At 44.5% G+C, this 70,828-nt stretch overlaps 3 protein-coding genes across 4 annotated transcripts; 2 read left to right on the top strand and 1 right to left on the bottom strand.

Moving 5' to 3' along the window:
* Positions 1 to 22,544: 22,544 nt before the first annotated feature.
* Fam210b (family with sequence similarity 210 member B) lies at positions 22,545 to 30,801 on the top strand. The gene is made up of 3 exons (XM_076849154.1): positions 22,545 to 22,822; positions 27,882 to 28,054; positions 28,253 to 30,801. Exons 1-3 carry the CDS (start codon positions 22,637 to 22,639, stop codon positions 28,467 to 28,469), a joined length of 576 nt encoding a protein of 191 aa, XP_076705269.1. The 5' UTR covers positions 22,545 to 22,636; the 3' UTR covers positions 28,470 to 30,801.
* A 686-nt stretch (positions 30,802 to 31,487) lies between these two features.
* On the bottom strand, positions 31,488 to 48,544 carry Aurka (aurora kinase A). Its single transcript, XM_076851925.1, has 9 exons — positions 48,478 to 48,544; positions 44,858 to 44,904; positions 43,182 to 43,449; positions 40,888 to 40,942; positions 39,248 to 39,439; positions 38,278 to 38,416; positions 34,483 to 34,631; positions 32,228 to 32,402; positions 31,488 to 32,094 (listed from the first exon to the last, which is right to left on the bottom strand). Exons 2-9 carry the CDS (start codon positions 44,897 to 44,899, stop codon positions 31,915 to 31,917), a joined length of 1,200 nt encoding a protein of 399 aa, XP_076708040.1. The 5' UTR covers positions 44,900 to 44,904; positions 48,478 to 48,544; the 3' UTR covers positions 31,488 to 31,914.
* A 164-nt stretch (positions 48,545 to 48,708) lies between these two features.
* Cstf1 (cleavage stimulation factor subunit 1) lies at positions 48,709 to 56,393 on the top strand. Of its 2 annotated transcripts, none has more exons than XM_076849152.1 (6): positions 48,709 to 48,856; positions 50,687 to 50,880; positions 52,279 to 52,556; positions 52,715 to 52,912; positions 53,575 to 53,965; positions 55,797 to 56,393. In XM_076849152.1, exons 2-6 carry the CDS (start codon positions 50,712 to 50,714, stop codon positions 56,054 to 56,056), a joined length of 1,296 nt encoding a protein of 431 aa, XP_076705267.1. In that variant the 5' UTR covers positions 48,709 to 48,856; positions 50,687 to 50,711; the 3' UTR covers positions 56,057 to 56,393. The 2 variants fall into 2 exon arrangements, with proteins under 2 accessions (XP_076705267.1, XP_076705266.1); XM_076849151.1 differs by lacking the exon at positions 48,709 to 48,856 and adding an exon at positions 48,951 to 49,031.
* Positions 56,394 to 70,828: the final 14,435 nt, after the last annotated feature.

The following is a 70,828-nucleotide window of genomic DNA, read 5'->3' as shown; positions in this document are numbered from 1 at the left end:
TCACCATCAATGGCAGGGACTAGGGTGCTAGGAGGCTTTGAAACATGCTAAGTGTCTGGGGAGAGGGTAGATATCACCTGATTTGTCTCTATTCAAAAGCCATGCTCTGTCCTCCTCCTTGGATCCTGGGGTGGGGGGCTGAAGTTTGGATCCCAAGGAACTATTTCCTGAGTGCCTTGGCCCTAAATCAGAAGGGGCATAACTTAGAAGGGCTCAGATGGGAAGCCATGCTCTGGCAGCACTGGGCTGGGCAGAGACAGTGGCAGAGCCCTGGATAGGCAGTGAAGAGATCCCTCTCTTCCATGGTCCTCTGGGTAAGCCCTAGTGTCATTTCTGGATAAGCCCTAGCCACTTCTGGGTTCTACTCTCCCCCACTATAAAACTGCTGAAATTGGGCCAGGGCATTTCTAAGCTTCTGATGTCCTGTGGCTTAGTGACCTAGAGTTGCCTCATCTTTAGAGAAGTTAAGGGTAAGAAGAGAAAAGGTCCCAGGCACTGGCTATTCTGGAGCCTGGACGGCAGCTTGACCTGCTGTTCTCCACTCACTGCTGAGCCTGGGGGTTCCCAAAGTCTGGACCTGCAACATCAGCATCACCAGGGAACCTGTTAGAAATGCAAATTCTCAAGCACCACTCAGGATGATGAAACAGTCTGGTTAACAAGCCCCACCAGCAATTGAGAAGCATGTTTAAGAGTGTGGTCTAGTTTCTATGTCACCCACTCAACAGAACTGTTCCACCTGGGCCCACAGCACCAATTTCCAACAAACAAACCCTGCTGTTCACCTCCTTAGATCTAAGTCCTGTGTTTATGCCATTATCCCTGGAATGGGACAGCACATGTGGCTTCTCCAGCAGAGGAGCTGACGCCTAACTTCCTCTTTTTCTCAATTCCTGATGTTTATGACTCATTTCCACCCCTCTGTTGCTACTTGGGAACTTCAGATGATGCTCTTCCCCTCTGTTTCTTGTTCTTCCAACTTTCCACAGCAGCTCTTGACCCTCTGCCTTTGTGAGATACCTGTTAATTCCATTCCCTTCTCTGGGCTCCTCCCTCCCTTCCACTTCACAACTTTTGTCAAAAACCTCTTGGCCTTTATGTTTCTAAACAGTTCTTATTTATAATTCCTCCTGAATTCTTGAGCTACGTCTTTCACACTTGGCATGCAGATAGATTTTAGATGTTGAAAATTGACAAATGACATTGATATTCTTATGAGAGTGTGTGAAAAAAGGATGATACAGCTTGTAGCACATGGTCAACTTTCAATCATCAAGAGTTATCATTCTTTTTATACAAGGTGAAGATTGTTCAGATGGTAACCATGCTCCAAGGTAACCTGAAATAATACTTGCCTCCGGGTATTCACCCCTTTGTGTTCCCCACCCACACTGTGTGACCAATCGGATCTTGGAAATGAGTGGTATGTGATTTCCAAAGCAAGGTTGTAAAGAGCATCGCCCCTGCTGCCAGGTGCTCTCAGAAAGCCAGTCCCACACTGTGAGGACCATGAGCATCCTGAGAGAGAAAGTGCAGGCTCTGCCAGGAGCTAGCGCCAGCTGGCCCACCAAGTGAAGGCTCCTCCTTGCAAGACAATTGTCCAGCCCCATCAAAGCTTCGGTTGGCTGAAGCCCTGGCCCATCCATTGACTGTGACCTCGTGGGCACTCTTGAGCCAGACCCACCGCTTAAATTCCTTCTGAACTTCTAATCCACAGGAACCATAAACAATACTAAATGTCCATTATTATGTGATTACACCACAGCTTCATTTGTTGCACAGCAATTGATATTAACTATAGATCATAGTAGAATCGGCCACATTTCACAGTGCAGAGTTAATTCCAAAGGATAATATCTTAAGTCAGATAAAGAGATGGTTCTCTCACAGAGATGGTAGTTTTAAGCTGTACTTAGACATGATTTTGACTATCTCCAAATTATTTTATTGATTCTAGTGGCAAAAATCAAAGCCAACTCTCCATACGACCTGGGATATAGGCCAGCATCTCAGTGAGACTGTAGGCTCTGGTATTTCATGAAGGAGACCAGGCCACCTCTGCAACACACTGCCTGCTCCCTCCCCTGCTCTAATGCACTGCAGTCACCTAAGGAGCTTAGGAACCCTGTTCACCCCAGAACCTATCCCCAAGGGTTCCCAGTCCATGCCTGTAGACTGAACCAGGGAATCTACTTTTGAAAGAAGCCTTTCCCCTGCCTTTGCCCAGGTGACCCTAATGTGGGTAGACTCTGATCCACATGGGGAGAAAGATGTTCTAAAGACTGGTGCCTCCTCTCCCCAGATTCATTAGCTCAAGTGATCACAGCTTATGAAATGGGAATGACATTAAATGCATTTACAAGCAAAAATGAGCCATCTTACAAAATGAGGATGATATTGAAAGCATTTACAAGCACAAATGGGCCGAGCCTTCTCCAAGTCTGAAGTGAGAGGCTGGCAAGCTGAGCTCCATTGTGTAAGATGCCTGCAATCTCTATCTGTGCTCTTTCTCTCACAAAGACCCTCCGATGAATAACTCAGAGAAAAGCACCTGAAAGAATCAGTGACTACTCCTGTCTTCCTCAGACTTTTTATTTTCTTTTCTAATTTTGCAAATCTGAGGGAATTGCATCTGTTTCTTCATGGCAGGCAGTTAGGACCAAGATTGTATGTAAGGTCTTATTTAAGTCTTACAGATAATGTGAGGAAAATAACTTGGAAGCTTCAAAAACTGTTGTGAAAAGAAAGTCAAGCTCCTCTTGCTACCTCACTTAGCACATTTTCCTTGTCAATATCCACTGATTATTCACCAAATGAAGTTATTAAAGCTTCAATGTGCAGAAGCTAAAGCTCAGGTGTTGTCCAAGCGTGCTGCAGCGGGTAACAAGATTAGGACCTTATAGCTACTGAAGCATGAAGATTCTATTTTTAAACAGGACCAGAGATCATCTTGAACATCAAGAAACCCACAGGTACAAAGTGAGCTTCCATATCCCAAAAAGAAAGCCCCAAAAGACAGATGCTTCTTAACAGCAATCACACACACACACACACACACACAAAAAAAGTTATTTTCCACAAAGACATTAAGTTTGTATTTATACCTTACTGTGATTTACATGAACTTAGATTGCTATGAGCAGCAAACTAAGATCCACTTCCATGACTTTATAACAGTGTTTGCAAATTGGCAATCCCTGGGGTCCCGTGCAGAGCTCAAAAATATCTGTTTTGGCCAGTGGTGTTTTAAAATGCATTGCCCACTCTAGTGTCCTGTATATCTAAAAAGAACACAAAAAAAATCAATAAATAATTTTAAAAGTTCATTGCCCACATTTAAAATGCAGGAGATTTTATATTCCCCAAATCCAGAAGTCCAGCAAGGATCAGTTGGCATTTTCTATGTAACAAATTACCATGTACTGTCTCATGCTTCCAGGATTCAGCAGTTTGGGTAGGGCTCTGCCACATGATATCACCTGGGCTTGCTTTTTCATGAACTTGCAGATAGCTTCCAAATTAGATGGGGTAGGGGTTGGGGGGTGGGTAGCATGACTCACATGGTCTCATCCTCCAGCACGCTAACCTGGGCTTGTGCACTGAGTGGTCACAGTTCCTAAAAACAAAAGCAGAACTGAGGAAGTTCTCTTCAGGACTGGACTCACATCTCAAACACCATCATTTCTGCTTTATTAATAACTGTTGGCCAAAGCAAATTATGGGCCAACCCAAATTCAAGGGGCAGAGAAACAGACATCACCTCTGGATGGAAGGAGGAGTATTTCTCCATTATTAAAATCTACTACCCAGTTCAGTTGTAGATGTGGCTACCTAGGGCATGCAGCCAGATGGTATTAATGTGCTAGAGACAGAAGAGCTGTCCTCCTACACAGCCAGGCCCCTTGCACAAGGCTTGGCCCTACTGCTTGGCTGCTTGACAAAACTACCAGCCCCATGGGCATGGGAGGCTTGGCCCATGACCTCCCACCCAATATATCTCAAAGACCCAGGCTCAGTCATAAACACAACTGCTGAATAGCTCCCTGAAATCACTTCCCTTCTCAGAAAATCTCTCCTTTCTATTTACCATTTCCTTCTCCAGGAAGTGGCTGATGGAAGAATCTGCAGGAAAAAGGGGGAGGTATTATTCAATCAAAGGGGCACTTAGGCAAACAGCAGCTTGGCTGCTGCCTCCCTTGTACAAAGTCACTCATAGTCTCACTAAGCCCTGATATGTTTCCTCATATTTAGAACTCTACCTGTTATGTTTGCATATTTCTCTTTAAAGATATTATGTCAGCAGATTCATACATTTTGCATAAATGTGGATCCATTTCGATAACAAAAAGTTTTAGGAAAAAAAGAAATTGCTTAAAACTGATGAGTATTTAGAGTATTAGGTTCTGCAGCTCCTAAGCCTGAGTTTATGGCCGGCATCCTACAAAAGACAAGTCCTGACTCATGCAGAAACGGTTTGCTGGAGGATTTGGAGACTGAACAGCCCAGGGAGCTGTCTTTAAGTAGTTGCGTTAGTAACCTAATTCCCCAGCCCAGAGTGCCGGCTGTGCCTTCCTTGGGTAGTCGGAGTCTTGGGAGAGCCTGCAGCGCCACCTCCTGGGCGAGGACATCTAGTCGCTGGGGCATTGCTCACCCAGTCACTTCCCGCGAGCAGCGCTGGAGCGCCGTCGGAACCCCAAACTCCGACCCCTGCAGTCCCCGGCAACCTTAAAGTCAGGTTACCTTCAAGCCGAGGGCGCAATCCTCGGTCGCCGCCGAGGGCGCGCAAAATGCGGATGGGAATGGCTTTGGGCAGCTGCCGTCCGTGGGGAAGAGACTTCTCTGCGGTCCGGGCCGTGCTCGCGAAGCCTGCCCCCCGCCAGCAGGCTGCGCCCGAGAGCCCCCATCCTCCCTTACCCCCTTAATCTGGGGTTGGCATTATCCCTTTCTATTTTGCGGGTCAGGTGTAAATGCATATCCGCATGAAGAACTTAGAACGCGGCGGGGTGTGCAGTAAATAGCAGCTGTTAATCTTGGATGGGAATATCCTCTAAACAAGAGTAATATGGCAACAATCATAAGTAGCAGTACTCGGAGAGTAATAGAACAGCGGGTACGTGGATTATGCCAGGCTCTAAGAACACGAGTAGATCTCAGACATCCCCACAAAGATGAGAGCATTACGTCCGCATTCCCTGGTGAGGCTAATTTGGCTAGGGAGGTCAACAAGGGAAGTTCTAAATTTGCCCTTTCCCTCTGAAGATGTATGTGATCATTTTAGTCTAAGAAATAAACTGACAATAGGCCAGTTGGGGGTACAACTTTATTTATAAGCAGAAACAGGAGAAATACACAGACTCAAAGAGAAGGTCAATTGAGGCTTAAATACCCTCTTCATAGGCAAGAGGGAAAGGACTGTAGACAATTTTAAAGGGATAGAGGGCGATTTTTACAGCAGATGAATGGGTCCAGAAGAACAAAGGGTGGGACAAAGTTTCTTAGGCTCTACACAGTGATGTTGGGTGGCTCGCCTGCCTTCCTGCTATAGGACTTTAATCTTATCTGGTTAATGAAATTTCATAAGAAAACCGAAGAACCTTGTGATTCTCTTTTTGCGAATCCAATCAGGTACACAAGAGAACTTTGCAGAAAGCTCCCCCCCCCCCAGCGCTGGGGGAAGAAGGACATGGTAGGTACAAGAGGTCAGAGAGCCCTTGACCCAGAAGCAGCCCCAGAGGACGCTCCATACATCTCAGCAACAGTCTTTGGGGTGTCGTTTTCTGTAACCCCAACAGAAGATCTGGCTCCTGGCAAGTTTCTCCAAGCCTATCTTGTGCCTCCTCTGAGTTTGCCCACCACTTCCCACACAGCTCTGCTCCCTTGGGAAATGTGCCTGTGCCGTCCCCCTGCTCCTCAGCCTCTTCCCCTGCAAGCTCCACACCTGTCTTCTCCTCTTCAGATGCCCAGTGCTGCCTTCTGGAAGGGCCCTTTCTGGTGGGACCAGGCACCGCCCACCTGGCTCATGATGCTTTCTTCTTGGCTACAGGCTCCCTGCACATCACCCCCACCCAATCCTAGGCTCCATATGGGCAGGGATCCTGTCCCAATTGTCCAACAGTGTAGTGCTGGATACAGTACGGTGCAGGTCACAGGTGCTCAATAAGTACTTGATGCCTGAGTTAATGAGAAGATAATTACAAGCCCCGTGGGCAACTCAAACTCACTATCAACAATGATTAATACATTTTATAATGATAATATCAGCTCACACCAATATAGACCTGCTCTGAACTCGGCCTAACCCAAGCCCTTTACATAACCCATGGTGTACTGGGGATCCTATTCCCACCTCCCATATGAGGAAACTGGGGCACAGGTTTAGTGCCCTGCCTAGTGTCACACAGGAAGCAAGTGGTGGTGCCACTCCAGTTGCCACCCTCCACCTCCAGTAGGGAGCACCTGCATGTCTACCCAAGAAGGAAGGGAGTCAGACAGTTCTAGCACGGCCCAGCCTGGGCCAGTGTCACACAGCCCCATAAGAAAAGATGAGGCCACTCTGTAGCTACCAGTGTGGACAGCTGCCTTGGTAGGACAACAACCAGACAACTTGTTATACACAGAAACACACTGGAAGGACACAGGGAAACAGCTGATCAGGCCTCCCCGCTCACCCTGGCTCTACACATGGAACATCCAACACCTGCCTGGCCCCTTACTCGACTTCCCTAAGGAGCTTACTGCACGTGACATTAGTGTATATTTGTTTAACACCTAACTGAGAATCAATAAATACCGATTACAAAAAAAAAAAAAAAAATACTACTCATTTTCCCTGGTGCAAAAAAGGAAGGACCCTCTTCTTTGAGTGTTTCTCTTCGGAATCTTGGTTGTAAATTCTTAATTTGGCTTTTTGAGATGCATGAAAATCTTGTTAAAGTTTAAATGAGCCTCTTGCCCAGGCTTTTCTTAGATATTCAAAAGCCTTCTCTGAAATGCAAAGATCTGGGAGAAGACCTCCCCATCTCCTCCTGCCTGTGAGAAGTAAGCTCAGGTAAATAGGTCCAGGTTACAACCACATGCCTGTTGGAGAGGGATGAGAAGTTTGGCATTCCTTTGAATACAACTGGCAAATGCAAGCAACCACCCCAGTTGCCAGGTGAATTTAAGAGTGTGACAAATGGCACTGCCAAGTCCTCTGACTTGAGGGTCACCCATCTTCATCTCAAGAAAATGTATAGAATGGGCTGTATCTGCTCAGCTGCCATGAGGCTGAGCTCTCTTTACGTCTTTGCCCCTCTTCCTGGCTTGCCAGTGACAAGCATCTCATTCTGGATGAATGCTTATTCAATAACAAGACAGCTCTCTTTCTCTCCTACTCTTCTGGAAAGGGGATGTTGGCTCTCATCACTGTCCCACAGCATCTCTTCCCAAGGAGGGCAGAAGATCCACGTGACTTTCTGCCCTCCTTGTTCTTGGTTGCCTGGCCTCTGGAACCAAACTGGTGCTCAGAGCATGAGATTGACTGATGCAGGGACAGTTGGAGGGGGCAGAAAACTTTCTCTCTACTCTCTGAAGGTTTGAAAATTGAGTCCACAAAATAAATAACAGACTGATTAACAGAGGAAAAACCATTTTAATTTTATGAATATGCACAAAAATCACACAAAATATGATTCTCAAATAAGGGCCAGAGTTTATGCCCATCCCGAGCTGCAGAAAGTAGTAGATGCCCAGGGCTTCTGGGAGGAGGGAGGCAGTGCCAGGCCACAGAGGGCAGGAAGGTGACAGCGTGGGGAGCCGGGGCTGTGCTGCCAGCTGATAGAAAGTCTCTCAGGTGATGGGCTCACTCCCAGCTTCTTCCTCTGCAGGTGCTTTCCTGAGTCAATTTTACTTAGAGATGGTGCATTGCTCTTACAAAAAGACAGCTTTGCAGGGCTCCCCTGTGTCTGCTATTTTTCCAAAGAGGCAGTTCAAAATCTCCCAAAGAAATTTATTTTTGGTATATACAAACATAGATATGAAAAATTGTGGTATATATGTATATTAAGAATTGTAATGCAAAAAAGAGTGCATGTATAATGGCATAATTTGGCGTGAACATACTTTATATACAGAGTTATGAAAAATTGTGCTGTATAAGGGTAATAATGAGTGTAATGCATTCTACTATTTTCATGTATTTAAAAAATAAATTTAAAAAATAAAGTAATTACTTATAGAAAAAAAAAGAAATTTATTTTGGGTGGCAGTTCTGGTCTCTTGCTGTTACATTTTGGGACAGTGTGTCCTGATTCCCAATAAGTATTGTTTGAATTTTTTTCCAGTGAGCAAGTCTTACTCATTATGATAAAAAAAAAATGAGCTTTTAAAACCTCTATAGTTGCCAACAGAGCCGGCGCTGGTTTGCTGTACAGATATTGATTTTATTTCCTGTTAATCCCCATGCTTCTCAGACATGACTCAGGGCTCTTTACATGGTTATCAGTAACTACTTCAGACATCACCATTAGCGACCATTTCAGACATCATTCAAAAAACACCCCTCTGACCCTGTGGGCTCAGTTCTTCCAGATCCTTCCTCAGTACTTAGAAATGATCTGTTCCTTCTCAAAGGCAGTGGCAAGGAGATTCTCAGAACACTGTGTCACACCTCCATTCTCTGTTAGGCCACCACTTTTCTCACTGATGGTTCTGTAAGTAGCATCTCTCCCCAAGTGGCCTCCTCAGACCAGACAGCATGCATCCAACGTCTTGCCCCCCCAACACCCACACCTTCCGGCTTCTTCTCAGAATGAAGAAAAGCAGAGACAGCCCCTGTGCATACCACGGTCAACTTTCAGGAGGCAGGCCCATGCCCAGCACCCGGGAGCATTCCTTCTCAGTCCTCATAGCAACCCCAGAAGGCACTATGGTCACCAACTTTCTGTCACTGTGACAAAATACCTGAGAGTAACAGTTTAAAAGAGGAAAGGTTACTTTGGCTCATGTTTCAGAGATCTCGGTCTGTGCTCAGCTGGCTCCGCGGCTTGTAGGCCTATGGTGAGGCAGAAACATGGTGGTGGAAGGGAGTGGGGGAAGAAGGGTGTTTGCCTCGTGGCAGCTGAGAAGCAAAGACAGAGGGAGGGAAAGGGGCTGGGGACAGTTCCCTCTCCTGCAAGGTCCCCACGTCCCAATAGTCCATTCTTCTAGACTCCATCGATGGGTGAATCCACCAGTGATCTCAGAGCCCTGGAGATCCAATTGCTTCCCCAAAGCCCACCTTGAGCACCGCTGCCCTGGGGACCTAGCCGTCAACACAGGAGCCTTTGGGGGACTCAGGGGCGGGTACTGTTAGGATCCCCAGTTTGCAGATAAGATAGCCAAAGCTTGCAGGTGTTGAGTGGCCGCCAGGTCACAAGGTAAATGTGAGTCAGAGCAGGGAAGCACCTCCAGGTCCTGACCCCAAACCATAAATGGCCTTGGCCCCCAAGACTGGGACCAGTCTTCCACCTGAGAAACCCAGCCAAGCAGGAACTGGGGAGGAGTCAGAGTCCCTCGGGACAGTGCTTGCCATGCCAGCCTCCACCGGGGTGCCCTGGGCCAAGCTCGCCAGACGCCATCCCTGGAAGCCTCACAGCAATGAGGTGTGCACCATAATCACCCAGAGATGAGCTCCACCAGGCAGACAGCTGCGGTGACTTAGCGAGGTGCCCACTAGTCAGTGTCAAGCCAGACGCCACCCAGCCTGTGTGCCTCTGTGGCGCACATTCTTAACCATGACTCTTCCCCAAGCAATGGAGAAAAACAGAAGGGAGTCCTAAGTCAGCCCAGGTCAAACAGGGACAGAGCTCCTGCGGGTGGGCCAGGAGGAGAGAGGGTCACTCTGAAGTGGGTGGTAGCAGTCACTGCTGGTGACACGCGTGACACCAGCTCAGGAGTGGAGGAGCCCTGTGTCCCAGTTCTCTGCATTGTCATCTCAAGAACTAGGGCCACAGCCTGCATTTTTTCTGTCTCCTTTGTGCCCAGTCGCATGGCTGTTGCTCAAGAACTGTTGCTGAACAAATGGGTGAGGCGCGTGCACGCTTTACAAGAGGCCTGAGCGCCTGCTCTCTGGGGGCTTCCAACACGGGAGCCATCTGCAGAGCGGTCTGCCTGCCTTCACCGGACCCACAGGCCGTTGTGTTAAGGAGTGGTGGTGGAGGCAGCCAAGCCTTCAGAGGGGCTGGTGACTTACCTGGTGTGAGACTGCTTTTAATCCTTGCAGGCAGCCATGGAGGTGCTTGTCCTCAAGCAGAGGTCAAAGGTTAATTCATTTCCTGGGGCCACATGGCTAGGAGCTGTGAATGCCAGAACTCAAGTCGAATGAGTTGTCTCCAAGGACCTTGCCTCTTAGCCCCCCATTATACTGTCTCACAGACAGGGAGAAGAACCAGGTGGTGTGTCAGGCAATGCCGGCTAAGGACTTACCAAAGGAGCAAATAAATGGACGAGAACATTCGAAGGAGAGGTCACTAACAGGATATCATGACTAATAGGGACCAGAAAAAAGCCAGTGGAGTCAGTAATTAAACTGAAGTTATAACAACAAAAAAGGAAACCACCTCTGTGCTCCCCCCCCCCCACGAGACTGCATTAGTCACAGTGTCTCTGTGCCTGTCACCCTGCAGCTTTTTTACAATGCCTCCCCTCCCCCCAGTTTAGATTTCACCAGGAAAAGCATTAGTGTTCCATTAAGGGAGAGGCTGGGTCAGAATGCACAAGTGTCACATGCCCCTGCTTTTACCCATACCCCGCTTTTACCCACATCAGGAACAGACACTTGGGCAAGATCCAGGTCGCGTGCCCCATCCCCTGATTGGGGGACACTATGTCTTGACAGTCACACCCAAACTATGTTAAGGAGGGAGGGGCATTCCCCAAAGGACAGTGGGTGCTAGGCAGACAGAGGAACAAGTACCAGCCATACTGTCATGGCTTGGTCCTTGCCCTATGCCAGGCCCAATTCCATAAACATTTACACATTATCTCGCTTAAATTTCTGCTAAATGTGAGTGCTAAATGTCCCCCAAAGGCCCATGACTAAGGCTTGGTGCTAGCAGGAAGTGCTGGAAAGTTTAAGAAGTAAAAGGTCCGTAGGTCATTGGGTTATGTCCTTGAAGGTGCCTATGGGACCCCAGTCTCTTCCTTTCTTCTCTGCTGTGGTTGGGGATGGGACTGTTTTGCTCCTGCCATGAGCTGAGTACATACAAGTACATGCCTTTGAACTTCCCAAACTGCAAGCTAAATAAATCTTTTTTCTTTATAAGTTACTTGCCTCAGTTATTTCATTGTAGTAACACAAAGCTAACCAATGCACCTTTTCAACAATGCCTTGAGATAGGTTTTATCATTCCCACCCCTTACAGTTGGGGAAGCAGGGATTTAGATAGTTTAAATCATTTAATTCAAGGCACAGCCAGGTTTAAGACAAGCATATCTCACAGCAAATCCACATGTTAACCACCAAATCTTAACACAACATGCCTTACTTTCACTGTATCACCAGTTGTTAGCACAGAATTGGCAAGCAGTTGGTGTTCAGAATAATGAATGCTGGTTGGAAATGAACAGAGTGGAGTCACAGGTAGTTGGGTTTGTCTTGGAAAAGGAGATAGAAGTAGAAGGAGGTGGGGAGCAGCTGGAGGGAAGGAGGGAAATGTAGAGGGGAGCTTGCACTCCTACCACCAGGCTCAGGCTTCCCTGGAAAAGCAGGGGGTGAGGGCAGGAGAGAGGATGCCAGAAGGGCAAAGAATACTTGCAACAGCCACTGCAGAACCCAACAGAGAGAAGGAGAAGTGAAATAAAGATGCTCTTGTCCTCAGAAACACCCAGATGTGGCCAGAGGGTGTGTACTGGGAGGAAGCACAAGGAAACTCTTCCCAAACACTGTCCACTTTTTATTTTAACACCATTCCCTGCTTGTTGTCCAAGTCATGGTGAGTAATGGCCAGGTCCTGGATCCCAGAGCAGATTAATTGTGTGTTCCCTTGGAAACTAGGATGGGAAAATCTTTCTTCCTTTGGCAACCTGGCCCCCATCCCTTTCATCCCCATGGCATACAGACAGACAGACATACACACACACTCACGCTTCTGAAGCCAGAATTAGACAGGTAGTCAGTATAGACAGGTAAATCGAGTCAGATCAGATCAAGGAAGCCAATTTTAAGTGATTTGGGAAGTTGGAAGCTGTCCCTGAGGGATTGAAATGTTAATTCCTTCAGAGCCCTTCCTCCACCTGCCCCTGCTCCAACCTGTTGCCAAGGTAACCCATCCCAGGAATTTCCCCTCCCTACAAGGAGCTATAAGGTTGTTAAAGTGACCTGGTCTACTCCACCCTGCCTTTCCCCCTTCAGCCCACCTGTTTCCCAACTTTTGGCCATCCCACCCAGCATTCCTGGGCCTAGTCACGTACACAGGAAGGAGAAATTTAAGGGGGAAAAGGCAGGAGAACAAAGGAATCCTAGGACATATAAAAAGGGCAGAACACCTCACTTCTTGGGATACCAGGATACCAGCTATGGCTCCCTTCTCCCTAGCGGGAGAAGTCTATGTTACCCCTTTTAAAATAAACCCTGGTTCATATGCTTGCCTCAGGCGTGCTTCTCTAATATTCAAACTTCAACATGTGGGGAAGCAGAACTCGTCACCAGTAACTGGCAGTAACACTCCCCACCTGAGTCACACTCATTGCCATGGGTGAATTGCCCCAGACAGAAGTCACTCGGCTCTGCCCCCAGCAACAGGGCCTCCTGGCTTTGCAGGAAGACAGTGTGCCTGCTCCAGTCTAAGCCAAGTCTGCCTCCTTCCGCCAGATCCTCTGATTCCAGCTCTCTTGCAGCTATGGAATGCAAGGGCTTCTCTAGGTGGGAGGAGGACTGGAGGTTCCTCATAGGTGGAGCTTTGTTGAGGTATAGAACATAGGCACATCGACTCCCAACTCTCTCCAGTGTACCTTCCAGGAAGAAAGGCCAAAAATTCCCAGACTCCCTTGCAGCTAAGGCTTCTGGGTATGAATTAGTTGCTGCTGATTAGATGCACATGCACAGTATCTTGAAGGCAGAAATGAGGCCTAGGCACCTGCCTTTTGTTTGAGCTGTTTGCAGCTCTTAAGTGTGGGAATTGGGCGGAATTCAGGGGCCCCGGGCGCCCGCCCACAGGTACAGATGGGCAGGCATGGCTGAGGCAGCAACCGGACTCCACCTTTCTATATCCAGTGACCTGTGTTGTGGGAGCTGGGATGCAGCCACCATAGAAGCAGCTTCCTGGTCCCTGGGTCACAGCTGTAGCCTTGTGTTCTAGAATTCATTCGTTCCAGTGATGGACTTCTGATTCCCAACCCCCTCCCCATTGTGGCTGAAAGCAGCTCCCCTGGTTGGCCAGTGTTGCTGTGTCCAGGCAGTCTCGCCCTACAGCCCGATCAGTGCCCATTCCTCCCGCTTTTTGACTGATTTTTCAAGCACTAATTCTTTTCTGCCTAAAATACAACAGTGTTGAAAGATTTTTTTCTGCTGAGTTCAACAATGATAACAACAAAAATGCTTTTCAGGAGATGAGGAGTGCATGAGGATGGGAAACCCCGGGGGGAGGCACATTTCTTTTCTTTTCTGGTATCAGGGGTGCTTAACCACTGGGTCACATCCCCAGGTTCCTTTTTTAATTTTAATTTTGAGACAGAGTATCGCTAAATTGCTTAGGACCTCACTAAGTTAAGTTGCTGAGCCTGGCTTTGAACTTACGATCCTCCTGCTTCAGTCTCCCAGCCACTGGGATTGCAGCTGTGCACCACCACAGCTGGTGGAAAGGACCATTTCTTTGAGCCTCAGTTTCTGCTGCTGCAGAATGGAATCAAAGGTTAGTATTGTCATTACTGTCAGTTAATAGTATTGAATGCTGTAGCAAATTGCATTCCTGACAATAGTCACAAAAATGCTTCCCAACCTACCAGCTCTCCACCTGAAACCTCACCACTGTTCAAGAGGAGGAGTGTGGTTCCCCAGCAGCAGAATCTGGGCTGGTCTCTGACTTGCTCATAGCCAACAGAATGTGGAGAATAGAAGCCACATGAATAAGGCTGGGTCAGAACAGGCCACGAAGCTCCTCCCAGTTCCCTTAGAAGGCATATCCTGCTGAATCCCAGGTGCTGAGGTGAAGACCCTAAGTTGCATGGAGAGCCTAGGTGCTCAGTAGTCCCAGCTAAGCCCAGCTACCAGCTCAATGAGTGATGAAGCCTCGAGATCATTCCAGCCTTCAGCCCTTCAAGTCACCCCAACCATATGTCTTCTCAGGTATGGTGGCAGACCTTAGGTCTTTGACCCCCAATAACTCCTACCTCCTGATGCCCATCCCTTTGCATAATACCTACCCCTCCAGTGTGAGCAGCACTGGGACTTGCTTCTAGCTGATTAGACACAGCAAAGATGACTTTGCTTTCTTGACTAGTTATATTAAGTGGCAAAGGTGATGAGATATCACGATGACACCACCTTATATGTGACTCAGTCCTAGGGAGTAGAGCCAGCCTCTGCCTCCCCGTTTAACCTCCTATGGAGAGGCCCCAGATGAGGAAAAATGGGCAGCCCTGGGAGCTGAAATGACCCCCAGAGACAGCTAAAGAGAAAAGGAGGACTTCTGTCGTATGGCCACAGAAGATTAATTCTGCCAACAGTCTGGAGGAGTTTAGAAGTGGGCTTTCCCCAACTGAGCCCCTGATGAACCCTAGCAAGGCTAGGACCCCAGCTGACATTGGCTATGCAACCTGATGATGCCCTGGGTAGAGTGCTCCGCTCAGCCCCTGACTTCCCCCTGCACTAGGCCTGAAGTCACTTGCTGTGCAGAAGGTACCATTGACCCGCAGCTGACTCCTCCATCATGCAGGCACAGAAACAGTCACTCCCGTGTGCCCTGTCCACATTCCTCACCCACAGATTTCAGCAGCCTAATAGATGGTGGTTGTTTTCCACTACTACAGTTTGGAGTGGCTTATTACCTAGCAACAGACAATAAGAAGCAACATCCTGTACTAGGCCTGCTCTGGGCACTCCACAAATAACCCCTCCCATAGTTCTCTCTGCAGAGCAGTGGTGAGTCAGTGAATGAGAAAACTGAGGCCAGAGTCGTTAAATAGCTGACTGGAGGCTACAGTGAGAATCCCTGCATGCGTCCCGGGACAGCGCACATTCCACTAATGGCTTGAGTGTTGTATCAGTCATCAGTTACCACGTAACAAATTACCTCCAAAATTTGGTATTTACAATACCACAGATGGCCTCAGCTTCTGTGAGCCAGGAGAAGGCCTGGCTCACCTGGGGACCTGTGGCTCGGGCCTCTCAGATTTCACTCAGGTGATGCCTGGGATGTGATCATCGCAAGGCAGGGCTGCTGGCAGACCTCAGGTCCTGCTGAGAGGCTGCCTGCCCCCTGTTCCTGCACATCTGGGCCTCTCCAAAAGGTGCCAGCTCTCTTGGGAGTGAGCAGACAGAAAAGCTGGAGACGAAAGCCACACAGTTTTGTGATGGAATCACGAAGGTGACATCTCAACCCTTTTGCTCTGTTTTGTTAATAAGAAGCGAGGCTCCAGCAAGCACTCAAAAGTAGGAGATTACACAGGGCCTGAGTTCCCGGAGGCAGGGACCATAGGGGCATCTCAGCAGCGCCTGCCACAGGGGCTGTGCTGCGCACTGAACCTGGCATGAGAATCAACAGTCCCTCTGACACCCACTCAGAATCCAGCTCCAAATCCAAACCAAGCTGGGCTCCTCTCCTTCCTGGTGCTCAGTCTCTGACTTGAGAAAATCATTTTCTGTGATGAAGATTTTTATGTGCTCGCTAAGAAAGCAAATTCATTATCACTCCACCTTTGCTCCATCACATTCTTGACACAGAGCTAATTTTCTTTGATGCCACATTATTCTCCCACTGTCATATAAGTATGGCTCTGATTTGTAAAATGCTGTCACCTCATTATTTGACCATTGGAGACTTTTAAAAAGTGGTGATCTAAGAATCATATTTCAGTTTTATTTAATTCAGATAAAAATGAGCTTCAGCATGAGGCTTTAATGATGCTTATTTCCAGCTAGTTCTTCCACCTCTCAGCTCTAAGGCTTCCTGCATGAGTTTCCTGTGCCACTTGCACCCACCTCATCTCCCTTCTGGGTCCCTGTTAGACCTGGGCAGCCACAGAGCCTTACAGTGTTACCCTGCATCTTTTCCAGGTAAGAGCCACATGAGCAAGTAGACACTTCCAGATGTTGACAAACTAAGACAAACAATATTACAGGAAAACCAAGCATGACAATAATGGACATCAGTTACAGATGCCCACCACAGGGTGCAGAGGAGAGAGCGCCAATAGGCAGGTCATGGATATAAAGTTTAAACTACTCCATGGTGTGTTCATGTTTGTGATTTTTTTTCTTGAAATTAAATTAAATCATAATCTGAGTCCTCAATAGTCTCTGATGGCCAGTCTCTACACCATGTACTACCAACCAAAGGGGGAAGCAGAGGTGCTGAGGTCACACTGAACAGAATATTCTAGAAGGACCCTGCAATTTTCAGCTCATGCCAAAAATAAAATAAAAAGAGCTGAGGATAAAGCTCAGTGGTAGAACACCTCTGAGTTCAATCCTTAGTACCACAAAAAATAAATAAATAAAATCGACATTATACAACACAAAGGAAAACAGGGAAATATATGCTAAAAGGATAAATTTTTAATTTTCCTTTGCTTAGAAGGGTACTAAACAACAAATATAAGAAGAAAAAAAAAAAAAAACATGACAACCTGAGAGAGAAATTTTAAAAAAAACGGAGTGTGGAGGGGGTGAAGCCCTAAAGTCCACATGCTGACTGGGAGCAGTCCTGGGTCCCTCACTGGGTTAGGTATGGCTCCCAGCCAGGAATCTTGTGTACTCTGCTACAGCCTCAGAGAGAAGCCCCCGAAGGAGCCCAGAGAATGTCATCCCAACATACTGCTGGCATGCTGAGTGTATTATCAAAGGAACTCTGGGAGCAACCAGGCAGGAGCCTAACTCCACCCCACCCGACCCCAGAGGGGTGGTAGATCAATCACCTCTGGTCCCAGCTGAACCTGCATTGCAAAAAGGCAGTTCCATGGGCACCTGGAGAGACTCACGCCCCACTTTCCTCTCCATTAGTCTCACTCAGTATTCCATGGAGAACTCTTTCCAAACCACTATCTGTTCCACAACCTGACAATTTGGTCCCAGGCTATTGGTACATTTTTCCAAGCCCACTAAATTCCCCCATGTCATTAACTATCCTCCTGATGTTCCCCATGACCCTTTCCCTCCCAGAAAATGGCACATAAGCTACTAAATCACTTTGGCCAAGAAGGTGAGTAACTTTGCATAGCTTTTCCCTCCTTCTCATCTCCCTGCTGCCAGCTCTCTTCAGTGAGGCTTGTAGGGAGAAGGGACTTTCCCTTCTGCCCAAGTACTGGCCAGTTCGGAGGCCACACCCCATCCTCACTGCTACAAAACACAGTGGGGCAAAGACCCCTGACTATCAGTGTATTCACTTCACAGGACAAGCACAGTAAAGGCACATGGCAAGGAAAAGGGAAAAATAAAAGGAAATCTTTGTTCAGCAAATATTTCCTGAGCACCGACTAAGGGCAGGCCACATATGGCAATCCCTACAGGGCGACTCCAGCAGGCAGTTCCTCCCCCTGCATATATATATGCAAATATAAACATATGACTCATCAGGCAGTGATAAATTACGGGACAACAGATAGAGGCAGCAGGGGCCATCAAAGTTTCCTGGCTCCAGGGCCGGGGCAGGCTGCCCAAGGAAGTACATGTCTTTGCAGAAATCTGAGCAAAATAAAAGAGTGAGTGTGAGGATTTGGAGACACCCAGGCAGAGGGAGCAGGGGGTGTCAAGGTGTACAGCCCTGCCTGCTGCTGGTGTTAACAGCAAGTAACTACAAAGAACAGCAACAGAGTCCTGAGGCTGGAGTGCTGTGCAGGGAAGCTACAAGAGCTGTCAGGCTGAGCAGAGAATTGATGAGACTTCACATCCAGGTTAAAGGGATCACTGTTCCTACCAGGTAGAGGCAGGAGTCAAGGACAGAAGCCTGAGAACCAAAGGAGAGGCTGGGGAAAAGTCTAGGCAAAAGGTGGTAGAGCAGGGGGAGAACAGTCAAATTCTAACTAATTATCCCTCTGTTCCATGGGGAATGAGTTCCAGGTACCAAATGCCACAGGTGCTCAAGTATCTTATATAAAATATGTAGTATTTGCATAGAACATGTATGCACACTCCTATATTTTGCTAAACAACCCTCCAAGACAAGAACTCTGAGGCAAGGAAAGTGTCCCTTGTCTGAAGTCCAGAGCTCTGTCTTTTCTAAGGCAGACCTTGCACCTGTTTGATCCTCAGTGGCCCTGCACATAGGTTATTTGAACCACAACCTCCCTCCTCTTCCTTCCTCCATTAATACCCCCTTGAACGTACTTTGCTGCATGAACTTGCTTCTACTGTTGGCATGCATTGCATGGTAACCCTCATTGAGTCATGTTCTTGGGGTGAAAAACCAGCCTCTACCTCAGCAAAGCCTGTCCAAGGAAGGGACATGACCTTTGTCCTTGGAAAGACCCACAGAGCACTCCTAGGCACATTCCCACCCTACTAAGTTGTTTATCTACAAATAACAGGAGAGATCTGCTGAGCCCGGTATCCTTGACTCAGTCAGGCTAGGTGGGGATCCATAGCAACCCCCTAGCAGCCACCAATCAGCATGAGACAGGGAAATACCTGGGATGCCAGATGACCCTCCCAGTAGTTTATGGTGGTGGATAACGTGTTGGGAAACCATGTAGTTCAGCATGAACACCCCTTTTGGCTTAAATCAATCAGTTCAAAGGAATCCCCCTCTTGTAGTAACCAATCAACCCTACCCAACTTGTTCCCGCCAGTGAATGTGCTAATCATGTTTTAGAGTTGTTATTTGATTTTCCCGCGGTGTGTGATGATTTGCTAAGAGATGCTATGATGTATGTGAGGGTCCCTGCCTTCTCCAAAGAATGTATAAAATTGCTGCAAACCCTGGCTCGGGGCCTCTCAGCATCACCAGTTGCTGTGTGTGCGTGCAGAGGACCGAGCTAGCTTACAATAAACACCTCTGCTGTTTACATCCATCTTGGTCTCTGGTGGTCTTTGGGGGTCCTGAATCGAGCATAACAGGGGGTAAACCCTACTAGAATCCTCTCCACTAGACTCGACAAATCTGTGACCTTCTTCCAGCCCACAGAAAGTGGCAGATTATGTAATGTCGCTGCCATGGTTACACTGAGATATCGGAATCCACTTGGCAGACCCAAGGAAGAGGTGGGAGGTGGGAGAAGACTCCTGAGAGCCTTGAAGGAACAAATGGCCCTACTGTGTGAGGCTTCAAGGGAGCCATGTGGCACCTCTAGAACTCCAGCTGACACCAGCAGGGGCCCTTGGTTTTATAAATGCAAGATGAGTTTCATAAAGTGGATCTTTTCACAGTTGAGCCTGATAAGATGTTGGTCTTAGTGCAGTGAGATCCTGGCAGAAGACCCAGTAAGCCAGGCCTGGCTTCTACAGAGATGGTGAATTAAAGGGGGTTGGGGTGATTTTTTATCAGCATAGAACATGAATATAACTACCGATGCTATTCACATGGCTGTATTTGATGCTGTCCAACTCATAAATTAAGGGGGAAAGTGTCATTTTCACCTTGTCTGCTAAGACAGTATCTGAGGGTGAGGCTAAATAGACATTCTCATACTTTGCAACCTTTATGGAATATAATTTTACCGTTCCTTCAAATGTACAATTACATATATCCTCTCACCAAGCAATTCCATTTTGGGGAGTTTATCTATAGGTACACTTGAATATGGATAACAACACAAATACTAGGGGGTTCAGTGCATCATGGTTTGTGATAGCAAAGACTAGAACACTGACTAATTGTCCACCAACAGGGGATTGTTAAGTGTATTACAGTCCCTAGAAATGCTAAACAGACTTTAAAAGAATAAGTAACATTTTTACATACAGAAACAGAAAAAAATCAAAAATATACTTGAAGTTAAAAAAGTCAAGGTGAGGGGCTGGGGCTATAGTTCCATGGCAGAGCACTTGCCTTCCATGTGTGAGGCACTGGGTTCAATCCTCAGCACCACAAAGAAATAAATAAAGATATTGTGTCTATCTACAACCAAAAAAAATTTTTTTTAAAAAGTCAAGGTGAAGAACATTATCTACACTACATTAAAATAAAGATAATTTCCACATCATTTTTAGACAAAAAATTCTATTATTACAAAATAATTATTGTTAGGAGTCTCCCTGAGAACTCCCCGGGCCTTTCAGACATGGCGGCAGGCGAACTGCTAGTGGGCAGATAACAAGAACTCCCCGGGCCTTTCAGATAAGGAGCCCCTAATGCAACATGGCGGCAGGCACGTGGCCAGTGGGCGGATAACAAGTTGTTTAGAAAATTTTCTAATTGGTCCTCCCATCTTCCATGATCATGGACAGCTCCTGCCCCCCATGAATCTTATGCAGGGCAGACGTGGGTGCACGTGATGACCTGACCTTTACTATGATTGGCCCCAGCAGCCTCCTGGTTTAAGATAACTGACTCTCACTTTCTATATAAGCTAACACCAGCTTGCAATAAGGTGCTTCATCTTTGTCACTGCTATCTGTGTGTGTGCATTTTAATATCCGACGACGAACCTTGGCCTTTCAATTATAATACTGTAATTACAGTATTATATTTACTATCACATTTAAAGTGAAAAAAAAATGTGCTTTTCTGCTGCCCTAATAATCATACAGCAAAAATCACAAACTCAACTGATATGAAGCTTGGGCAGGAAACTTAAATGAACAAAGAAGGACCAGAGATAGGAAAACTGTGGGGATTGGGAGGACCTCAAAGTCAGGTGCCATCCACAGGTCCCTGTCCAGAGTGCAGGGCAAGGCTCTTCAAGACCTCACAGCAAATGTAGCTCTCCTCCTGCCCCAGCACTGGGTAAGGCCCTTTCTAAGGACCGTGTCAAATTATTTTCCAATTTCCTGAGGGGGACTATTACTATTCTCATTGAAGCCAGATTTAAAGACAAGTAGTTAGTGTAGTTAGGTAAATCCGGTCTAAAATCGAATAAAATAAAGAAAATGGAGGCCATTATTGAGAATGGAGTCCAGGAAACCAGAGCAACACTAGGAGAAATTGAAATGTTTATGTGCCCAAGGCCGGGAACCCATTCTAAGGAACTGTTAATGAAGCAGCTCCCAACAAACAGGGAGGTGCTAATCAAACCACCCCCGGCCCTTCCTGCCCAGAGTACTCCTGCAGCCTACCTATCTCCCTTGGGCCTTCCCACCTGCATTCTATCACTGCCAGATAAAGGGAAACAAAAGACATGAGTGTGGGAAAGCTGAAAGAAGACCTTAGCTATAAAAAAAGGGAAGACCTCCCCCTTCCACGGATTCCACCTTTTGGGTCCTCTTCTTCCTCAGGGGAGAAGTCTTTTCAGCTGTCCCTTAATAAAGCCTTCCACTTTCCACTCTAAACTTGCCTCCCCAGTGCTTCTCTGGTGTTATACTTCAGCATTCGGGGAAGCAAGGACTGTATCCGGTAAACAGCGGGGAAAAGACTGCAATTCAGGTTAAGTGGCTACTCCCAGAACCGCACAGTTGGACTCCTAGGACCAGTTTGAGCACCTGCTCTCTTAAACTCCCACCACCTACACTTAAGTAGAAGCACTCCCACCCAACTGCTTTGGGACCACCCCCAAATCCTCTAACTGGTGGGGCTGTAACTCCACCTTACAAACAGCTAAACATAGAAGAATGCACACACATCCAAATTGATTTCCGTAATTGTAAGAGGTTAGTTAAGTTGGAATGCAGCTAACACGGAGGACTTATTAAACTGTTCCTTTGAGATATAATTTTCATATGTGAGATTGGCCCGCATTAAGTGCCCAATGGCACGAGTTGTACTTATTCAGCTGATCTTCCCTGCCCCAAAAGTCCCATCCGCTCCTGTGCAGTCAGTCCCATCTCGCACTTCCAGCCTCAGGTGGCCACTGATCTGTTTAGGTCTCTGAAGTTTTGCCTGTTCTGGGCATTTCACAGAAATAGAATCAATAACGTGCGACTTTGCGCCTGGACTTTCCACTTGGCATGAAAGCTCTGGCAGGCCGCAGCCCTAGGCCCACCCGACCCTTGTGCCCACCCTTCAATCCCACTGCAGTTGAGAAGCCAAGCTTCCGGCCAAGACCTGCGGAGACTCGCTCCCGAGGGGCGGGGCAGACGGGCAGGGGCAGGCGCGCGCTTGAAGCCCCGCCCAGAGGCGCTGGGCTGGCGGGACCCGGAAGACGCGCGCGCCTGCAGCCCGTAAACTCCGGCCACTTTTCCAGAGGGCGGGACGAGTGGGTGGAGCCAGGAAGGAAGAGCACCCGTCTCCAGCCCCGCCCATCCGGAGCCCGACCCCAGCACTTGGGGCGGGACCGGGGAGGGCACGCGGCCACGGCCCCGCCCTCCTCGCTCCGGCCTTCTGCTTCCTCCTGGGTCCGTAGAGTCCGCACCTGCGCCTAACCGCGCACCATGGCTGCGCTGTTGGCATTGCTGCTCCCGGCGGGCAGGATGGGTGCCCGGGTCCGGCTTCGTGCCACCCGGCTCCTGGGCGCCACCACCCGCTGTCCGCCGCCGCCCCTGGCCTTGGCCCTGTTAAGGCCTGGGCCAGACTCCCGGCTGCTGCGCACCGCTGGTGGGGACTACCGTGTCCACCAGGTAAGCCTCCCACCTCATCCTGACCTCCGATCCCCTGCTGTTAGAAGCGTTGTGCCAGGGGCAGGCCACTTCCGCTGCAAGGACAATTTGCACTTGCAGCTCCCCAAAACCGATCACCTCAGGGGTCCCTGAGTCCCCACATCCCTAGAAACCAAGAAATGGCTCTTCCCAATAGACAGTAGGCGAAACTGAGGCTCAGAGAGGTATTGGTGGCCTGCCCAAGGTCACACAATCCCCACAGAGATCCAGTGTCCAAAGCGTTCAACCAGGACAGTGGTGTAACAAGAGAATCTTAGGGGGCCTAGACTTATTGTGAACTTCCTGATGGGCCTTAGGTGTTGCCCCTTTGAAGTCCGTTCAGGCCTCCACACTGGAGCATTGGCCAAGAAGAAAGTTCCTCCGGGTGCTGCCTTATCTAACACCTTCTTAGCTTGCTGCTCCGCCCGTTTTATCTAACTAGGAGAGCAATCTTCTTCAGGCAGAAAATCCATGGTGTGGAACTGTGTCTTATTCTGGTTGCCTTGCATGATGCTCAATGAAAACTAGTTTCCATTCAGAACAGCCTTCCTTTATTTTTTTTTTTTCTTTTTCTTTTAGTGGGCCTCTAATAAAGTAGTAGTGAAGTTTGGAGATACAGGAATAGCAAGTCAGGACCCAGAGCAGTCCTTCATCAGGGTGCCTCTAACTCTGCACTCTGGGTTGTATGCCTGACCCAGCATTGCTGACCTGTCAAGGGCTGAAATTAGCACTTTCCATACAAGAGTCTGGGGGAAATTCCATGGGCCAATGCAGGCCTGCCTGAGCAGGGTGCTTCACATTGGGCCAGCCCTTCCTGAACTTTCCATAGTTTTCTAGTAAGTAGCAATGGGATTTGTTTGGCGTATGCTCTTTCCAAGCCTGTCCTCCAGGTGGAGAAACATCCTCCCCTGCCCTCTCCTCTCCTGCCTGGTGCATGGCACAAGGGCTTTGCCTCTAAGTCCTTAGCACAGTCTTTGGGATCCACCGCATACACCAGGCTGCCTCCTATTGATTCTTTATTATTACTTACTTATCTTTTTTAGTTGTTGCTGGGCCTTTATTTTATTCATTTATTTATATGCAGTGCTGAGAATTGAACCCAGTGCCTCATATATGCTAGGCAAGTGCTCTATCACTGAGCCACAACCCCAGCCCTCCTGTTGATTCTTCATCGTTCAACCCAGGCATCCCTTCCTTCAAAAATCCTTCCCTGACCACCAGTGATGCCTCAGGGGCCTCTACTGGCTGCCCCTTAACCCGTGGGGCCATGCTTCTCTGCATTCATCATCTGGAATGCCCTTTGCTTGTCTGTTCTGTCAGCTCCATCATCCTCATCCCCAGCCCAAGCCCTCTCCTGATAGGGTTGTTCACACAGGAGCACTGAATGTGGCCTCGATTAAATGCTTTCACTTTTCTGTTTCATCACCAGTAAAATGGGATGTTAATAGTTCACACTTCATAGCGTGTGAATGTAAAATGAGATAATGTTCATTCCTGGCATCTGGTATCTCCTAGATTAACATTAGCAATTGTAAAATCACAGCATATATATATATATATCTCCCCAGGGGCCCATGATCTGTCCTTGGTTGTCCAGCTCTCTAATAGATGGGTGAAATCAAGGCAGGATCAGAACCAAACTGTAGTTTAAGACAAAAAGATATTGATCTCCTTGAGAAGACTCTTGTCCAGGATGGCGTAGAGCAGTGAGAAAGAGGGTCTGGCTTTGGATGGAGCCCAGTCAACCCCTCCTCCGCTGCTTCCAGCTGCATGCATTGGAAGCAAGAAGGCTAAGTCCAGCTGGGATCTCAAAATATATCAGGCATTTCATTAAGTGCCTGAGAGACATGCCCACCTCTGCCTATAGTTAGGAGCTCTGTTAGAGGGAGCAGTAAAGCACGCAAGAAACCAGCCTTTTCCAGTTAATATGATCCACGCTCATGTAAAGCCTGCACAAATAGGCCACTGACCCCTTAGGGAGGGGACAGGATGCCTAGGCAGATGACTCGCCCTCTGAACCCATCCTCTCCTCTCAGCTCTGGCCTCCCTCATTGTAACTTGCAGCTTCCCTACCAGGAATCCTGCCAGGTATTCCTCCATAGCACTTGTCACCTCTGCCAGCCCTGGTATTTCACTTTTGTTTGTTGTCCCTCTCCTCCTGCTGGACCAAAGGCTCCTGGTGGGTTTTGTTTGTTGCTGTGTCCCCTGTACTTGGAACAGTGCCTGGCACTGAGAAGATGCTCATGAATATGCAAGGGACACAGTACAGTTGTAAAGGCCTTGGAACCAAACTTTAGGTTTGAGTCCCAGCTTGGACAGTTCATCTCTGTGTGATCCTTGGTAAGTTATGCAGCCTCTCTGGGCACTCAGGATTCTCTTCTGTTTAGTGAGGGTGCCAGGAATGCCTATCTCACAGACGTGTGATAAGGATTATATGAATCCATATTTCCAAAGTACTCAGAACAGTGCCTGGTACAAAGTAAATGCAATATAGTGTCATTACAATTTATCCAATGAATAAAAATAAGTGTCAGTCCAAAATATGAAGTCAACTTGAGGGCAGGGTCCTAGGTTCATTGTTCCAACCTCCTTGCCCCTTCTCTAATACAAACTTTGTACTTTAATATATATTGGGGCAGGGAAGGGAGCATCATATGTATATGTGGATATAAAAGCACTATGAGTATGGACCCTCATGAGGGCAAGGAAAAATAATTCACAGTGCCCTCCATGTCCTGCAAAAAAAGGACCATTGCTAAAGGAAGACAATTTTCCAGAACTTTCCACTTCTGAAGAGAAGGAAGGAAAGTGGTTACCAGCCTCCATTTGCTTGGTTAGCACATGTCGCTTCCCCCTGTCCTCAAGGTCTCTGACCAGCCCTGCACCCCCAGTCACAATGGCTGCCGAGAGAGGTTGGCTTGTTCTGATAAACAAGCCCTACTGCCTCTTGTGGTGATGGGACAGCTGCCAGAGCTGATAGGATGGCAAGCCATAGGCCCTTCTAGGGCTAAACCTGCTATTAAACCGATGGTGGCTGAAAGCCCCTTTCAATTCCCATCCTTGACACTTGGCCCAATGAAACTCAATTATGTGCCAGTCTGTCCTTTCACCAGACTGAGCATAGTGTCTCTGTGGAGGGCCCTTTTGTTTATACCCTCTAGTTTGGCAAAAGGCCTTCTGGCCATAAAAGAAAAATCAAAAGGCAGCCAAACTTCCAGCTACATTGCAGGACAATGAATGGTAGGAATGAGACATTCTGACAGGATTAACAGTTTCCTGTTAGTTTCAAAGAGGGTGATATTTGATAAAGACCTGAAGGTGGCAATGGAGGACCTCTTGGAGGAGGTGACATTTTCATTTCCACCTAAAATATGTGAAATGGAAAAGCAGTGGGACCCTCCCCTTCTGTCCTGGGGTGAGCAGGAGAGAACATCAGCCAGGGGAGTATGCCAGACTGATCCCCTTAGAATTACAGAGCCCAGTACCAAGCCTCACTCTACCTCTGTAAAACCAAAGACTGATCACACCGCATAGAAAAGCTCCCTAGATCCTCATTAGTCTGCAGTGCCCACAGACAGAAGCCTTTGAGAGAAACAGTATTTGGAGCCTCACCCCAGACATGATCAGCGAGAGGCCCTGCTCAAGCATTGGCTGCCAGGGCTGTGCAGGCACAGGGGGCGGGTTAGGAGACTTTTGTCAGGCCCATATCATGTCCATGCCTCTTTGCCATCTGAGAGCCTGACCCCATCTCCTGGGCACTGTGGCTGGCATGCTCCTTCCCCTTGCCTTGCAGTGTGTTCAGCTGTGGCATGCTCTAAAACAGTGGGGAAGCAGTGCAGCTGCAGGCTCTCTAAGCAGAGCAAGCTCACAGGCTTTGCTCGTCACCTGCCTGGACCAGCTCTAGGGACTACTGATGAATCTTAGTTAAAAGTGCTCTCTTACTGAGGTTTGCATTTTCCAACACAGGCATGGTTTGTTCCTCTGTTGTGTTTTTTTCTGTTGGGTTGGTTTTTGTTTCTCCAGGCCTGGTAGGTGATCCATAAGTATTAACAGATGCCACATGCATTCATACAGACTTCTGTACACATCCTAGTCAATTGTCCAAGAATTTGGACCCTCCCTGTTTCAGATCTGAGGTGAGTCTTGGTCCTGGAGTAAATAAGCCATAGCTTTTGCCCCGCTATTCTTTTTCAGTAGTGTATAGCATGGTGGTCATGTTCCCAACATGACAATCAGGTGACCTAGGCTCTGATCTTAATGACTTTGGGCCAGTGACTGTGTTATTCCTCTGTAAGGTGGGAAAAACAGTAGTGTCTACCTCAGCAAGCTGCCAGGAGGATGAAAGGAAACCAGATGGATATGGTGCAGTGCAGCAGAGGACCACCTGGCTCAGAGAAAGTACCTAAAGGAGTATCACTGATGTCCCCCAAGTAAATAAGTCCTGAAGTACAGGAGTCACTCTTGCTACTCTGACACATGCAATCACTGCTAGAGGTCAAATCGAATATGGGTCTCACTGGCTAAAGTCAAGGGGTCAGCCAAGGCTGGTTCCTTTGGGAGGCTCCAGGAGAGAATCCATTTACTGCCTCCTGCAGCTTCTAGAGGCTGCCTAGTTCCTTGGCTGTGGCCCTGGCCTCCATGAGCCAGCAGCATAACTTCTCCGGATCCCACTTGCCATCCCCTCTCCCTCTCTGGCACTGACTCTCTACCAACCCTTACAAGGACCCTGTAATGACATTGGGTCCACCTAGATAATCCAGGATTCTCTCTCCATTTCAAGATTTTTAATACACCTACAAAATTCTTTTGCCATGTAAAGAGACAGGTTCATGGGTGCTGGGGATTGGGATTTGGACATCTTTAGGTCCATCATTCTGTCTGCCATACCTAGAAGGTAACCTTTGGTTGCACAGAGATTAAGTGAAACTTAGTCTTAGCTCACTGAACAGAATAACTGACATTTTAGGGGGTGAAGAAGTGAGTTTACAAGCCAGTGATGACCACCAACCTAGTCTCCCTTCTTTGGTGTATGTATGCACAGGACCCCAACAGAGCCACTGAGACAACAGGCAGCAACACAGGTGGCATAGAAGGAAAGCAAAGCAAGTCACAGCAGCTGAAAAAGGTCTTTCAAGAATATGGTATAATCGGCATATCTCTGCACATTGGGATCTCACTCATCTCTGTGGGGCTGTTTTACATGGTGGTCTCCAGGTAAGGTTTCTGATGGTAATAGGTATATGTTTTAATGTCATGTAAGATCCTATATGAATGAGAACTTGATTCCTAAGACCTTTTTATTCCTCCAGCTACTTTTATAGGATCTTTAAAAATGTGATAAATTTTACAGCCAAAGAAATTTATTAACTTAAACCCTTGCTATAGTTGTGTTTTGTTTTGCCTCCCCTCCAGTGGTGTAGACATGTCTGCGATCTTGCTCAAACTCGGATTTCAAGAGTCACTGGTACCATCCAGTGTGGCAACCAGCACCAGCACATTTGTGGTGGCCTACGCAATCCACAAGCTGTTTGCACCAGTGAGGATCAGCATCACGGTAGTCACTGTGCCCTTCCTTGTCAGATATTTTCGGAAAGTAGGACTTTTCAAACCTCCAGATGCAAAACCTTGATGGGCACCTTGGTCCTCAGCACTGAAACCCTGTTTCTTTTAAATTACCTTATTTGGATTGGTTTTTAATATTGTAGGTTTTGGTGGGGGTGGTAGGAAGAGGCCTGTTGTTATGTTCTCATGGGTTAATTTTACCTTTGCCAGCCAAAAGCAGGTTTTTGAATAATTGTAATTTTTTTTTTTTTTTTTGCTTTTTTAGTTTGTTAATGCTACTCATCAGAGGGCTCTGTACATATCTCTCAGCAAGACATCACAAATGAGCTAGCATCTCAACATCACAAACACCTATAGACCTTTCCCTCTAGAAAACCACTAGTAAGGGTGGAACTGCAAAAAACTCAGGGGGCTAATCTTTGCTCAAATTCTTAAAAAGCAATGATTGATTTAGCTGGTTTTAAAAATTTCCCCTCCTCTTGAGTTACCATCAACGGCCTGCAGTTTAACCTGCAATGTTCTGCAAAACAGCTGCTTATGCTGCATAGTTAACAGAGCAGAACTTAACAATGTGTCACCACAATCTAAATTAGCACCAGCTCCATGACCCGCATTACACTTTTGGGAAAAGAAAGCATTTCTGCTGTTTCACTGGTCCCAAAACACTTTCAAATCTGAACATGGGGCCCATCTCCAATGGCTTTTCTGAAGTCAAGATCATTTCTCTGTTCAGGTAAAACATGGGAACCTTGTCCAAGAGCATCACTTGGCTTCCAGTGCCCATATTCACAGAGGAATTTGGCACATATGAAAAGCTGAGACAATCTTTGCTTCACTCTGTCTCAAACTTCAGATATTCCAGAAGTTACAATGTTTACACTAATTACTTTTTTTAAGCTAAAATTATAATGATTTATAATTTTAGCTTAAAAAAAGATTTATAACACTTCCTTTAAAAAACTAGTAGCACTTAGCCAGGTGTAGTGGTACACACCTATAATCCCAATGACTCAGAGCCTCAGACAGGAGAATTTCAAGTTCAAGGCCAGCCTGAGCAACTTAGCAAGACCCTCAGCAACCTAATTAGTGAGACCTTGTCTCAAAAATAAAAAGCTCTAAGGATGTAATAAAAGCACCCCCAGTACCAAAATAAAAAGAAAACTTGTAAGAAGGCAAAGTAAAACAAACCAGGGAGTGGAGGCAGCAGGTGTAAATTAGTCCACCAAGCCAGTTTCATCCAGCCAAGGGCAAGTGTCAGGAAGATTAGACCAGAATTAGAAATAACTGAGGCTTCCCCCTCTGTGGGATTCAGCATCACTTTCTTTCCTGGGGGCTGTGCTCTGATACAGGGTCTTGCTCCACACTCTGGGAACCCGGTTTTAACAGTTACTCTGCTGCATGTTTGAAGGTTGCATTTATCTTTCTGACTCACCATTCCTTTTTTTTAAGACTAAAGGAACTATTAAGTGACTACATTGGTTTTACTGAGTCTGGCTGTTGACACTTTCCTAGTTAACCCATAGCTGCCCAGGCCAATCAGTATCTGTTAATATTTAAAAGAATTTCTATGGGACAGACATCCATTTGCAATATCACTTTATAGTGGAACTATATATTTTTCCCACTTTAAAATTGTTAGTCCACTTCCAAAAGCACTGATTTAAAACTGGAACCTATTTCCAAAGGATATCTCCACAACTGAGCAAGAAGCCCGACACCAGTGCTAATTTCTCTTATGGTCTAGACAGCCATTAAACAGTGATCTGTCAGCCTTGGGCTCCTAACCCCCATATGCACCAGTCTCCTAGATACCTAGCAACGCCTATACAAAAAGCTGACCTTGCCGCTTGAGGTGTTGCACTATCATCCCTGCTACTTGAGAGAGTGAGGCAGAAAATCTTAAGCTCAAGGCAAGCCTTGGCAACTTAGTGAGACCCTGTCTCACAATTTAAAAAAGGCCTGGGTGTGCAGCTCAAATAGAGCACTCCTGGGTTCAATCCCCAGTACTGCCAAAAAAAAAAAAAAACCCACTAGTCAAAAGCCTTACAGGACTAAGGGTTTAAATCTGCCAGTAATGGGAATGGAAAAAACAAGCAATAATACAAATCATAACAAATAGCCATATCACTTCCTCACCCCCAATCCCATTCTACTCCTGTGGCCAAGACAAAGAAAGAAGAGAGAGAGAGAGATAGAACAAGGTCAAAGGATCAGGGAAACCAAGCAATCACCAGCAAGATGTACTGACTGCTTGTATTTACATTGTTTTTAATGGAACAAAAGGAATGAAACTGATCTATTTTAAAAATGCAAGCTGTTTGCCTGCTTTTTTAATCTGACATAGTGAAACGCTTCAATTCTGTGAAATAAAGTTTCTGAAGATTTTGTTTTCTGGTAAACCATGATTGTTGGTCACAAATAGCATTGACCAGGATGCCAACGTGCTGCCAAAGTGAGCTACGATGCTTGTGTGGGACTATCTGGGGAAACATCCTGAGCATATTTAATTAGCTAGCATCACTGCCATCGCATGGCACTGAGACAGACGGGGCTGGATTGTACATGAAGTGTTACTATTCTGGTCTCAGAGTTGCTTGCCTTAAGGGGCTCACCTCTGCAGTTTCACTCAGTCATGTTTTGAAGCCTAATACTTTGTCACTTAGATGTGGAAGTTTCTTTGTGCTGGCCACATTGACATATCTGAAATCTAGTCTCTTGCCTTGATTCAGCCATGAAAGCAACATTTCTCTGCTGGGTCCAAGTTAAACACTTCCACCTTTCCTTCATTGCTGTCACCCTATCTTTGGTTGATGGACAGAGGACACCAGGAACTACAGACTATCCAACAACAGTCAAGAGGGTGAGATATGCTCCCTCTGTCACAAAGTCAGGGAATGTGAATTTAACCCGGAACATAATCTGTTCACCACAATGAACAGGTGGTGAAAATATTAATTAACCATGCACTACAGGTAGACACCCTCCCCCCCAAAAAAAGGACAAGATACCACAGGCTTAATAAAGTTGACAGGCACTGAATCTAAGGGGATGCCATGGAAGGAAAAAACCATATAAAAACCTTTATTTTAACATTTAAAAGGAAGTCACATATTCATTCCAACAGCTTTCCCAGGCTTGACCACCCAATAAGTTAACACAGACACTCAGGTACTTGAAGGTTGCTATACAGCTCCTTAGCAGACTCAGGGCAAAGTGGTCACTTTTCTTCACAACGAGACTCCCAGTCTGACTCCTGCAAGGCCACCTTGCCTGGTACAGCTGTGGGGACAGCTACAGGCAAAACCCGTAAAAGCAGCAGGACTTGTGGCTGCTTTCCCTCTGAAGGGTGTGGTTACTATAGTGGAGCTCTCTGGACACGTGACATTTCCCATAGTGTTCTCTTTAGGTCAAAGGCAGGTAGGTAACTCCACAGTAAGACAAGTCTCAGCAGCATGTTCCTGAAGACTATATAGCAGCCCTGGTTCAACACTTCTCTCCCTGCACAATTATGATTATTTGCTAGTTGACTCTTTGCCTTTTTGGCAATTCAGTGGCTTTGATGAATTTGCTGTGATCCAGGGGTGTTCAAGTACTTCACTTAGAGTTGGCCTCTGGCTTGGATTATGCTTCAACAGTCTTGAAATGAGGTCCCTGGCTCCCTCCGTCACAAAGTCAGGGAATGTGAATTCAACCTGGAGCACAAGTGACAACATGTCACAAACACGGGTTAGAGAGACCAAGTAGCCTAGCTATTCCAACCTTAGCTTAAAGTTCAGGCTGATAAGAAAATAATTCTAATAGTGCTGGTCCTTTTGTTCGTCTTACCCGTGATATTCTTCTGTAGGTCTCTTGGTGTGTGTTTGCCTCAAAAGGAGGCTGCCCAACTAGAAATTCATAGCAAAGAACTCCAAGGCTCCAGAGATCCACCTTCTCGTCATGCATCCGGCCTTCAATCATCTCAGGGGGCAGGTAGTCCAGGGTGCCACAGAGAGTGGTTCTCCTAAAGAATGGAGGCTCAGGTTGATGTGCTCTGGTTTTAAAATCATGGCAGCTGCTAAATCATTAATTATGCTAACACTGACTGAGCGCCCCCACCAGGCCACACCCCATGCTATTCAGGAAGCACTGTCAACCCCATTTCTGGGCAGAGCACAGAAGAGAGAGATGTGTAAGATCACATAGCTAGCAACCAAGCTTTAGCCCAAATCTGTCCAGCTACAGAACCTCTGAATAATCTAGAAGAAACTGAAAGCATCATTAAAAAAAAAAAAAAAGCTGTCTTTCAAAGTTCTCTGTAAATGTAGTTCACGTGACACCATAATCAGAAAAATACATTTAAAAAATGTAAGGGATGGTCTAGATCAAGACCAAAGAATGAAATACCATGGATGGACCTTTATTGGTTCTGATTTTTAAAAATAGCTATAGCAGGGCACGGTGGCTCACACTTGTAATCCTAGCAGCTGGGGAGGCTGAGGCAGGAGGATCACAAGTTCAGAGCCAGCCTCAGCAAGTGAGGTGCTAAGCAACTCAGCGAGATCCTGTCTCTAAATAAAAATACAAAACAGGGCTGGGGATGTGGCTCAGTGCCCCCAAGTCCAATCCGCAATACAAAGATAAAATTTCATGGACAACTGGGGAAATTCGAACATAGATAAAGATATGAACAACACTATTAATTTTCTAAGGTGTGATAATGATTGTGATTATACAGGACAATCCCTTGGTTTTTAGGTGGTGCTCAAGGATCATGATGCTGTAGCCTATTTTCAAAAAAACAGATGCAGTCAATATGGCAGTATTAAGACCTGCTGAATGGAGGCACTGGGCAGACCACCATGCTGTCCACTACCAACTCGGCCATTTCATAACAAGGTTAGGAATAAGCTAGGGGTGACAGACATGCAGCTGGGGGCAGACTATGGAGGTTCCTGTTGCCTTGAGTTGCGCTCAGCCTTGCCTGGTGTCTCGTGAGCACACAAATGTACATTCAGTGAAACAGGTATGCAGCTACCTGTGCAGATGTCTAAGCTCTCACCCCCACTGAGACTACATCAGGGGCTCTCACACAGTGGTCCACAATAACCAGGAAACTGTTATAGTTATTAACATTCAGGATGCAGGGTGACATGGCCATCAACATTTATATAAATGATCTCTTCAGAAAAAATAAGCCTTATATTTTCTGTCATGATGACACCACTGGACACATTAAGATCAAGCTAAACCCTGCAGCCTCATGAAACTACAATTCTAAGAGACTATAACAGCAGATTTAACATATGGCAGACAACAGAAATGACCTATTAAGACCTCACCCCATGTTGTCTATTTTAGGCTACACAATTTCTTTTAACTGACTTTATCTTAATAACTACCACCTGATGACTTTTAAAGTCCTCCTTCAAAGCTGACAAGCCTGAACAGTAGATATACACTTTACAATGTCCCACTCACACCAGGCGTCAAAGCTTATTTAAACCCAAATCAATTTAAAACCTGCTCTTGTTGGGCAGGTTCACCTAAGGCCCAATTGTTTTATTAGATGATGTCTCTGTTCATTTTTAAGGGGGTTAAAGAAAGGACTGTTCCTCCTGCTGACAAAAAGCAAACAGACTCTTTTATCACCATCCTCAGACATCCAGCCAAACCAATTTGGCTTTCAAAGTTCCCCAAAAAACTGCACTTTCAGCTGTAGATCTCTATACTGCTGTCTCTGGAACTTTCCTTATCTCCTTATCTGGGAAGCAACAGCATCTCCTTCCAGACATTAAGGTGGGGCTTTTCTCTACACATCTGCATCTTGCTTAGACTTGTCACATGTTGACTTGTCCATCCTCTTCATTAATCTCTAAAGACATCCAGCATCCTTAACAGTGGGCCCAGAGTGCCATATATAGCCCTACCTGGCTACAGAATAAAGTTTTCTTAAAGACAACATCTATTATCAGACCTAAATTATTTCTGGGTTGGTCACTTGCCCCAACTTAACAAAATATTTTTAGAGATTTTTGCACTTAGTATATGATCAGCCCCCAGAACTTTTGCTAAACAACTTCCACCTTTATAATGTTACATACCTGGAGGATGGAGCATGTACTGACCACCCAAAATCTGCAATCTTAAGCTCGCCAGTTGATCCAAGAAGCAGGTTCTCTGGCTTAATGTCTCTATGAATAACTCTCTTTGAATGGCAGTAAGATAGGGCGTTTGCTAATTCAGTTATGTACTATTGAAAAAAAAAAAAAAGGTATCAAACGTCTGTTTTAGGTCTTGAACAACACAATATCAGATCTTTTCTAAAAGAAAATACAACAGATTTTTAACATGTTTTGCAGGTTTTAAACACTGTAGAAGCAATAGATAAGTCTATATAAATCAATTGAACATCAAATTATTCAGTACTTAGTTACCTCTTTGCTGATACAGCTGATGTGACATTGAAAGACAAGAAAGACCGATTATGAACTATAACTACACCCCCTCATGACAATTGATGGCCTAGCTACAATGAATTAAGTAATCAATGCTGAAGAACTCAAATTAGGGATCCATGTAATTTTTTTCTTTTACATCTTTTAAGTGCAGTCAATTCCCATTTTTTAAAATCAAGATCACTCTACAACAATATAACCTGTTTGAAGATAAAAATTTACTTCAGGAGTAACAGAAAAAAATTATTCTAAACCATAAACAAACTAGACTTAAGCTCACTGGCATATCAACAATGCCATCTATGGTTTCAATGTGTCCCTCAAAAAGCATGAGTTGGAAACTTAACCCTTGATGCAACAGTGTTCAGAGGAGGGCCTAAGGGGAGATGTGTCTGGGTCATGAGGGTACCACTCTAATGAGTGGATCAATACCGAGTTGTCAATGGGCTTGAGTTCCCTCTCTTCCTCTGTTGCACTTACTCTGATGCTTTCCTCCATGGATGATACAATAAGACAACCCCAGCCAGAGCCACCAAAAAAAAAAAGTAAAAAGGGATAGGGATATAGCTCAGTGATAAAGCACTCCTGGGTTCAATCCCTAGTACCAAAAAAAAAAAAAAAAGAAACTACCCCAACCAGATGTGGGACCCTTGCTGGACTTCCCAGCCTCCAGAATTAGAATAAATTCATTATTTACACTGACCCAATCTCAGGTATTCCATTATAGCTGCATAAAATAACTAAGAAAAACTACACAATCATGCAGTATATTAATTCATTAGTCAGCATAAAAGTATGCAAAAACAATGTTATTTGTTTCCTTAAGTTTTTTTTTTTTAAATATTGTTTACTGTCAATCGACCTTTATTTATTTATATGCGGTGCTGAGAATCAACCCCAGTGCCTCAAGTTTTAAGGGGTTTTTGTTTGTTTTTGTACTGGAGATTGAACCCAGGGGTGCTTAACCACTGAGCCACATTCCCAGTCCTTTAAATTTTTTGAGACAGGGTCTCACTAAGTTACCTATGGCCTTGGGGTGTTGCTGAGGCTGATTCCCAATTTGGAATCCTCCTGCCTCAGACTCTGGAGTTGCTGGGATTAGAAAAAACTCACATGCTGAAATTTTAAATTAAAAAACTGCTTTGTGAAAGACATAGATGAGAAAAAACAAGGCATAGACTAGGAGAGAATATTTGGAAATCACATATAATAAGGGACCTGTATCCAAAACATAACAAGGAACTCTTAAAACTCAGTAACAACAACAAAAAAGTTAAAAGTGGCAGAGTTCAACAGGTGCCTCAAAGATGATATACAAGCTCAATGTCATCTGCAATTAGAAAACTGCAAATTAAAACAAGAAAATACCACTACACACCTATAGGAATGAGTAAAGTCCAAAACACCAACATCAAATGCTGGCAAGGATAAGAACCAGGAAAAGAAGAAAGCTGTCATGTCCGTGCCCCCCCCAAAATATTGATGAATCTTAAATGCTTATTACTAGGTAAAGGAAGCTAATTTTAAAAGGCTATGAGCTCTTATGGTTCCAATTATGATATTCTAGAAACAATAAAACAATAGACAGTAAAAAGCTGAGTGGTTGCCAGAGACTGAGGAAGTAGGACTGAGCAGGTGATGCCAGGTTTACTGGCTGTGAAACTCTTATACACTACATGGTGGATGTATGATGTTACACGTTTCAAAATCCACCGAACTTTATAGCATTAAAAGTGAATACTGGGCTGTATTATACCCAGCAGCTCGGGAGGCTGAGGTAGGAAGACCACAAGTTCAAAGTCAGCCTCAGAAAAATCAAGGTGCTAAGCAACTCAGTGAGACCCCGTCTCTAAATAAAATTAAAAAATAGGGCTGGGGATGTGGCTCAGGGGTCAAGTGCCATCCTAGGATATTATTAAGAATTTAAGTATATTACAAATGTATGAAACAACCTCACTGATGAGTGTAGATGGAGTATGTTGGCCTAAACTTTGGAAACAGTGTCTATAAAACAGACAAAAGAAGTTGTGTACACTACTCTAGTTGACAGCTGTTCCCATGGGTTAACTGGTTAGCAGTTTTGAAATATGCGTACATATGTAGTAATGTAGGTACACTAGACGTGTAAGTAAACGCATGGTAGACGGTGAAATCCAGGTTTCTCAATGCTGGCTTAGTGGTCCTAGATAAGGGAAGGTGGTCAGAATGATCCATGTGGTAAAAGATTGGGTAAAGATTTCAGTATGAACTCATGTTTACTTTTAGATATAAATGGGTAACTATTTAGACACAGGTATATACATGATTACTGTACACATGTATTCCCTTGTGCCCTGTCAACCAAGGTCCCAGAAGCAATGATTCCCCCCCACACCCAGTGGTACTGAGCACACCCAGCATCCAGAGCTGGAACAGTTTGTTCATCAAAATAAAGTAGTATTGGATTATAAATCAGAATAAAATAATATCCATGAGTCCTTTTATATATAATGGTTGAATATAATAAGGAAGAGCAAGCAAGTTCTCTGGTACATAATTCCTGATAATTTACCTAAATCCTTCTCCCACTCCCCACTCAATGTAGGTTTTGTGCAGCAACTTTCTTTGAAAGGATATTAGGGAAAGGGGGAAAGCGGGAGCTTCATGTGGCTACACCTGGCAAACACCTCCTGAGTTGCATGGTGTAGCCCCTCCACCGCCCCAGGTAATAGGTTATGTTAAGAGTGCGCATCCCAGGGGCTGGGGATGTGGCTCAAGCGGTAGTACGCTCGCCTGGCATGCATGCGGCCCAGGTTTGATCCTCAGCACCACATACAAACAAAGATGTTGTGTCCGCTGAGAACTAAAAATTAAATATTAAAAATATTCTCTCTCTTAAAAAAAAAAAAAAAAAAAAAAAAAGAGTGTGCATCCCAGACATGATACAAACCCACTTGCCCTCCAAGTCTTCCTCTCAAAGCCCATAGGCCCTACCCAACAATGAGAAATATTACCCAACTCTGCAAAAGCATAGACTAGTTAATGGTCACATAAATACTGGCTCATTATATGTGACAAAAGTACCATATCAATGCAAGATGTCAATAGGAGCTAGGCACGGGCACACAGAAACCTTCTACCTTCTTCACGACTATTGTGAATCTGAAGAATTTACCATTCTAAAGTAAACCATCATTTTTAAAAGATGGCAACTGTCTATACCCATTTCCACAGAAAAAACAGCTATGGAAACAAACCAGTCACAGCATTCCACCAGGTGCCTAATTTTATCTGCACACAGGGTACAGCTAAGCTCTTTTGATTTTGCCATTTCAAATGTTTGAACCTATTAAGCTACCTTTCCATTAAGAAAGAACTTATTCTACTATAACGAAAGGCAGGTTTGCATTGGAAAATAGGTATAAAGGAAACAATTAGCCTGGACAATAAATGAAAACTTACAGTAGCAGTTCTCTGCTCATCAAACTTGGAAAGTTTCTGAAGTTCTCTATAGACCGTTCCAAGCGGTGCATACTCTAGAATTAGGTAAACTCTGGTGGCATCATGAAAATAGCCATACAGCCTGAGAATATTAGGATGCCTACAACAAAAGATAAGGACTGTAACATCTGATTTCAGAGCTGACCCCAAAGTAATACCAAGAAAAACCCTCATGTAAATAAAACCAGTGGTGTTTCACACAATAGCCTGCTCCCCAACCCCACCTGAGAGTCTGAAACTATAGGCTTGCTCTAAGAAAAATACACATACACACACATTGTCATTTTACACACATTTTAAAGTATTATAGGAGCTTTAGTTCAGACTACTATTTCCTTCCTATAGGCATCACTATTCTTGAGGGGAAAATCTAGCTCAATATTATTCTACATACTAAAAGAAAAGAGCATGACATCCACTCAAAAGAGTGTCACAAGAACAGGGTGCAGTCATGGCAGCAGCCAAATGCCACAGGGCATGGGTGGCACAGCCTGTCTTGCTTGCCACATCCAGATCCCCCACCAGGTGATGGCAGGTGGAATACAGGCCAGATACTGCCAGAGTGCAAGTATTAGCACCTAATTCAAATCTGAAAAACACTGAAAGCAAAAACATCCCGCTGATCAGAGGCAACTTTTACTTAGCTCAGAAAAAAGGGTGGCAATCCTCTTAATTATCTCCCCACACACACCCACACACACACCCACACACACCTCAGCAGAAAGCCCCAGGTAAATTACTTCCTTAACAAAACATTAAATCCTCAAGTGATTTTTCAGGACAATAGCACCTAAGTATTTGGAAAATGACATATTTAATGGTTTTTCACGACACTGTGAAGCAAGCCCTCTAAAGAGAGATTTCAGCTTTTTAACCTTTAGGAACTTTAAATCCCAAAACCACTCCTCTGCACAGCAGTCTGGACACTCACCGGAGGTGGGACTGGATCTCTACTTCTCTTCTGAGCTGATGCTCCACTCCTGCTTTCTCCAGCTGAGCTTTAAATAACACTTTAAGAGCCAAAATAAACTTGCTTTGTTTTTCTCTTGCCAAATAAACATTGCCAAACTTTCCTTTACCCAGTGGGCGACCAATGTCAAAATCTTCCAAAGTCCATTGCCTTCTAAAAAGTAATTTGAACATCTTAAAGTATGAAAACAAATATTTGCTAACAACTTATCAATTAGTAGCAGACATTCCATAAATAATTTTATATTCAAAATTACTTAATATGTACCCTCAACAAGAACCAAGCCACCAATAACAAGTTGCAATCAATCATTAAACCCCAACTTCCCCAGCTGCCATTAGCTCTATGAGGCAGTATTTAGGAATGATGTTGCATTTTTAAAAGAGCAGCCCTCAATGGGAATGTCCTGGGGCTACTCCAGGCTCAGCAGTATAGACCTACCAACAACTCTAAAAACCAAATAAAAGGATAAGTAACTCCAGTGGAAGAGCACTCAGGATCCCCTGTGGTCCTGTGTCAAACCAACCACTTCCTTCTATCCTGAGGAGCTAACCCTTTCTGAGGTGGAGAGCCCACTCTAGAGGTAGACACAGAAATACTGTTGCTAATGGAAGCAGGAGGGACCCCACAGGCCAGTGGGGCATGAGAACTACTAGAGTTCAATTCTGAGAAAGGCTGTTAGGCAGCTAAAAGCAAAAAAGACTACAGTCATTCCTGGTCCAGCTCCCCCATGTTAGAGTCCAGTTCAGAGATTAAGAGCAGGTACTTAGAAAATGGGGTAGATATCACAGCCAGCCTTTTTAGTACACAACAAATGCAATAATTATATTAGTACTACAAAATACCTACAGTCACATACACATTTAACAGTTTTACAATGTGACAGTTTTTTAAAAACTTGCACTTTTAACCAGGTGTGATGGGTAGTCAGCTACTCATTAGACTGAAGCTGGAGGATCACTTGAGCCCAAGAGTTTGGGGCCAGCTAGGCAATTAGTAAGACCCCAATTCAAAATATAACAAAAACACTATATAATAATTAAAAAAGCATACACAAGTCACACACAGAGCACATGTAAGTTATACACACTGGTAACTTCTGAGGGTAAAGAAGAACTGCACATTTTCTGTAACAGAGTCGTACAAGTTTTTTCTATATTTAAAAAGCAATTTAAAAGAAAAAGCCCCTAGTAAATACCTATATGGGAAGTGGGGGAGACTTGTTTACGATTCTGGAAACATTTTTCTTCTAAATGAAGTTAAATTCTCATGAGCTGGGCACAATGGTACACACCTGTAATTCCAGCTCAGGAGGCTAAGGTGGGAGGTTCACAAGTTCAAAGCCAGCCTCAGCTATTGGAGCTGTGAGGATATAGCTCAGTTGGTAGAGTGCTTGCCTTGCATGCACAAGGCCCTAGGTTCAATCCCTAGCACCACAAAGAAATAAATAAAAATAAAAGAGCTGGGGATGTGGCTCAGTTTAAGCATCCCTAAGTTCAGTCCCAGCATTCCCCCCCCCAAAAAAAACCTCATAACTCTGCAATGAAATGATATATTTTACTAGACTAATAGTATAGAACTTGATAAATAAGAAAGCTTACTTCTTTGAGTCTTCATTTTTCTGTTTTGATGCCAGTTCCCTTTCAGGATTATTTCCTATAGTGAATAAATTAAAATCCTATTTTTAGAACTATATAGAATAAGGTTTTTTTTGTTTTTTTTTTTTTAAGAAAAGATCAAAGAACATCCACCAAAACATTAATAGTATGTCACAACTGATAATCTGGGCTTTCTTAGTTTCTTTATAGAACAATGTCTATTAAACCCCAAAGGATTCCCACCATGAGGTCTGTACAAAATGAGTAACAATGTATACAGTTAGGCCTTCCAGTAATAATTTAAAGACAAAGAATATCCAAATTTCCATTGAAGTCTCAGTTTACAGTGAAGAGTTTCTAGAGAGTCTTTCCACCCATGACAAACTGTGGCCTTGTCACTGCCTCATTACATGGAGCCATCCAGCGTCAGTACAGTACATCTCAATCATCAACAGCATGCAACAAAACATAAGACAGCCACCCTCCTTCCAAGGTGAAATATAGAAATACAGCAAGCAGTTGCAAAGCAAGAAATTAGAGTCACCATTTCATTAGCTGTGAAAACACAGGACATTTCAGCTGTCTTGCTCCAATACCTCAACCCTTCTCAGCACAGTATGCTCCACTCAGGTGTTGGAATGCAGGTCCACACTGCAATGACCGTAGGAAGCCAGAATGTGCCACGCAAGACACTTCTCTGACAGATTTCAAGCTGCTATTTTGGGGAAGCAGCAGACAGAAAAGCTCTGAAAAGCTAAGCTTTCCTAAGAGCAACGCACATCTTTAACTCAAACTGACATAGGAAAGCACCTGCTAGAGGAAGAATCTGGGAGCAAGGCCATCACCTAAGAGACTTTCTACCAGCTAGCAGCACAGCCCAGGCTCCCCATGCTTTCACCTCCCTGCCCTCTGTGGCCTGGCACTGCCTCCCTCCTCCCAGAAGCCCTGGGCATCCACTACATTCTGCAGCTCAAGATGCAATGTAAATGTCAATCCTCTGGCCCTTGAAGCTCATACTTGATTCCCGGGCAATACATGGAATTAAAAAGGCTTTTCTTGGGCTGCAGTTTGGTAGAGCGCTTACTTGGCACATGTGAGGCCCTGGGTTCAATCCTCAGCACCACATAGATAAATAAATAAAAGTATTTTGTTTTAAATGGCTTTTCTCCCGTTAATCTGTCTACTGTCAGTATATTTTACAGATCCACTTACCAAACCTTCTGAGGGTGGACAAGTTCTTTTTCTTCCCTACACCATCATCCCTAACTCCTTCTTACTCATCTTTCAGGCCTATCACCCAATTCTCTCAGTCAGCATCCTAAATGAGCTCTTAAATTTATTGGCACCTCTCCCTCCTGGCTGTCTTTGCGTAAGTTAACTACTTCCGAGTCTTAGCTTCCTTCTCTATGAAATGGAGTTAACAACTTTGGCTACCTTCATGAAGTAGTTATGAAGTCTGATAAGACAACATGGGTGAAGGAGTCATTTGTCTCAGAGCCTGATGTTAACACTCAACTGCTGATAAATAATAACTGTTGGCATTCACCCTGCTCCACCCTACTCGGATCACTGCCACCCTGATTTCATCCTTCTTCCTACCTGGGAACCCTGGGTCCAGCATTGCTGCTCTCCAATTCACACAATACCTCCCAAGGAAGCTTTCTTAAAGGCTTACCAGTCCCATCTCTGCTCAAACCTTCAGTATCACCAAGCGTGGGCAGCACACACCTATAATACCAGCTACTCGTGAAGCTAAGGCAAAAGGATCGCAAGTTTAAGGCCAGCCTGCGCAACTTAATGAGTCCCTACCTCAAAATTAACATTTTGAAAATGGGCTGGGGACTTAGCTCAATAGAGAGCATTTGCCTAAGTATGAGCAAGGCCCTGGGTTCCATCTCCAGTACCACAAAAACCTTCAGTAGCTTCCCAGTGGATGAAATGAAGCCCCACCCCCTTAATAGTAGCAGCAGTGCCCCCATGTGACCTGACCCATCATACCTGTGTGCCTCTATTCTGCTTCTCTGGTATTTCCCTCCACATGCCCAAACTTTACATTTCCAGTTCCTCAAATGTATCTGCTATAAATACCCAACTTCCTATTAATAAGCAATCAAGAGAACATGGGATTGGCACTATCCCTGGATGCCCAACTCTTCAAGAGGATGGGAAACTTTCTGTATTAGCATAGACATTTTACTTGAATGTAGACATCTTATTTTCTACTCATTCTCAATAGATATGATGTAAAAGACAGGGCTCCAAATAATGACTTCAATGAAACTCAAAAGCTAGCTTACCAGGCCCTGATGGCTGGGACTGCTCACTCTTCTGGGTGTTGTTCACTGGCCGGGAGACAGGACGAGGTATACTGGCTGCCTGCAATTGCTTCTGTCCCAGTTTCTGACTGGAGACGAGTTTTTGTGCGTGCAAAGGAACACGCTGGGAAGAATTTGAAGGACACAAGATCCGCTGAGCCTGGCCACTGCTTATAGACAACGGGTTCTGAGAAGGAATATGCTGAGTGACCAGAACACGTTTTGGACCTTCACCATGTGGAACTGTAGCCTGGAATAGGAAGGAAACAAGCTTTATGGTCTTCAGAATAAAGGTTGGATGTTTTGAGAATTCCGGAGTTTCCTAGCACAGCAAAATAATGAATAGCACTGATAATAAATGGAAGGGAAAGGCTATTTTAATGAGCATTTCCACAGGAATGAAAATGGTTGAAAGAGATAACTGAATACTTCCTATCCTAATTCCTCACCCCCCAACCAAAAAAAAAAAAAAAAAAACTCATTCCATTAACACATGTTCATTAATTAAACTTCCATCTACTGAGGGGAACACTAAATATTTTCTAAAAATCCTCAATGCCTTGGAAATATACTCCATAAACTGCTTTCAAAACCAAACACAAGGGGCTGGGGATGTGGCTCAAGCAGTAGCGCGCTCGCCTGGCATGCGTGCGGCCCGGGTTCGATCCTCAGCACCACATACAAAGGTGTTGTGTCCGCCGAGAACTAAGAAATAAATAATAAAATTCTCTCTCTCTGTCTCTTTAAAAAAAAAAAAAAAACAAACACACACAAAAATTCCAATCCATTAAAATCATTTTGAGGTCTGGGCTGTAGCTCAGTGGTCAAGCGTTTGCCTCTCAAGTGTGAAGTACTGGGTTCGATCCTCAGCACCACATAAAAATAAATAAAGATACTTTGTGTTCATCTACAACTAAATAAATATTTAAAAAATAAAATAAAATCATTTTGATAATACACGTTTAGGAAAAAAGACTGTCCAACAATGTTTATCTTCAAGCAAAGTCTAAATTTTGTTACACACCAGACTTTCCACAATAAATTTATTACTATTATTTGCCAATGTTTTATTTTCCAAGTGCTTACAAACATAGGCTCTTCAAAAGTTATTACTAAAATGTGTTTATATACCTGTGTGAAGTGTAACAGTTAACTCTAAAACCCTGAGCTAATCACACTAAATTGATGGAGTGGGTGAGATTTACTCTAACTCCAACAGCCCTTCTAAAACCAAGGGCCTCGGGCTGGGGATGTGGCTCAAGCGGTAGCGCGCTTGCCTGGAATGCGTGCGGCCCGGGTTCGATCCTCAGCACCACATACAAACAAAGATGTTGTGCCCGCCGATAACTAAAAAATAAATATTTTAAAAAATAAATAAGTAAATAAATAAATAAAACCAAGGGCCTATGCAGAGACAAGAAACCTCAAAGCCCATCACCAGTTCATCAGCCTGAATGCTCCAGAGAGGGTGCTCAAGAGTTCAAATGCAAGCCAATTACTTCTGAAGGAAGCACCCACAACACACTAGACTGCAGGCAAATCCAGGAGTGCAACAGGGAGCTAAAGTCACAACCCAAAGTAAAGCTGAGAAAAATTTCAGATGCCAGCCTAATCTCCACGTGAGTTTTATAAATATGATTGCAAACTATTCAATTTACCTTAACAGGCCCTGAAACACAGTTTTCTTTAGATCTGTCCATGATGCCTGCAAAGAAAAAGAACAACCTTTAATAACAGCCTCCTGCTCCAAAGTGTTGTGCTAGGCAGTTACAGCTGTCCACGAAAGGCCTCCACACACATCTTTATATTTCATCCCAATGAAGATGATGAGGGAAGACTTCTCTCATCTGACACACATGTACAGGCGTGTGGCTTTTCTCGACAAGCCAACCCCTCCCTCCCCCATACATTGCATGTCATCCCATCCCTTCAAGCACTCTTCACTCCTGGATTTGACTTCCTGCTCTAATGGATCACTTCCTTCCATGCACAGCCAGCTGTAATTCCTGCTATCTTAGAAGCCCCTCTTACCCCAGAGCTGCCTCAAGCCACAACCCCATTACTCACTTCTCCTTCCAACAGCAAAGCTCCCTCATCTCTATTTCTCACCCTCCCCGAGTCCATTCCCCACTAAGCTTTTTTATCTTTGCCACTTTAAGGGTTCATGGCTGAACCCTAGCACTGTCAAAGCAAATAATTCCACCTTCATCTGCATCTTAGCAGCAGCTGGCTTTGTGGCTCACCTCTTCCTACTCCCTGCTGTTAAGGTTCAGGTTTATCTCCCACCTCACTAGCTGTTTTTTACCCTTCTTTACTGGTTTGGCCTCATTTTCTCCCAAACTGTGCTGTCTGGGATGATCCAAGAATGAGTATCCTCTACTTCTACCCTTTTAATAGAGACCTTCATCCTATGCCTCAGCTCTAAATACCTCTTAATAGAGGTATCCTAATGGATAACTCAAAATGCATCTTCTGCCCTAATCTCTCTTCTGACTGCTGGACTCAAATATCCAAGTACCTGCTTAGGACCTCCCAGAACTGTCTGACAGGCATCTTGATACTAATGCATCCAAAAGGCAACCTCTTCTCACCCCTCCACACTCCTTTCTCCTCTCTGCTCATGGAGTACCCTGAGCTCAAGCCCAGCACTACTATCTACACAAACTACTTACTACCTACACACACTACTTACTACCTACACACACTCCCAAGGTGAGTTCACACGATCTCCTTGTACCACCCACAGGCTGAGGATGCCCAAATACCCATCTCCAGCACAGACCTTTCTCTAAACTCCAGATTTAGCTTATCTACTTTCTACTCACCATCTCCACTTGGTTAACATCTCAATTTTTTTTTTTAAAGAGAGAGTGAGAGAGAGAATTTTTTTAATATTTATTTTTTAGTTTTCGGTGGACACAACATTGCTTGTATGTGGTGCTGAGGATCGAACCAGGGCTGCACACATGCCAGGCGAGCGTGCTACCGCTTGAGCCACATCCCCAGCCCAAACATCTCAATTTTAACATATCCAAAACTGATGTTTTGATCCCTCTCACAGACATCCCCATCTCAGCTGATGGCAAATTCGTTCTGCCAGCTGCTCTGGATGAAAGCCTTAGCATAACCCTTTCTGTAGTTACTTTTCTCTCAAACCCCATACCTAAATCCATTAGCATACTTTGTAGGCTCTACCTTCAAAACTATCACTGCTTACCATCTCTACTGTTACTATCTGCTTTAACCATAATTTTGTCCCCTGGATTACTTGCAAGATAACTCCTAATGATCTCCCCACTTCCACCCTTGCTTCACTATGGTCCACTGATCCCATCAACGTGAAACATGTTAGTCCTTGGTACAGAAGTCCCCATGGTTCCCCAGCTTCATAAAAACAATGCAAACTCTTACATGGCACAGAGAAGCCTATGAACTCATAAAATGTGGATCCTGACCACCTGACTTCCTTTGTCCACTGCATATCAGTCACACAAAGCTTTTCTTCAAAGGTGTCTCCTGGCTCAAGGCCTTTGAACTTCCTGTTCCTTTTACCTCTTAATTTCTTTCTCCACATGTTTAGCTTACTCCAGTTCATTCGGATCTTTGCCCAATGCTTCCTTACTGAATAATCTTATGGTTCTCCATAGCCCTTAACATCTTATATCATCATGTGCATCTGTTTACTGCCTATTTCCCCAGACTCAGATATCCTTTGTTACAGCTCAGAAACTCCACAGAAATAAGTCCCATGAGAGCAAGAGCTTAGTCCTATTGTGTTCACTGTTGCCAGCCTAAACCTAGAATAGCATCTAGCATACAACTCACACTCCAGTGCTTTGGGAATGAACCAATTCACTGAAAAAGGAAATCAATAATAAGAGTCAGGCACAAATACCTATCTAATAGAAGAAATACCAAAGAAAGCAGAAAAACCTTCTTGACCTAGGTGTTCTCTTTATTCTAGAATCCAATCAGAAAGCATTCCCCATTCCCAGAGTTTCATATCCACTTTACAAATAATACCTCCACAATGAAGACAGCAACTGGACTAACAAGCCCAGAGCCTTTATATAAAACAGTGGATTAGTAAGTTATAAAAAGGAAACTCATGTTTGTGCCAAGCAAATGTTATTTTTTTTTTCCCACAGAAGCTCTAGGCTTTCTTCACTTTCCCTAATAATTACAAGCAGCAGACTAATGAGATCACATATGCTCAAGGCCTTTTAGTCAACATTCTTCTTGAAGTACAGACATTTGTTCAAATTTATTTTCTTTCACAGTTAGATGAATAAGCATAATGGAATAATATTCTGATCCACAATTCCCCACTACTCTTCAGGTGATTCAGATCTGCAACCCGATTCAGGAATCACATGACCAATGACCTTCACAGGCCCAGGCAGTTAAAACTAGAGGTTTACTAATGTGCAGAGGAAAATATTAACAGCTCAGCGGGTTTCATAATCCTTTTTTTCCTCCTTCAGACCTATGGATGTCTTCAGAGATGAAGGGGAGGGACAAAGAAGTGTATATCTTGCCCAAGAGCCTTTATTCAAGGGAACAAGGAGGTTAAGGAGGAAGTGGAGACATGAAAAGTCGAGGGCATTAGCTCCCTCTGCCTCCCCGGATGTCTGTTATCTGGGTCCCAGTCTTCATTTTAACATCCCCCCAGAATTAGCATGCAAGGGCTGCGCTACTAGCTCTCAATGTAAGAATCCCCTGGAGGGCTTGTTAATGACACGGGAATCCCACCCCGAGATTCTGATTACGGCGCCTGCAGTGGGCTCTAGTTTTTGACCAGGACTCTGAGAAGACCCCACATGCACCCAGGTCTACAGCAGGGGAGGCCGAACCAGGCCAGCCTCTGCGAGGTCCCCCTAGTACTGCCCTCCTTCATCCAGCCAGCAGGACAACGGACCTTCCAGCTCTTCTACTGAAGTGGCCCCGCTAAAGCTCAACCCTATTCGCTTCCTTCGCAAGCCCCACCGCGGCTGCCGGGTATCTTCCCAGCTCGCAGACTCCCAGTCCCACGACGGCGAAGGCTGTCTCTTCTTACCAGGTCTCCACCGGCACAAAACCCGGGCAGAAAGCCCAACCCAGACACCCAATCCGCTTCCACAGTCAGCGGGAAACCCAGCAGCCGCGTCCCTCGGCGCTCAGCCGCGGGAGCGGGAGGACAGGCTGGGGAGGCGGCCGGCCCAACGGGAGAACACCCCGGCCCTGGTCCGCAGCCCTAGTCCACCGCACCCAGCGGGCCCTCCCTGCCCACCCTACCCACCAGCAGGATCACGCCTCCGACCCCGGGCCGCCGAGTCCTCCCTAGAGCTCAGCCGTTACAATTCAAAGGTTCTTCTTTTTAAAGAAGAGTTAAACCCTCTAATCCGAAAGATGATTGGCTTAAGCCAGGGTGAGGCTGCTTTGTGATTGGTTGACAACAAACGCGACGACTTGACCCACGTTACAAGACGCAGGAGGCGCGCAGGCGCACTTGCGCGTGAGATTACGGAAGTGGTGGAGCCAACGGCGCGCCAGACCCGGGGCCGTTCTAGCGTCCATGGTGCTCTCTAGGCTGTGGCATTTGTTCGTGAGACAGCAGCCCCTTGGTGTCAAGGTTGTCGCATAGAAGATACTGTCGGAGGAGGCGAACGAACGTGCCAGTAAGTAAGATGGCGAGAAGGGCAGGAGAGAATGGGACCGATCGATAGCGCAGCACTCGGCGTGGCGCCCTTTGCGCGTGCGCAATGAACGTGCGCGCCGAGCGATCCATTGGGCAGGGTTCGCGCCTCCATCTTTCTTGGAGAGAGCGGGAGACCGAGAAAGCCGTATCAGCGGGTACGGAGATGCGGGGACACGGGGCGAGCGGCCGGTGCGGTCGGCTGGGGCCTACAGAGGGTCACGTGAAGGACTGGGCGGGCAGGGCGAGAGCGAACGGGAGACGTGCGCCCGAGTTCTGCGTGCTGAGTTGCCCGACCGGGCCTGCACACCCTTTCTCCCCGGGCCTCGCTCTCGTCGCGACCCGGGCCTCCGTCCGCCTCTGTTTCCCGGTGCTCGCGGCGCGTTCGGCTAGGGGCCCCTGCGTCCTCGGCTCGGTCCGCTTCCTGGCCGGTGATCGCCGATCCTGGCCCGGAGTCTCCTGTCCTCGTGCCTCAGTGTCCCCACCTGCGAATTGGAGGAGATAAACAGGTTTCCCCAGCCCTCTAGCGAACGTTCAGGAGGAGCTGAGAAGTGGGGCTTGGGCGCTTTTTATTCTTTTTTAAAATCTCTTTGTTCACCCCCCACCCATGGCCGGAGTTAAGAGAGAATAGTGTAGTGATTAAGTTGTGGGCCCTGGAGTGGGACAGCTCTGAAGGCCGCTCCAACCTTGGAAGAGTTACTAGCCACACTTTACTTTGAATGGTGTCCTTTGCTATTTGAGCTCATTTCATCAACTCTTTTGTACTCTAATATCGTCTGCACAAATGTACTTTTACACTTGTATTTGCGTTATTTTTCAATACATTGAATGCTTTCATTTAATAAATCAGTGTCTATAAACTGCCTTGCACGATATCTGGCAAGTAGGAAATACGTGATAAATGTTGTTATTGACACCTAACACTGTGCAAGAACTCAGGCCCTGAGCCTACTTTTATTCTGTTACTGTCTCCAGACACCTGCAACCTTCTGATCTGTGCAAGCATTCACATACATATATTGGTATTTGATAATCAAATTTTTTTATCATTGGAGTCTTCTTGCATAAATAAAAAACCTCCACCTGTGGTTTGTTTCATTTTTAAAGACTGAAGGAGAACTTGGGCATATGTAAATGAACCTATGAGTGCACAGTATGCTATTCTTTTCCATTTTTGTAGTTGTTATGGCCCTCTTATTGGCAATGTTTCATTAAGCAGTTTACCCTTGAATCTTAACAAATTAGTCAATTTTGTTTCTTTTTATATTACAATAGCTTTTTTTTTTTTTTCCTTCAGATACTGGCTTACTACCTAAATTATCTAAGTGTAGTAATAAGCTCATTTGCCTTAAAACAGGTTTTAAGAGTGAACATTACAGCCAATAGTAAACACAACTCAGCTGTGGAAACAGTGCATTCAACAGAATAGCAGCTGTCTTGCCTATTAACAGAAGAAATGGAAGATTTTAGGATAGTAACAAAGAGTAAAAATCATAGGTGGATAGTGTGGCAGAGAAGAAAAGTTGCCGGTGGATTCTGCTGCAAATATTGGCTAACATTAACTTGAATAGTTTATGTATGCCAAGCCCTGAGCTCAGTGCATTATATGCACCATCTCATTTGACCTCTAGTAATTTATGTAACAGCTGAGAGACCTGAGCTCAAAAAAAAAAATAAGGTTACTAACTAAAGAAAATACAGCTAGTAGAGCTGGGATTTAAACCCTGCAAGATTATTTGACCAAAGAATCCTGGATTACTTATGTGATTTACTAGTGCCTCCACGCTTCACCATCCACCTTGTTTTCTTGCAGCTGAGAAACGGTTCTCTACTCCAACATGTACAGAACCAAAGTGGGCTTGAAGGACCGCCAGCAGCTCTACAAGCTGATCATTAGCCAGCTGCTCTATGATGGCTACATCAGCATTGCTAATGGCCTCATAAATGAAATCAAGCCTCAATCTGTCTGCGCACCCTCGGAGCAGCTCCTGCATCTCATCAAACTAGGTATCTTATGTATGCAAATTTATAGATCCCATACTTAAGTTTTAGATGTTTTCCCACAGCAGAATTTTTTGAGAGTATTCCTATTTAGTTATGATCTCTAATAGGTATTAAATACTGCTAGACACTGAAAGGGTAAAGTGCAGTCCAGATCATGGAGACTTCAGGCTGGTTCTAATGCATTTGTACACATGAACTAGAGCACTCTATTGACTTCCTTTAAATCTCAGCTCAGATGGCATCTCAGATTCCCCTTTACCCCGTTTAAAATAATTCCTGAATGCACAGTATGCTATTCTTTTCCATTTTCCTCATACCTCCCTAATTACTCTGCCTCAATAATTCTATTTCTTTCATGACAGATTTACTGTTTATTTATAAGTTCTTTCATTGTTTTGAGGTTGTTTTCTTGGCAGTTCTCACATTTTCATTCCCTAGCATTCACAAATAAAGACTGCAAGCTCTATAAAGAACAGAAGAACCTTGTCTTCTTCATCCATTTATCCTGAGGCCTACCTGACATTTAATAAGATGTTTAATTATCAAACATATTGTTCTCTTTGGCTTGGTGAAGCCAATTGTGACAGTTTATCCTGAGGAAATAAAAGAGGATAAACTAAAATGCAACTATTAATATACTATTATTTATAAAGTTTTAAATGTCCATAAAATTAGATGCAACAATGTAATAATGTTGTAGATGAATGTTTATTAGCTCAGACAGGGTTTTATTCTTTGTGATTTAATGGACAATATAGCACACAGTGCCAGTCTATTTTTGTTTAAAAAAAACAAAACTATTTTGTTCATGGGGAAAGAACCAGAAGAAGTCAGACCAAAATGTTCACAATAATATTTGCAAAAATTTGAGATCATTATTATTTTCTTATTTGTATAGTTTTTCTTATATAAATAAGTGTATTGTTTATGTGATGTATGTGGTTATTTTTAAATTTAAAATGTATATTCTGAACCGACTTTAGTTGATTTAGCCTACATTCTTTCAAAACCATTTCACTAATGGTTAACACTCTAGCTGACTACTTTGTATCTGCAACTAACAGATATCAACTTTAAAAATATTACATTTTAAAGGGAAAAAGATGGATGATTTAACTACAGAACTGCTAGTTTATTGGGTTTCTATAGCTGTGGTTATAGTAGTATACTTTGGAGGCAAGAACCTAGGGAGTTGACTTTGGTTGTGGGGGCCTTTTCTTGCTCCAGCCCAGTGTTGAGAACCTTGGACAGCATGGCAGGGAACATAATTTTGTAAAGGTTTGGGTGTCATGCAGCCCACAGAAATTGTAAGTTGATGTTGGTGCATCTTCAGTTTTGGATCCAGAACTTTGTCTTGGCATTTAATTTTTTTTTCATGTTTTTAATTTTGATTTCTTCTAGGAATGGAAAACGATGACACAGCGGTTCAGTATGCAATTGGTCGATCAGATACAGTTGCCCCTGGCACCGGGATTGACTTGGAGTTTGATGCAGATGTTCAGACAATGTCCCCAGAAGCTTCTGAATATGAAACATGCTATGTCACATCCCATAAAGGACCATGCCGTGTAGCTACCTATAGTAGAGATGGGCAGTTGATAGCTACTGGATCTGCTGATGCTTCCATAAAGATACTCGACACAGAAAGAATGTTGGCCAAAAGTGCTATGCCAATAGAGGTAAAAACCCCAGTAGTGTACTCACCATTTGCCTTGTGTTTCTCATTCTCAAGAAAGCAAGCAATGATTTAAGCTAGCTCTGATTTACTATAGCTGTGGATTGTATGCAGATTCTGTACGTTGAGTGTCTCTACTTTTTTTTTTTTTTTTTCATCTAGGTCATGATGAATGAGACTGCACAGCAGAACATGGAGAACCACCCAGTCATTCGAACACTCTATGATCACGTGGATGAAGTCACATGTCTCGCTTTCCACCCAACAGAACAGATCCTGGCATCTGGTTCGAGGGATTACACCCTTAAATTATTTGATTATTCCAAGCCATCTGCAAAAAGAGCCTTCAAATACATTCAGGTTAGAAATATTTGGAAGAGAGCTTTACATTTTTTTCTAAACATAGGGAGCTATTGAACAACTCTTCTCTCTGTTTTTTAAAGTAGTCTCTCCATGTCATTCTATAAAACAAGTACAGCAACTGACATACATTCTGGATGGCACAAGAATCAGATTCCATTGGTACATAGTTCATATGCTGCCATGTGCCTGCTTACTCTGGCTGGTCAGGACCAGTCACAGTTCATGGGACTGGGATTCAGAATCCAGATCACTCTTTACAGGTTGCAGATTCCTATTAAAAACTAATCTACTATCTCCCATATAACTTATAGGAAGCAAAAAACAATACAGAAACTATCAGGTGTTTATTGAAATCATGACATTTGGCACTGTATTTTGAATGTGCATTGCAGAAACACTGCGGCTCTAGTACTGACGTCCATCTTCCCATAATTGAACTTTATTTTTTACTCAATAGTTACGGCTCTGAAGCAAATCAAAGTTGTTATTTTAAGTGCATTTATCTTCAGTAACCATGTAGGTTTCAGAATCTCTGCTCAAAAAAAAAGATTTAATATGTCCCAGAGAGTACTTTTATTCCTTCTGATACATATGTAATAAAAATCCCCTGGATTTAATGTTCACCAATTGGTCACTTAAGTTGATGTCTGTCATTCCAGGAAGCTGAAATGTTGCGCTCCATCTCTTTTCATCCTTCGGGAGACTTTATACTTGTTGGAACTCAGCACCCAACTCTTCGCCTTTATGATATCAACACCTTTCAGTGTTTCGTCTCTTGCAATCCTCAAGATCAGCACACTGATGCTATATGTTCTGTCAATTACAATCCCAGTGCCAATATGTATGTAACTGGTAGCAAGGACGGCTGCATCAAATTATGGGATGGTGTTTCAAATCGATGCATCACAACTTTTGAAAAAGCACATGATGGAGCCGAAGTCTGTTCTGCCATTTTTTCCAAAAATTCTAAATACATTCTTTCAAGTGGAAAAGACTCTGTAGCTAAACTTTGGGAAATATCAACAGGACGAACACTGGTCAGATACACAGGTATGTGAGTAGTTGGTTTTAATGTTTCTGTAGCATTTTACTGTTTCCAGAATTCTTAGATCTTTGCAGTAGAGCAACACGATAGTATGCATTGAACAGGGCAGATGTTATCCTTTTTTAGGTAAGAGCAAAGCAAGGCTTAAAAGGTTAAATCAGCCAAGGCTACAGTTGGAGGTGAGGCAGAACTAGGAACAAAATCGTGGTTTAACAGCTTTGCTCTTCTCAGTACTTTACAGTTTAAATGAACTAGGTCTAGGTTCCATGCAGGTAACATTTGAGAACCTGGTGGTCCATTTGTAGACTGACTTGCCCCACACCCACAAAAATGTCAATGCAGACCAGAGGGAAAAACTGCAGCTAGTGGATCTCAGTAATGGTATGCACTAGGGAAAGAAGAGCTAGAAGGGAAAATCTTGCCCTATTCCTGAGAAAGCAGAGGTAGCCCCCAAATAAGAACACGCATGCACTCTCAACACAGAAAATGGGCTGTTCAAACAGAAAAACAAAAGTAAACTTGTAGAATCCTCACTAATTTGTGTCACTCTCATGGGTAACAGGTGTGTCTGTATTTTCTTTTTTTATTATAAATTTGTTGCAAGTCATCCCATTGATAGTCATTAGAAGAGAGTGAATGTTAAAATATTGTGTCTAATTCTTCCATTTCTATAGCAGCAAAGACTGTTTTTTGGTTGAGAACCTTGAGGAACTCAATTGGTTTTCTCTTGAGGTTTGTGTCATACAGTAGAATCACCATGACTGTATAGCTCAGAAAGCTTTTTAAAAAAAAAAAAAAAAAAACCCTCTTGCACCTTGGAAAAGAAAATCAAAGATCTGTTGGTTGAGCCACTAGGGTGCAGCATGACCTTCCTCATGTGTCTCATAGTAACTGGTGTTTGCTTCCCTGCCATCTTTCTGGCCCCTAGCGTTATATACAACTAGCAAGTCTGTGGAAGAGCCATTAAAATTTTTGGTGACTTCACTGAAATACTTTTATACAAAACTATTTCTAAAATGTATCTTATTACTATTGAAGAACTGTGTGCTTGTTGCAAAAAGGAGACCAGAAATGACCAGAGAATATGTTGAAGGCCTTCTGCCCCTTCCCAGGAGTGCAGCGCATCCACACAGACACCAGGCTGCTGACAAAAACTTGGGTTTATGAATGTTTGGATTTCATGATGATAATGTGGCAAACTGGCTTGTTTTAGGTGAAAATTTGTTTTTTTTCAGAAATGCTATTCTGTTGATTTTATATGCAATTCCTCTATTTTTGCTAATTTACAGGTCAACACCCCATCCTATCAGTGCATATGACTTATATTTAGTTTTGATATTTTTGTGAGAATTCAAAGTGCTCTTGAAATAGTGAAAGGAAAAACTATTCTGACAACATTAGAAATTTGAGACTTAACACTGAACAGTTATAAAAGTTGGACATAGTATATGCATATATCAAATGGGCCAATAGTCTTAATCTATAAAGAGATCTTAGATGAACCACACCTGACAGGAAAGGAACCAAAGGAAATGGAGCTGTTTTATAGAAGTTTAAAAAATAAAAAGTGTCCCATAGTATAAATGACCAACTTATTATCAGCCCAAGAAGTGAAGGACTTTATTGATGGAGAGTCAGGATTGTTGTATAGACGGTGGACCTAAAAGTGATTTTCATACAATTTTTTATTTCAAAGTTGGTAGAGATATATTATTTTAACAGTTTTTAAATGCTCTTTATACATTGAAAGTATTAGAATATTCCCAGGGTCTGAGATGTAAACTTGGTTTGCCATCCCTTAGTCCACAGCCCTTAACCTCTTGGTTTCTGTGGCAGGTGCGGGTCTGAGTGGACGGCAGGTGCACCGGACACAGGCTGTCTTTAACCACACAGAGGACTATGTGTTGCTGCCTGATGAAAGGACGATCAGCCTCTGCTGCTGGGACTCCAGGACAGCTGAGCGGAGGAACCTGCTGTCTTTGGGGCACAACAACATTGTACGCTGCATAGTACACTCACCCACCAACCCCGGATTTATGACATGCAGTGACGACTTCAGAGCCCGGTTTTGGTACCGGAGATCAACCACCGACTGAGCCACCTTCATTACTAGGGTTCTTGTCTCTAGGACTCTGCCTTCCTCCCCTGTGTCCTGTCACCAGCTTCCGTAGTAAGTCATTGCACCATCTTTGACAGTTGTGCTGCCAGCTCTGTCTGCATCCTTCTTGGATTTGTACAAAAGAATCTTTTTTTACCTTGATGTAGAATCATGGTGGAAAAAGTTGGGAACACAGATCTGTGCAGTTATTCTACATTCACTGATTATTACAGTGTGACTTTCACCGATTTTGTAAATACAGGACTTGCCATTTCTTTGGAATCTCTTGATCATTTGGAGAAGGATAAAATATTAAAGTGCTTTCTAGATTTCAAGTGAATCTGTCATGAGGAATTTTCATTTGGTACTTTGTCAACTTCTATGCCTCTTCCACTACACTCTGTATCTTTCCTTCCCAGATACATTGGCATGCGAGTAGCCATGTGGCTCTGAGGATCCAGAGTTTGTGCCGTGATGAACCATTTTTGAGACACTCGGTTCTATCATAAAATGACGTTATTCTGATAATAAAGCTCACATATGCAACTTCAGAGTTACATACTTTTCACTTCAATAAAATGAATGGCCAGTGCTCCCTGAAGATCTGTAGGAACCGTATCTGTTGTCAGACCTCCCACGCTATCCTTTCAGTGCCAGCAGAGCTCATCTTTAGTGAATGTATTTCCAATAAAATTAACGACAATTTGGTGGAAAACAATAATAAAAATATTCGATTTCAGCAAATTAGGGAAGCCTGCCATTGCTCTCAGGAATTTCTGAGGTAATTTAAAATCTTTTCATTTCTTTTTAGCAGGACTATAACTTATCAAAGATACACATGGCAGCTGCATTCTTCAAAGATTTGTAGTGAACCACTTCATAGAGGTTCTCTTTTTTTTCTTGAAGTTTTTAGAATGTGGCAATATTTCTCTGGATTCAGTTCTATCTGGGTAAGAGAACTTACAAACATAAACTTTGCTTTATTCCCCCAAAACAAATAACTCACGATCTGGGTAGGAGTACCTAGAAATAGGAGTCTGGGATCATTTGATAAAAATAGTAAATAGGTTAAAATAAAAATAATTGCTTTATATTATAGGAATTTCTTGAAGTTATTGCATAGAAATTCTTTAGTCATCATCCTTGAGGACTATTTTAACTCCTTGGTCTATATAAAATCATTTATCCATTAAGTTTTCTTTTTGTTTGTTTTGGTTTTGGTTTTGGTTTTTTTTGAGATAGGGTCTTACTATGTTGCCAAGGCTGATCTCAAACTCCTGGGCTCAAGAGTCCCTGTTGCCTCAGCTCCCAAGGAGCTGGCATGTCAGGCATGTACCACCATGCCTGGTTCATCTTAAACATTCTTAACATGTTAAAACACAAAATTTTAGTTGAGATTTCCAAAGAGCTATATTTTTGGTCCATAGTTAATGTAAATTTCCAGTTTTATTTTTCATTCTGATTTCCAGTATTTGAAGTTGGCTATCTAGGAGTGCTACTTTGATAAGATTAGAAGAAAGCTACTGAACAGGAACAAGGATAACCAGTTCTACAAAAAAATTATCAAGCAGAACTCCCCAATTTTTTTCAACCTCCCTTTTGCCTCTGAAACTGTACAGCAGAGGTTTAACCCTTCTGAATTCTGCTCTGGCTGGTATCCTGAAGTGACTGCACTCCTGATACAAGCATCATTGGATCTTTTCAATTGTTCATGAAACAAGGTGGCAATGCCTTTTTTGTTGTTGTTTTTAGACTAAGCAATGGCTCCATAGTTTCAGAACTTATTCAGAAGATTTTGAGATCGAGTGTTTCCAAAATAGGTTTTGTTTTTGTTTTTGAATTTTAAAAGTTAAAAGTTTTGAGCTGGTGTAAGTGCCAAGAGTATTGTATGGACTTATATTTGCACCTCATTCACTTGTACCACATAACATCCTGGCATTCAAGTGGTGAACAAGCTGGGCACAGTGGCACACGCCTGTATCCCCAGCAACCATGGAGGAGACTGAGGCAGGAGGATCACAAGTTCGAGGGCAGCCTCAGCAACTTAGCAAAACACTGTCTCGAACTTTTAAGAATAAAAAGGGCTGGGGATATAGCCCAGCGGGAGAGCACCCCTGGATTCATTCCCCTGTACTGGAAAAAGAAAAACATCATAAATAATACCTGGTTAGAATGAGAACGTATACCTTCTGTGTTATTTTTTTAAAAGATGTGATTTCTAAAATAAACTTTTTGTATATAATGATAATTTTTTGGAGCTTGCTTTGAATGTTCCCATATTTGAACATCACTTCTCAAAAGGTGGTCTTTGCCAATACTTTCTCGGACTCTTATTTGTAGCTGAATCACCTTGAGCTCTGTATCTACTCTTCTGTCTGTGAAGTTAAAGGACTCAAATATAGTTTAATTTCTTTGGATCATTAGGAGAGAACTCCTTTGTCTTATAGTTTGGTTTCCCTTAGGACAGGTGATGTGTGAGGGATCTGGTCTCTGCTCTGTTACTGGCTGGGTAAGTTGTCAGGTCATTTGTCTTCTGGGCTACAGCAGGTTTTCTTGAAATGCCTTCATCACAGTGATCTCCAGCAGGCACTTCAAGTGAAAAGAGTGAAGCACCTCTTTTTAATACTTGGTGAAACAGACTTGGGAGAGAGGGAGGCATTTGCTTTTATGGGGGAGGCCTACTTCTGAAAATATAGCAAACCAGGTACATGGAACCCTTTCAATGCAAAACTAGAGTCTATTTATTATTTTAAATAGACAGCTGAGCTAAGAATTCTTGAGAGCCAAAAAATAAAGCACAAATCCAGAGGATGGTCAGTGCTGGAGCTGACAGCTATACCAAGGGCATTTGTCAGTTTCTTGAACCTAATGGTTTCTGAGCAGAAGTCAAAGCTGTGAGTCTTCACAGGGCAGGAACTTTGGTCAAAGCCCAGAGAGCCTGGAACTTAAAAGGTGCCCCCTCAATAAAAAAGACAAGCTTGACATAAATTTGCCTCCTGACCAGTTGGCTCAGGCTTGCAGGGAGGCGGGATGGGACGGTGGCATAGGGAAGATCTCTTGAGAATCTGAAACAAGCTGTTCCTCAAGCAGGTTTAGAACAACTGGGACCACTTGCACACTCAGACAAAACCAAGTGGAAAACTTAAAGCCACCTCAGGTTGGCAGTGGTCACTATGACTTGCACAGCCAGCACAAATTCCCTGTGCCAGAACACTTCTCACCTCCATCCTAAGGTGATTTTCCAGTAGTGCAGAGGATGGAGTTCAGTCAGATACATGGGGAAACTAGCCACTAGGAGATCAGCAAGAACACGAAACTCGGACCTGAACACGCTGGGACTCTTCAATGTAGAATGTGTTTAAAGAACTGAACAAGGAACTACAATGACACAGTGGTCAAGAGTGTATTTGAAGGGAAGAATAAAACTCGTGGGAAATAATTCAACATGTCTACCGCTCTCATACTTAATGCTTCTCACCTTCTTCTGGAGCCATCTGTGGCCAGTTGATTTCTGGCTGCTTTATGTACCCTGCCACATGACGACTTGCCTGAGACACCCCTAACTGTGCCATTTGGTTGGCTAGCATTCAGCCTTTGCCAGGGGCTTCTAACCTGGGCATCAAAATTCGGCTAGGAAGCTGAGTTCTCATTATTACAGCAACTACAAAGTCCCAGTCCTCCCTGCATTATCCCTACACTACTGTAATTAGTGAGATTTTTGGCAGTTTATAAAATTCTATGACCAGAAGAACTGTTTTTATGAATAATCTTCATGAGAGTAAAACCTGCCAGATAATCTCGGATGATTTTGAAGCAGTACCATCTGAGACTTTCAAGTCTTCAATGTTTTGAGTGTTCTCTGTCTCATTCAGCTACACCTTCCAACTCAGGCACTGAGTGTCCCGCGTTTGAATACCACCAGACTCAAGAGACCTTCATAGCTAAAAGTTGGCAGGCAGACAGTACAGATATGTACAGAAAACATACGCAACTTGCCTCCCTACACGTTTATCAGACCTTATAGAAGTAAAATAATCAGACTCCCCAAGCTCAGGAAAAAAAAAAAAAATTAAGCCCAGAGTACTGATCTCAGTAACCTCAGCAGAGTCTCAGACGGGTATTTCAAAAGCACCCTATTTCCTGGAATAAACACTCTCGCAATACTTGCAGTATAAGTGGATTGCAGCAGTGTCTGAGGAGCTTCTCACGCCTTTCATTCATAAGAATCACAGAGGGATCAAATTCCACAAAAGTCCTAGCTAGCTAGGTAGGAAGTAGTCTAATTCCAGGGCCAAGTATCGTTGCTTTTGCATCTTTGTTTTGTTTTCTGGTTTAGGTTGAGTTCCTTAGAACACATGACGTGCAGATTATTGCATCGCCGTATGTAAGGCGAACCGGAAGGCAAGCCCTTCGGTATGGGGAAGGTCACTGTGGGAAACTGCCAAGGTGATGGGGACCACTTGAACTTCAGTTAGGGTGGAGCCAGTCTTCACTAGGAGACTGTTCATTTCACTGTGACCTTGAGCAAGTTTGTCCTTCCCTTTTCTCCCCCCATACCCCTCTTTTCCTTTTTTTATTATAGAAAATTTTGGATGTACACAGAAGTCTATAGTGTAGAGACTCCCCAGAGAAGGGGAGGGAGAGAAATGAAGAGTGACTGATGGGGATGAGGGTCTCTCTTTGGGCCAGTGAAAATGTTCTGAAATTACTGGAGATCTTTGTACTGGGTACTAAAAACCATTGAATTTTATACCTTAAAAGTGTGGGTTTTCCCTCTGGGCATGGCAGCACATGCCTATAATCCCAGCTACTCAGGAGGCTGAGGCAGGAGGATCTGGAGTTCAAAGCCAACCTCAGCCAAAATTGAGGCACTAAGCAACTCAGCAAGACCCTGTCTCAAAATAAAATACAAAAAGGGCTGGGTATGTTGCTCAGTGGTTAAGAACCCCTGAGTTCAATCTCTGGTAACAAAAAAAAAAAAAAAGTGAGTTTTATGGCCCTTGAATCATGTCTTAATAAAGCTGGTTTTTATTCTTAAAAAATGTTATACATCTATCACATAGACTCCCTGACCTTCACTGACCTCAATTTACCTGTATCTCTCTTGATTTTCCCCTTTTCTGAATCTTTTTGAAGCAATTTCTCAGATATATTTTATCTACAAGTATTTTAATACATATGTCTGAAAGATAGGACTTTTAAAAACACAAATCATGGTAGACACAGTGGTGCACACCTGTAATCCCAGTGACTCTGAAGTTTGAGGCAGGAGGATTGTAAGTTAAGGCCAGACTCATCAATTTAGCAAGACCCTATCTCAAAATTTTAAAAAATTAAAAAGACTGGGGATGTAGCTCAGTGGTAAAGCAAGCCTGAGTTCAATCCCCAACACCAATAAAGGGAAAGAAATTATAACATTATTACCCCTGCTAACATCAATGTTAATCATCATAACATTAACTAATGAATAACATCATGTATTTATTTAGTGTTTAGACTGCCAGGTAAATGGTTTGTTCTGAATTCAGATTCAGTTCAGGCCCATGCATTGTGATCTGATGATTTCTGTCTCTTTATCTTTAGATTTCACCTTATAGTCTCTATTTTCTCCTTACAGTCTATTTGTTGAATAAACTAGGTTATTTGGCAAAATTAATGTCCCACCACCACTACCAGGTTCCTCATCAGCAAAATAGGAAGAGTAGTAGAAGCTAACTTCCAAGGCTGCAGTTGGACTAAATGAGGTAATCTCTGCAATGCATTTGGAACAGTACTTCATGGCCTCCAGGGTTCAGAAATCCAGCCCTTCAGGTGGCCAGAGAACCTAGAGCTTGCTCTTCAGTCCTGGCCTGATCCCAATGCTTCTAGGGGTTCTTTTTTTCTTCTCTGCTAGCCTGGCCCTGTGTGCGTGTCATTCTCTAGCAGACACACACCACTTGGTGGCAGAGTCATCCAAGAGAGCCTAGCCTGCCACCTGCTCCTCTTCCTGGCCATCTCAGGGCAGAACCTTTCTAAGTACCTTCAAGACAGTGAAACCTGCCTGGGAGCACTGGCTTCCCCTGTCAGGAGTGGGGAATGAACTATAGACCATGAGCTGTCTGGTGACAGAGGCAATCAGTGCCCCTCTTGGGAATTCTCAGTGTGAAGACTGTCCAGCTGCTGTGGTGACACCCTGTTCAATGGGAATTTTCATGCCAGCCATGGAATTATCAGTTCATGACCTAGAGTTCAGATGCCAGCTGCCCAGGGGGTAGAGAATTATGGGCGCAAGCTGATAGTTCTAATGGGTCTATTTATATTCTCAGCTTCAGTTCTGTTTATCTTGAAGAAACTTTCTCACAATAAATCCTTTTGATGTTAAAACCTATATAATAAACATGCTGAGCTTGTTCGTAGTCACTGCTTCCCAACCAGGGTTGTTAGTGAACCACGGGGACCTAGCTTTTTCTCTATTTGTGTGTCTGTTTGTCTTTTCTCCATGCCCTCATCACCCCGTTTGGTTACCTGAACAAACAGCCCTGCAGGTTATGGCATACCCCCTGCCCCCCCACATGTGTAAGCCAATCACTGTGTCTCGAGTTTGGGTGCTCAGACTAGCATGGAGCACCCTTTCCACCTGCTGCTAAAAGTATCTCACCACATGAAAGAACAAGATGCTAAAGGAGCAGAACAAAACTCTGCCAGAAAGCGGCACTGTGGTGCTCTAGACAGGCCAACGATTGGTATTTTGTCTGTCCTGGTACCAACCTAGTACTAAACTGTATTCATGTATTCAAAGATTTTCGAGTGCTATGTGCTCACAACTGTCTAAACGTTGGGAAATCATCAGTGACCCATACGGACAGGTCCCTATTTGGAAAGTCTCACATTGAGTAATTTATTATAAAGTAGCTTCTGGGCATTTTAAAAAGAGAAACAAAAAGTTGCGCACTGGGGAGCTTTTGCATGGTGTTGAAAGCATGAATGAGCGAGGCCTTCTGCAGCCCTGCCGTTTAACCTGTTACGTCCCAGGCATTCAATCTGCAAGTACTGCAAAGAAATGACACAGGTGCATTAAAATAGGTTGGAAGTCATAATCTAGAGCTCATACATAATTATATTAATCAATATTGTATTGTTATATAATTTCATTACATTTTATATTCTACATTTGAGTTAGTGCAGGTTTCCCACATCTGGGATGATGAGACAAAACAGGTTAACCCTGCCCTGTTATTCTAATCTAAGCCCTTGCTTTCTCCTGTCTTCCTTTAGTTCCCCCCAAAAAAGTAATGAATTTTTGTTTTTGTTTTTGCTTTTTTGTAATTTTAAAATCCGTGGTATCTCTGGATGTGACTAGATTTCTAGATTACGTTTGAGTCCCTAAGTGTTAGAGATATCGATTCTTGATTTAAAAAATAATTGTAGAAAACGAATGCTCAAGTTAACACTGCCCTATCTAAAATTTCTGTTCCTATGGATAGATAAGCCTGGCAGCATAGGACCCAGGTCCGGTAGGGCCCACCCTTGCAATACGAGGCTTGCGCAGGCTTGATGAAGCAGCCACATCGTCCTCACCTGGGATTCTGCAACACCCATCCCACCAACTGAGGACCGTGGAATTCGCAGAAGGCAGGTGGGGAAGGGGCAGCCTAAGGAATGTTGACTCAAGTCGACAACACAGATGGCCTGCCACTGTGTGCTCATTGACACAGTGCCCTGGGAGTGACTGTCTCTCTGCAGAGACCAAGGGCATCCAACACTTCTGTAATCCAGGCCTCGTTCCAGCCCCAGACTTTCCACCCTCTTCCTAGGGATCTGCTTGTCTCCTTTAAGCAGGACTTGCTTGCTGCTTCACATCCTGGTTTTTTGTTTGTTTGTTTGTTTGTTTGTTTTAATCTACGCTGTAGAGGAGCAAGCTCTGCCTCCTCGGATTCGCCAATCCAGTTTTCCTGGGGTGAAGCTGCCCCCTCCTCTAGTCCTCCTCTCCGCCCACCTCCACTTTGACCTGGTTGGTTGCAATCTTGGTTTGTGAAGGAACTGTGGGGTCATTGTCCCCTCCCTGTCATCTAGTCCCATCCACACAGCCTGTCAATTGCTTGACTCTCAAAATTCATTTCAAACAAGGATAACATTTTGAAATATAGATGGTCTTGTCCAAAAATAAGTCAATTGGTAAACAAACACATTCCAGTGCTCTTATGTGGGGCCCTGGACACTCAACCCAACCAAAAGACAAGCCAGTATGTGCTGTAATGGCAAGAGGGGAGCAAGGAGAGGAGAAGGAGCTGGCTGGGGTGAAGCTGAAGCCAGGCTTGGAAGAATAGTACCCTTTTGTTTGCATGAAATAAAAACGCAGGTGCGTCCTTGCAGTCTGTCCTACAGCAGGTTGTCTTGAGATGCTGGAAAAGCAAAAAGACTTGTCAAGTCCCGAAGACTCAGGTGTACCAGCATGGTGGTTTCAAGTGCAGACCACAGTGGTGAGATTTCAGAGATAGGGACAAGGGTGGTGTTGAGCTCAGTACTTGCTGCAGTCCGAGCTCAGAAGATGTTCACCCCAAGCACTGTGAGCAAATGCAGCCAGTGGGTGTAGGGCTCACAGCAGGGCAAGTGTGATGGGGAAGGCCACCTGGAGGGAGGACGGTCCTCTAAGGCACCCCCTGACTTGTTTTACCCTGGCTGTCAGAAGGCAAGATTTTTTTTTTTTTTTTTTTGGTGGGGTGGGGCATATACCAGGGATTGAACTCAGGGGCACTCAACCCTGAGCCACATCCCCAGCCCTATTTTGTATTTTTTTTAGAGACAGGGTCTCACTGAGTTGCCAAGTGCCTTGCCAGGTTGTCGAGGTTGGCTTTGAACTCACGATCCTCCTGCCTCAGTCTCCCTAGCCGCTGGGATTACAGGCATGCGCCACCACGCCCGGCTATAATGCAAGTTTTAAGAAGCCAAGAGGAAGGAATGCTGACCAACACCAGAAATATTGCCAAATGGTCTCTCACCAGGGAAATGAGCCAGGTCTGTCCGGTGGGAGTTATTCCACAGTGTTCGAGGGACAAAGTGCCCTGTATGACTACCCAGAGCACTTCAAAGTAGGAACTTCATCCTGTAAAGCAGAAGAATTTTTTTCTTCCTCTTCTGTGGTTTTACACAGCAAATGAGTGACAATCTCCACTTATAGACAAAGTGAGACGTCAGGCATTGAGGAGGGAGTGTGGCCTGTGTTTCTGGTCCCCCCTCCTTCGGCCCTTTCATTTTACTCTTATCGCACTTTCCAGAAAGTTTGCTGACTGGGAGCGTCTTCTTGACGATTTCCCATGTGTCAGATAGATAGCTCCATAGAATTCAGCTTCTGAGAACCAGCCAGAAGCATGCAGTGACATTGCATAACCTGCCTCTGAAGCCGGAGATAGCCGTGGAGCTCAGCGCAGCTGGGTCACATCACTGACATGAGGGGAACGAGCATCAGGGATGGAGGACCCAAGGTGAGCCGTGGGGTCTGTGTGCGGGGGGAGCAGCGACGGCTGAGGATGCAACCGCTCTTAGTTCTGAGTGTCTGATGAAGGCAAAGGATGAATCCTAACCATGTGCAGGTTGGAGAAAGGAAAGCTGAGTGTGTGTGTAACTGTGGGGACACACGGGCTGTAAAGCTGCCTACAGGTTGGCTTCCCAGATGGGTGGAAATGACTTTTCAGTAGAGATCAGCTTACACGCTGGACAACAGTGCCTCCCTCCCTCCCTCTGTGTCCAGGGAACCTGTTTAGCAAGATGCCAGCCTCTGCCTCAGTGCATCCCAGTCTCTTCTTCTTCCTCTGGACCCTGAAGACGCTGTGTGGCTCACAGGTGTCCTGGCTCATCTGTTTGCTCACTTACCGAGAGAAAAGAAATCAGGCTCAGCCTCAGCCTCCTTGTTGAGGGCACGCAGGAACCCACATTCTGTCTTCACGGTAATTTGGGTCTTGCGGGAGCCACATGGAACATTCACACAGACTTCAAGTCTGTTGTGAACCAAAAACTATGTAGGAAGTTAAAGTGGCTACTCAAACACAGGAAAGTGAAGCTCGGGTTGATGTGTATGTGTGTGTGTGTGTGTGTGTGTGTGTGTGTGTGTGTTTATCTTGCTACATCCTTTTAACATGTTAAGTAGAACAGGAAAATAAGAAATGAAACAATTATTAAGTGGGGCATACTAAACATGGTGTATATTCTTGCCATAATAATAATGTCAGTGGGAAATTGATGGCTGAGTAGCTTGTGATACTCTTTTTTTTTTAGGTGTATTTAGTATTTTTTTTATCTTTTTTTTTTCTTTATTGTTGGTCGTTCAAAACATTACATAGTTCTTGATATATCATATTTCACACTTTGATTCAAGTGGGTTATGAACTCCCATTTTTACCCCGTATACAGATTGCAGAATCACATCAGTTACACTTCCATTGATTTATATATTGCCATACTAGTGTCTGTTGTATTCTGCTGCCTTTCCTATCCTCTACTATCCCCCCTCCCCCCCTCCCCTCCCCTCTTCTCTCTCTACCCCCTCTACTGTAGTTCATATGTGATACTCTCTTAAATACATTGTGCGTAAATATCTAAGCTTCTGAAGAATTTTGTCTTCAGCTATTGACTGAAATTTTTCAAAGTGTTGGGAAAATGGGGGTGGGGTGCAATTCAGTACCCCTACGTGTCCTTCCCCAGATTCCTCTGCTCCCGGCACTCTGTCTTACTTGTGTGCATCTATTTGTATATATTTAGACATAGGCGCAGATTTTGTTGTTGTCACTGTTGTTAAACCATTTGAAAATATATGGCAGATATAACGGCGCTTCATCTCGGATGACCTGCCATGTCTCCTCAGAGCAAGGTCATTCTGCAGAACCACACACCATCTTCCCACCTAGGGACATGTCACCTCGACTGCTTAATGCCATTTGGATAGTCAGTCCACATTCACATTTTCTGAAACTATCCTTTTTTTCTTTTTTTTTTTGGATCTTGTTGGTTTGTGTGTTCATTTGTTTTTTTCCACCCCACAATTTATTCTGAGATTACACCTTGTATTTAGACCTCAGTTGTCCTTAATCTAGAATTATCTGCTACCTGTTTTTTTGAAACATCAACATTTTTTTCCGAATAGCCTAGATTTTGATGACTTAGACTTTTTAAATTTATGTGCCACTTATGCTACCTAAATAATATATAGGGCACTTTAAATTTGTAAATAACACACATCTGTGCAGATAACAGAATGGGCATTCCCAGCATGCCTGTGGAATCCGCTGCTCATATAATGCAGGTGAGAAGAGCTAGCCCTCTTCCCATCACCCAAGCACCAGGCCCTGCTGAGTCTCCACTTATGATTTCTTATGTCCTCACAGCCTTTCCATTAAGCAGAGAAACCATTCTTATCCCCCTGTCACGGATAAGGAAACAGCTCATTGCCTTGCCTGAGGACCTCAGGGACACTGCCAGCATCGAGTGAGGCAGACTGCACCTCAGGTCTGGTCCTGAGCTAGCTCCCTGCATTCTGACCCTTAGACTCAGGGTCAGCCAACTTTCCCTGCAAAAAAGCCAGATCACATTCCTTGCTTTGAGAGTCATAGTTTGTTGCATAGTTGCATAGTTTTGTTGCATAGTTTTCTTTATTTTTATAGTGCTTTTAAAACCATAAAATCATTGTAAACCCAGGCATCCACTGCCTAGATTTAGAGGCCAGGCCAGTTTGCCAACCCAAGTCATCTTGGTCGTGTAGGCGACTTTCCCAGTTACATTGCAATGAGCAATGACTTGGTCTTCGCTTCCTAGTACTGAGGCACCCCACTTTCCTCAGATCCTTGGGTATCTCTATCAACACACGTGTGAGACAATACACTTTTTTCTTAGACTTTTTTTTTTTTTTTTAACACAGGTAGGAGAGGTGAACAACCATCCAGCTTCTTGCCTTTTACGACTAACAGTGAAAAATAAACATAATATTAGCAAATAGTACAGTTGCAGCCAAGAGAGATCCTTACACACAACAGAGTGGTAAATCTGACGTCCCACCATTGGCTTATCAGGTTCTAGTCAGCTGGATGCATTTGCAAATTCACTCAAGAAACACTCGAAAGTTACTTCTAAAATACAAGGCGAGGCAGGAGGACCACAAGTCTGAGGACAGCCTGCGAGGTTTAGCAAGACCTTGTCGCAAAATAAAGTAAAGCTAAAAAAAAAAAAGGCTGAGGATACAGATCAGTGCAGAGCACTTGCACAGCATGTGCAAAGCCCTGGGTTCTATCCCTAGCGCCACCAAAAAAAAGAAGAAGAGCATAAGTGATTTTATCATACTTTTATACATGAGTCCTTGTTTTTAAATTTTTGGTGGTTTAAAAACTGCCTCATTTATGAAAATGGAGTTTGTATGCACTTTGCTGATTGAGATCCGCTTGTCCCAAACTCTGTGTGTGTGTGTGTGTGTGTGTGTGTGTGTGTGTGTTTTGTGCAGCTTGTGCCTGCTCACCATCAGAGGCAATTTGAAGTTAGCAACTTTGTACGCAGTTCCTTTTTCCCCCAGAACATGTTTTTTTCACTGGGGTAAATATCCAGGGCTTGAAGTAGCATAACCAAGTCAAATAGGCATTGACATATGTTATCTGCGGCTTTCCTAGAATTTCTGAAATTCCATTCTGCTTTGAACCTCCTTTCCGCAGTGTTTTCCCCACAGTCCGTACTTTCTCTTTTGTAAAGACAGCTGTGTGCTCGCTGCCTTGAGGGCAGTTTTCAAACGTGGGCTTTGTTCACATGAGTGAAGAACTAATGGTCCAACATTTATCTCTAAGAACCTTTAGATGTGCTTAACATTTTGGATTCTGCCTCAGTGAAAGAGCAGGTATCCTTTGATCCTTTTTTCATCTTAGCTCTGATTGAATGGTTTTAGACCCATTCCAGGAAGATCAAAGCAAAGACTTAGAATTAAAGAGAGAGAGAGAGAGAGAGAGAGAGAGAGAGAGAGAGAGAGAGAGAGACTTCAACAGCCTCCAGGTTGGGTCAGGCCCGGCAAGGTCTTTGGCTTGCCCAGTGCTTCCAGCAAGAAAGCTTAGCAAGGCTTCGTTTGTGAGTGCAGAGTCTCCAACACTGGGTTCTGGGTGGTGATCAAGATATTTCAAACCCAGTCTGTCAAAGAGGGCCAGTGGGATCCTGCGCAAGCCCGGCCCACAGGCCCTGGAGACCCACTCTCCCACCTGGGTTCCTTCCCCAGCTCCCCTGCTGAGCCCTGCCTGTCCTCACCAACCATGCTGATCACATGGGTCCTCTCCTCTGGCATAAGCCCACCCTAAGGTAGGAGACCTCTGGACTTTATTCAATCTAGTCTCTAGTGCCTACAGCAGGGCCTGCACACAGTAGGTGCTCAGATGTCCCGTGGTGGAGTGTGAATGAACAGGAGGTCACAGGGCATGTAGTTGTAGCCCTTGTGACACAGCCCCACCACGAGGACAGAACTGAGGAGAGGACCAGCACTTCCTAGTTGCCGCGTCTGGGAACAGAGGCCATCCCAGACTCTCAGCTCTCCAACCTCTCTTTGGCCCCAGCTTGACACCACTTAGCCTTGACTTAAGAACTGACCTCCACCTTCTCCCATGGTCAGGCATTGCTTTAGACTTGCTTTACACTTTACACTTGCACCACTGGATTAAAGTCAAGGTCACAAGGACCCATGGCCTCCCTCCAGCCTTGCCAGAACTTCATCCTTCACCCATCTCACAAGGCTAAACAGCCCCATGCAATACCCAGCTTGAGAACGGCTCACCACCACCGCTGCTCAGCCGCTCACCACCACACAGTGGGGCTCTGGGGTTCTGGGTGACAAAGACAGGGCTGACTCTGCCTTGGTGTAAGAACGACAGATAGCCAGTAAATAGACACATGATGCCTGGGTGCAGGGTCACCTGCTATAAAAAGAACAACACAGGGTGATCAGATAGAAGTGAAGGTCACAGAGGGCTACTGTGGAGACCCTAAATGACAGGAAGAGCTTTCCAGACCAAGGGAGCAGCAGGTGCAAAGGCCCTGAGGAAACAAATTCAGCAGAATATCCATAAAAAGGCAGAGGGCTGGAGCCACAGAGACAAGGGGGAAGTGGTCGGAAATGAGATGGGGGGTGAGCAGAATCCCACGGGGCCCAGCTTGCTGTGTCACAGCTTTGAAGTGTGTTCTAATTACGAAGGAAGCCACTGGCCCACTTAAGGCAGGAGATGACACAGGGTGGCTCCTGTTTTTGAAGATTGCTCCGCTGCCTGGCAACAGACTGTAGGTGGGCAAGGGCCGGAGACAGGAGGTAAACTGAGAAGCTCAGTGGTGGGCAGTTTCATTTTTCCATTTTGGACAGCGCCACACCATTCCCTGTGGGCATGGAGAAGAATCCTTTGCTCTACCTTTTGTAAAAATAAAAATGTCTGTGTCTGAGACTCTCCCGGCCTGTGAGCAGAAGGAAGAGCAACAGCTTGTACTTAACTATTCATGCCGCGTACTATTTAGGGAGTCCATGCGTCTTCCACTCATTCAGTAAACACTGAGTGCCTACTGTGTGCCAGGCACTGTTCTGCCACCCAGGACAAAAGTATCTGGTCCCCTTTCTCAATGTTTAATGAACTGTTATAGTTAATTTTAAAAATGCACTGCATGGTTAGTATTCACAGCACGGTTTTTAATCACCTTCCTTCTCTGAACATTATGTTTCCTACGAAACATGCTTTTAAAATTGACGGGGGAAAACAGCTAAATAGAAAGTCACCACTGACCCCACAGCTTAAGT

Source organism: Callospermophilus lateralis, chromosome 3 (genome assembly GCF_048772815.1).
Source record: "Callospermophilus lateralis isolate mCalLat2 chromosome 3, mCalLat2.hap1, whole genome shotgun sequence".
NCBI lineage: Eukaryota > Metazoa > Chordata > Mammalia > Rodentia > Sciuridae > Callospermophilus > Callospermophilus lateralis.
Note: the sequence above shows the minus strand (reverse complement) of the source record. Positions and strands in the feature narration are given on the sequence as shown.

Excerpts from the sequence above, each read along its gene's own strand:
- Fam210b (XM_076849154.1), top strand. The coding sequence starts at position 22,637 with ATGGCTGCGCTGTTGGCATTGCTGCTCCCGGCGGGCAGGATGGGTGCC. Across the intron at positions 22,823-27,881 it reads GGGACTACCGTGTCCACCAG|GACCCCAACAGAGCCACTGA; the intron begins GTAAGCCTCCCA and ends ATGTATGCACAG. Across the intron at positions 28,055-28,252 it reads TTTTACATGGTGGTCTCCAG|TGGTGTAGACATGTCTGCGA; the intron begins GTAAGGTTTCTG and ends CCTCCCCTCCAG.
- Cstf1 (XM_076849152.1), top strand. The coding sequence starts at position 50,712 with ATGTACAGAACCAAAGTGGGCTTGAAGGACCGCCAGCAGCTCTACAAG. Across the intron at positions 52,557-52,714 it reads AAAGTGCTATGCCAATAGAG|GTCATGATGAATGAGACTGC; the intron begins GTAAAAACCCCA and ends TTTTTCATCTAG. Across the intron at positions 52,913-53,574 it reads GAGCCTTCAAATACATTCAG|GAAGCTGAAATGTTGCGCTC; the intron begins GTTAGAAATATT and ends CTGTCATTCCAG.
- Aurka (XM_076851925.1), bottom strand. The coding sequence starts at position 44,899 with ATGGACAGATCTAAAGAAAACTGTGTTTCAGGGCCTGTTAAG. Across the intron at positions 38,417-39,247 it reads GAGATCCAGTCCCACCTCCG|GCATCCTAATATTCTCAGGC; the intron begins GTGAGTGTCCAG and ends CTTTTGTTGTAG. Across the intron at positions 32,403-34,482 it reads GTACATGCTCCATCCTCCAG|GAGAACCACTCTCTGTGGCA; the intron begins GTATGTAACATT and ends TCCATTCTTTAG.